The 68,306-nt window shown below is 43.3% G+C and overlaps 2 protein-coding genes across 6 annotated transcripts in view; both read left to right on the forward strand.

Moving 5' to 3' along the window:
• LOC111867321 (vitellogenin) overlaps positions 1 to 4,847 on the forward strand; it is a 40,252-nt gene extending 35,405 nt beyond the window's left edge. Inside the window, exons 20-22 of the mRNA XM_023857065.1 lie at positions 1 to 56; positions 2,741 to 2,977; positions 4,544 to 4,847. The exon at positions 1 to 56 is cut by the window's left edge and continues 96 nt beyond it. Of these exons, the coding sequence (XP_023712833.1) occupies positions 1 to 56; positions 2,741 to 2,977; positions 4,544 to 4,714 (464 nt within the window). The 3' untranslated portion in view covers positions 4,715 to 4,847. The remainder of the gene's footprint in view (positions 57 to 2,740; positions 2,978 to 4,543) is intronic.
• Positions 4,848 to 29,285: 24,438 nt separating this feature from the next.
• LOC111867323 lies at positions 29,286 to 60,686 on the forward strand. 5 transcript variants are annotated; one of them, XR_002843329.2, is made up of 4 exons: positions 29,286 to 29,426; positions 46,620 to 47,847; positions 54,212 to 55,038; positions 55,317 to 60,686. XR_002843329.2 is itself a non-coding variant. In XM_023857066.2 (3 exons), exons 1-3 carry the CDS (start codon positions 29,391 to 29,393, stop codon positions 54,982 to 54,984), a joined length of 2,037 nt encoding a protein of 678 aa, XP_023712834.1. In that variant the 5' UTR covers positions 29,286 to 29,390; the 3' UTR covers positions 54,985 to 60,686. The 5 variants fall into 5 exon arrangements, 3 of the variants coding, with proteins under 3 accessions (XP_023712834.1, XP_023712835.1, XP_023712836.1); XR_002843328.2 differs by having other exon boundaries at positions 58,426 to 60,686; XM_023857066.2 differs by having other exon boundaries at positions 54,212 to 60,686.
• The last annotated feature ends 7,620 nt before the right edge of the window (positions 60,687 to 68,306 follow it).

The raw sequence follows: 68,306 nt of genomic DNA on the forward strand, positions 1-68,306 counted from the left end.
GTTCGGGCCACAGCCGATTCGCCGTTCTCATGAGGTCCCTCAATAACCAGGAAACGGTAAACAGATACATCATTCTCGGGGGGGGGGATTTGAACCCAGAATCCCAGGTTCGTTGTGTTTGTGAGCAGTAACTTTACTCAGCATTGGTTTGCCAGGTTACCGGACTTGAACAATGTACAAAATTTGCCTTGGCGTAATTAAAGGAGTGTGCAATTTCTTTATTAAAACCGTCACAACACAACAATATTAAGGTCAGTGCCTAGTTTGGCACTGCTACATGTTTCGGCTATTAAAAACCATCATCATGCAAAATACATGGCTAACATACATACACCACTGAACTGCAGTACTAATAAAACAGAGTCGTTGTTTACATTCCCTACAGAACGGGCAATACTTTGTAAGATGAGACACCGACTAAACAATTAACATTAATATTACTACATCTACATCACGAGCCTCCAAAACAATTTATTATATGTATGCAAAATATAGAATATTCCAATTTGTCCGTAGGAACACAGCAAAATCACAAAAACCAACGACTCTCTCGATGATGTAAAACATCACTCGAAGAATTTTATTCTTGTTATATATTATAACTTTTGTTTTATATAATCTAATTTATTGTATTTTTACGCCAAGTATTTTAATATAATTAATATTATTGTATCCAATTTATTAGTACTGCAGTTCAGTGGTGTATATAGTATGTTAGCCATGTATTTTGCCTGATGATGGCTTTGAATAGCCGAAACATGGAGCAGAACCAAACTTGGCACTGACCTTGATATTGTTGTGTTGCGATGGTTTTAATAAAGAAGCTGTCTATTATAACACAACAGGATGCATGAAATGAAAATGATAAAGGAGTGTGGCTTGCGGGGTCTCAGCTGTTTCCGGCCCTGGCCTAGAGAACACCACGGCAGAACGAGCACCAATCTGACACCTTTCTGCTACCACACTTTACATGCCGAGCACATGATTTATGTACATGAACATCATTTGGAATACCTGAATCAGCTGTAGTCGACAGTAGGTGACGACAGCTGGCCAAGCCCAATTGGGTGAGTGCCGGAGGTCCTTACACTTAGCAGGTACGTGGTTCAAGTCCCGGTCATGCATCTCATCATTCAGACAGGGGACTGCAATATCTTTCCGAAGTCCTGGAGACAATAGCGAGACAGCGTTTCCTTTCGAGCGCGCTATCAGAACATCCTTGCACGTCGCCTAGCCCACAGTTATGCTGATGTGCGTTTGGGACTGCAGGAATCAGAGTAACCTTTGAAGTAACAGGAAGGCCATCACCGTCTGCAGATCGGTGTTGGTGGCAGTTTTCCAATTGGTTTCACGTCTTAAACGTTATATTCAATGGCATACTTCCGTTGTTGTTAGGAACATTCCTTGTTCCACTCAGTTTCTGAAACAAACAGAGGATTTAAATTAATGCAAACATTACGTCCAGGTGGTGTGATGCTTACATAGTGCAGTGCAGTGACCCTCAGAACAGCAAAGCTGACGCGAACATTTGCGTCTTCCCACACCTATACTGTCACATTCAAAGCAAAAATCTTTTCCTAACAAATTTATACATATTATTTTGGCCTGACATTGATGGCATCGTCTACTTCTCTCTCGTGGAAGCATCTGCAATAATAAAAGGAATGTGGCTCACACTGTTGTTCACAAACACCTGAACGGCATTTTCAGGGACAAGAGCTTTCGTTCACAGCCAACTTTTTTAGCATGTATCTGTCAATCAATTACATGTCAAAGAACTTTTCTGCAAATTGGTGCTAAATATATGTGAAATTTGTATTTATACATTAAAGTAAAAAAGTAAAGCTAGCCCATCTAATAGGCCGTGGAGGCCCATAGGGCTGTGAGACGTTGGGACTCCCAGATTTTCTAGACAATCTGCTTACAGATGGCGGTGAGTTTGTCAAACTTACGCGCCGTCTGCCTTTTGCCCCCAAGAAGATTCCTGGTACTCATTTCTGTTAGGGGTTCAGTCGACCTCAGGGCAATAGCGCGGCTGGAAGGATTAGGTGAATTGAAAATGCCAATGTCCTCATCGTGAATCGAACCCGCAAGCTTTCGGCTTGTATGACAGAGCGTCCACAGACTGTGCTACCACCTTCCCCGTAGAGGAGAAGGCGCTAAGTAAAACATGGAGACCTGGCAGGAACATGGTGTAGGATGGGCTGTGCCATGTAGCAAGGAGCTTCACAATTTACATACGTAATTCACCCAGAATTATAAGAATGTTCAGTCCAGAAAACTGAAACTCGTCTGTGCATAAATCTCAAACTGGGGGAGCAATAGGCCTAAGAACGTATTGAATTCGTTTATGAAGTTTTTAGTAGTCCACCTGCAGAAGGACTTGAATGAAACAACTTTATGAGGTTTAACCTATCTTAGATAAAAAGATTTTAAGGTATGAACTGCATAGAAGTGGCTTAGGATAGCAACAAATGCCGGACATAATCAATGTTACACTTACACATGAACTTTAACTCCTCAACCACAATATGTTTGATCGTTCGGCCAAAACTGACCATAGCCAGTTAACAATTATACACAACTGCTAAATTGCAGAAACGCAACTTTGTAGGTTTTTTAGGGTTTTGATTTTCAAGTCGGAACTAAGCGCAAGCTTTGCATATTGCCTGCCAGTCGACAGATTGCAAGAATCTGGCTATCGAATTTCCTCAAGTAACGCTAGCCGATTACATTACAGGAACTGGAAGTGAATATGGACAACTACCTGATACTGCGCCTGCGCCCCGGACTGAACGTGTCAGCAAACGAGAAGCCCGTGGAACTCGCAGGACATGCGGTAGTGCAGATCGCAGACCAAGCGGGAGCGATCCTTGCGCATCTGCAGGCCCGGGATACACCTGAACATGTCATCAGCGTGGCCCTGCCTGCCCACGGCTTCCACATTGTATACACTGGCTCGTCTACACTCGTCATGGTTAGTTACCTTCGGTCACACTGGCCCTAATCAGGACACGGTTTTTCTTACACTGCCTCGGCTTTTATGAATTGTTTTTATTGTTGTCTCTTGATGACCTCCCTTATACACGCCTGTTCATTTCTTAGGTTTTGTGATTGTCAGGTATGTTAAGCAGTAACACATAGGCCTCCTGCTGTGCAGACCTGGGCTCTAAATCTATTACTACCCAAACATGGCCTCATTCCAAGCCTATTCAATCCACCTCACACCCTGAGAATGCAGACTTCCACAAAATATTTTAATATTATCCTACAATCCATGTGTCATTTTCCCTAGGCCAAGCAAGAAGTCTACGCTTTTCTTATCATGGTTATGACACCGTGCAGTCTTGTAGCTTGGGATCAAAGTTTCGGAGCAAAATAGTCATTCCTTCTTCAGGATATGTCCAAGTTTTACCCAGGAAAATAACGACAGCGTGTTCCAAGAGAGCAATGGTACCCAGCTACCAGATTACACGGTATCTTAATCCAGAAGACCGGAATATGGATATTTACTGTCATGAGAACTGCAAGATCCTTATAAATACTTGTTTCTCGTGTGAGATATATGCTCCAGCCAGCTCGAATGTCTCTCAGACCGTGAAAGTGAGAGGGCTCTGATATCGTGACGGCTCTTCCTGCTCAGAATGTAGCACGGGTTTCCTCACTCCGTCCAAGCAAATTTCATAACAATCCTACCCCATGTCAGCGATCTCTGATGCCAGTGCCTGATACGTGTACACAGTTTGTAAGAAACGAGGAACCGCCTTGCACACCCTTAAGTTATGTGTGTGTGCTGTCTCCTTCCTGTGCCAACCGATGCAAACTGCGCTTCGTGACGTCGGTTCTGGTTTCACGTGTACAAATCTGCAGCATTTCTTTATGAGTAAGAGATGTGTTGTTCTGCACTGAACAACAGCTTATTTTTCGTGATAACACTGAAATGTCGGATTATTCTGTTTCCAAATATATTTATGCGCCCAGTTCTAAATTCTACAACTCGGAGAGCTGTATTGCTTTTCCGCCGTGCGTGTGGAAGCAGAGCTATAGATAAATACAGCAGGATGTCTGCTGAAAGCCAGAAATGTGACCCCAGCAGAGACAGCCGTTGCTAGGGAATGACACTGCAAACATTCCCGTTGCTAGGCAATGGCTCAGTAGTCGTCACGTGACCGCCGAAATATACAAACACTAAAAACTGAAGAGACGTTTTCTGTGCGGTCCATGTCCAGGCGAGGAAGTGAGCCCGGGAGCACAGAATCATCCACTGTTGGAAGCCGTTACCAAGCAACGCAGTGTAGACCGTGACTGAGAACACTAGTCTGTGTGTAATAGTGATTTGCAAAGTGCAGTCACGGGTTTTGTGTTAAAGTGTTCAATAAATCCAGTTAGGAATCCAAAACCCGTCTATAGCCACTCTATCACGTGACAATATATAACAGTCTTTTGTCATGTTCTATCTAGACCGATGGAAAGAGCTGCAAAGTAAGCAAAGAACACAAAAGCAAGTGAGCTAGACGTCATGAACTGTTGTCCAATGTTTCAGGCCGACAGAAGCATGAGGGGGCGTCTGTGTGGGATCTGCGGTGACTTCGACGGTCACGCCGTGAAGGAGTTCAGGAAGCCACAAGACACGCAGGCGCACAACGGCCAGGAATACGCTTCTTCATACGCCATCACGGATCAGGCAGAATGTGCGAGTGAGCAAATGAAATAGGAAAGAAATTATTAGTGCAACATGTTGCGCGACTCTGACGCGTCACATTAACATTCACAGGAATCTCTCAGCTGTAGCTGTGTTTCATAAATCCAGACAATAAATTGTTGCTGTCCGCAGATGGCGTGTTTGAGAGTTTCGTTTGACTGAACAGCTGTACAGGTTATTTAGAATCGAAATGGGAAGTGGTGGCCGATTTCAGTTGGCAAAATGAAATGTGTCACTAGATCCGGGTGGGGGGGGCGGGGGGCGGCTCAGTCAAATTGTGGAGCCCCCATCGGTAACCACAAGTCATGTTGACATACTGCGAACTTTCTCCTTCTTATTCCTTAAAATAAATGAAAATACAAAGTCATTTTTTTACCTTTAAAGTAGCAATTCTCCCGGTATAGTCTGTGGATACTACTTCCGTTTTGTGGAGGCCCCCGGGGGACCGACTGCAGAACGTGAAGCGGTAGGAATGGAGTACATGAACAGATGGCTAGGTGATGGTTTGGAAGACGGTCTCTGCCTGCTTGGAAGCATAGTGACCGAATTCTTCTGAAGTGACTAAGGCAAAGCATGTCTATCACCATTACCATCACCACTGGCAAAACAGCCCTTTTCCAGCTATAATCTTCGTTAGAAAAATCTGCCAGATTTTATCAGGTGTTCAGTTTTTGGATTTTTCAACATTTATTTTTAACAGAGCAAGGTCGTCAGCTTTGCATCCAACCCCCAGCCTGGAGGACCAGGTCCCTGTATTTATGCCCCCCCCCTCGTGACAATGTGGCCCAGCTATTCCTGTTCCGTCGCCTTCTATGACTTGCAGGGCTGCGGCGGGGGCGTTCTAACCCACCACAACGAAACGTCACTGGAACTGCCAATTTTTATGGAGAACCGGGTCGTATTTCGCTGGTCGTCTGCTCATGTCTGGAAAACACATTCGGCTTGGACACACAAACCTCTGACGAGACAACCTCTTAGAAAACAGCCACTCCGAAAGTCTGAGAACGCAGTAAAATAACCTACGAGTATTACAGTGTAGATAATAGGCCCACAGATGACGATGAGATTATCAGCCTTACGCGCCGGCCGTCCTTTACCCCCAGGAAGGTTCCTGATCTAGAGGCTGAGTCGACCCCAGGACCATGGTGCGGCTGGAAGGATTAGGACAATTGAAAAATCCAGTGACCCCATCGAGAATCGAACCCGCGACCATCCGGCTTGTAACATAGCGCCTAAAACAAGCGCGATACCGCATGACCCAATTAAAGTGCACCTTAGGCAAGTAGAAGCCAGGATAGAGCAGTCGATGTAGCGATTGCCTAAGGGCTGGAGGACCAAGAGTTCGGAGTTCGAGTCCCGGAAGGGTCAAGAATTTTCTCTTCTCCACAGCGTCCAGACCGTCTCGGGGGTTCACCCAGTTTCCTATCCAATGGGTTCCGGGGGCTCTTTTCCCAGGGATAAAGCGTCAGGGGCGTGAAGCTGACCGCTCACCACCAACTGATGCCGAGGTCAAGGAAACGTGGATCTATACATCCATTATCCAACCGTCTTCATGGCGTAGTGCATAATTAGTTAAGCACAGGTGCAACTTTACAGGTTATGGAAGTCAGTTGTGAGCTCCTGTGAACATGACAATTTCTTGACCAGCTAAGAGACTACTGGCATCTCTACAAGGATTCCGTTCGACGAAGTTAGCCAATTGAATTGACTTCTTTCATAACGTCATAACTACGTAGTATAAGCGTAAAGTGCAGTGTCAAGTCCTGCATCGCTGCAGATCTTCTGGCATGGGAACTGCATTTAACTTGTCTCGGATCCCCAGGTGCGTCGTCCAGATGTTCTCCCATAAAAGAGGCCGGAGGACGGACAGCCCACAAATTCTACCTTCTGCAATTTTAATTTCGCAGCGAGACAAGTAATTACTTGGCAGTTTCTCGTCAGACGAGCTCTGGGCAGGAGGGAGTGGGGGATGGGTTGGAGAGCACTAGTTACGGTAGCTACCATGAAGCTGCGCATGTCCAGTGAACCTCTGCGGAAAGCTCGGACGAGGAAGATCCTGGTAACTGGCTGTCTGCATGTTTTCTAAGCAGAAGGCGGTGCAGTGTTACTGAAGCACACTTTCATTCGGGGTGTACCCAGTTCGACTCTTATTCCGGTCGGTCTCCCAAGGCGATTGCGGCTAGAGAAGCACGACCTATTTCAAAATACTCTCCTTCACTCCCATGTCAATGTGGTCTGCTCTGGTAACCCGCGCATGGAACCAACAACTTCCTTATATGACCTAACAAGCAATCAAACACCGTCAGCCCTTACCAACAGTTTCAGGAAAGTACACTAAATGAGTAGGCACGCGGTAGCGTAGTTGGTCGAGGCACTATGCTACAAGCTGGAAGATCGCGGTTCAATACCCGATGGGATCACTGCATTTTTCAATTGAACTAATCCTTCCAGCCGCACTATGGCCTTGGGGTCGACTCAGCCTCTAACAGAAATGAGTACCAGGAATATTCCTGGGAGTAGACGGCGGCCGGCGCGTAAGGCTGACAACCTCACCGCCATCTGTGAGCCGATTATCTAGAAAATGTGGGAGCCTCGACGTCTCGCAACCCTATTGGCCTCCACGGCCTGTTACGGGAAAGCTTTACCCTTTGCTCTAAAGGACTCGAACTGCGTTCCATAATTTTACTATTCAAATTTACCTTTCTGCTTCATTAATTATTCACTGCTAGATGAAGACGTATGGGGGAGCGGAGATAAGATCCACGCAATACTAACCTCAGCGCTACTTCGAGGTGAGCTATCTGTTTCTAAGCAGAGGAAGCAGCCCCCAGTATCCATGGCCCAGGAGAGCACGTGCTATGCAGATTTGTGGGTGTTGTAACAGTCCTCCAGGCTGTGGCCTAGTTACCATATCACTTAGCTTGGAATGGCGACGCTCCAGTGGGTTTACCTGACGGGGGTGGGCGCAGAGGTCTGCCATTGCGTCCTCCGGGTTGAGACGGGGCATATTCGCAGTGTTGCTACGGTTTCAGTGCTTTCCGTAGAACATGTTCAGCAGCCGGGCAGTCTCTTCTAGTTCAAATTCTATTTTGTCCTCTCACGTCCGTTCCTATTTTTAGAATATATTTTCTTATTTCCTGAGTCACTCCTTTTGGGGGCGAAATTTGAAAAGGTGCAAATGACTATGTGCTGATCGCATTCCTGCAGAGCTAATCCACGAGGATGTGAAACATTAAATTGTCAGGTTCATGAAGCAAGACTTGCCTCAGGGACGGAAGAATTCCATTGCTGTGTCTGTCTGCAAGGACGACAACACCGACAGTAGTAATCAGCAAGAGGAATCAGAGGAATCAGCTTCGTGCAAAAGTGTATCTAACATTATTCTCGATAGCTCAACACACTGTGTAGAAGTTTTTGTATTGCTAGTTGGGTGGGACTAAGTCCCTTGTACTGCGGCCACTTCTGGCCTATTGTACCAGCCCCAGATGATAGGTGAGGGTGATTGTTGAGCAATTGGTAGAATGAAGATTGGCAGGGGAAACCGAAGTACTCGGAGAAAACCTGCCCCAGCGCCACTTTGTCCACCACAAATCCCAATTGACCAGACCCGGGATCGAACCAGGGATCAAACCAGGGATCGAACGCGGGCCGCAGCGGTGGGACGCCAGCGACTAACCGCTTGAGCTATGGCGCGGCCTTTGTGTAGAAGTTACTCTGCATCGTCTCTGCAGGTTTAGATGTATGTTATTTTCTCTTTTCGTCCGATACTGAGAAAACACGTGAGAACAGGGGCGCACAGATTACAAGAATGAAAGTATCATTAATTTAGGAACGAATTATTGTACAATCATCTCGTTGACATAGGAATGAACTAGCTACGTAAAGCTATCACTGTAACAGGCCGTGGAGGCCAATAGGCTTGTGAGATGTCGAGGCTCCCACCTTGTCTAGACAGTCAGCTCACAGATGGTGGTGCGGTTGTCAGCCTTACGCGCCGGCCGTCCGCCCTTTACCCCCAGAAAGATTTCTGGTACTCATTTCTGTTAGAGGCTGAGTCAACCCCAGGGCCAAAGTGCGGCTGGAAGATTAGGTCACTTGAAAATAAACTAGTTACGCTGATCAAAATATGTTTAAATAAAGCCTGCAAAGCCCGTATAGATAAACATTTGTCTGTTATTCAAAATGTTCTCAGACAAGGAGACGCTTATCGCCATTTTCTTTCAACTTTGCTTTGGAATGCGCCATTAGGAGAGTTCACATGTACATTAGCTTCTGGTCTACTCTGATGATGTCAGTTCACTGGATAAAGACGTGTATGGAAGAAAAACACAGAAGACCCATTAGGCGCTACTAACAGAGACAACGCTATGTATATGCTGATGTCTCTTCAGCGGAATAGAGACCGGAATCATAGCTTGAAGACATGTGCTAGATCTTTCGAAAATGTGATAATCGTGAATTTGGGTACAAGGCTAACAAAGAGAAGCGGTACTCACAATGAAATTAGCAGCAGAAATGAATCTGGGAACAAGGCTAACAAAGAGAAGCGGTACTCATAAAGAAATTAACAGCAGAAATGAAACTGGGAATGTCAGAGTCTTTAGTCTTCTCTCCTGCTTCTATAAGCAATGTAAGAGTGAAATAGACGAAATTGTAATTTTGCCTGTGGTTTGGTATGGGTGTGAAGGCAATTCTCCTACAAACAGAGGAAGACTGGCAGTGTTTGACAAGAGCAGTTGTAGAGGAAGTGATGGTAGGCTGGAGAAAGAGGCGCGAAACATGGAAGAAGAGAAATAAATACATGGTATTAAAAGTTTTTGCTGGACAAGTCTGAAGGAAAGTAGCCACTTGGAATAGCTGTATCGCCAAATTCCCTGCTTGTTGGCCGACATCACCACTACAGCCCTCATAGTGACAGCCCAATGGAGTTTTCTCAGTGAACTGTACATTGCATCTAATCAGCGGCAACGGGAGATAGCAGGCAGAGAGTGCGCCAAAACGTCTGCCTCCAGGACATGCGCATCATGTCCTTCACTGAAGGTTGGCTGAAAGGTTCTTATGAACTGTGTTGACGCGTCCTGCGAGTCTCGTTGTGCTGTGTCCTGACCGTCCTGACCACACTGAACCAGAGGCATGTAGCGACATACAACTGCAGGTCAGTGAACGCTTTTAACCTTTTAAAGATTGAATTTCTTCTAAATAATACCAGAATATAAGAATTCAGCTCGTACCTCACAGGAAACTCATTACGTCCCCCCTGTAAAGCCCAACTATTTAACGATGTTTAGGGAAAGAGTTCCTGGTTATTGTGACAACCAGACGAACATAAAAATATACTCAGTGGGCGTAACGTAGAAGTTCAGTGTGTTAAAGCAGGTGGTATGTATAGTAACCACTGGACTTTAATGGGTTAAGGTTTTTATTCTGTCACGGATGTACGTCTACAGAAATAACTCCACGGTTAAATGACGACTTCTTTTCTTGTGGTTTAGTTCTTGGAAGGAGTGGCCATTATGTTTATGAGACGTACCATTAGAAGCGATTAAAACAATTTGGAGAGGAGAAGGCTTGTAGCGTGTGACGTTTATGCCTGCATGAAACATGCACATCGCCTGTGTAAATACAAACAGAAGCAATTAGAGAGCCTTGGACCTACATAAATTGTAACTGAAATATTTGTAAGTAATTATTTTTAGGAAAAACTTGTTGTTACATACAAGCTTGCTTGTAAATGTAGGAACGTCGGGAGTTTTCGAACACGCCAAGTTCCATGTTGCAGTTTACCACAGAACGGACAAACTGCCCCTCAGGTACGCCCTGTACTTACCACGTACATTAACGGGCCACAGGCTCCATTTCTTCCGTTAGCACCGACTGCTTTTTCCTTCTCACCAATGAACGCCTGAAATCTGGATCCATACTGTAGCATGTAGATCCATTGCTTGGCAACAGCGGCAAGATAAGCAAATATAGTAGAGCCGTTACTGAGTAACAAACTTGTTCCCACGACAACAATTGAAGTACAACAATGAGGAAAGGTGTTTTCTATGTTGTCTGTGCCGAGATACTATAACCAGGACAGTTAGTGAGAGGGTACAATGCAGTGTAGGGAAGTGAAGAGTTGGTTGGTGAATTAGTGAGCCAGTTAGAGAGCTGCAGTTCAATCGTTGTGAGCTGTTGCTGTTAGGAGCTGGTAGCTGAGGTACGGGGATAGTTCGGGAACCCTGAGTAAGGGAACGTCATCTGCTGGAAGCCGTTAATAGGCAACGATTAGTGGAAACTAACAAACTGAGAACACTACTGTGTATAACAGCGAATTGCAAAATGTAGTTGCGAATCGAGTGTTGAGGTGTGCAATAAATAGTCACCAATCCAAACCCCTTCTATAGCCTCTTAATCACGTAAAAATATATCTTCCACATTTCTGAATACTTGGTCCATTTGCTTCCGTAATTACAAACCTTTACGCTCTCAGCTGTACACAGAGTGTCACAGGAGGAATGTGCCAGACTTCGGGAGGGTGTTCCTTATGTTAAAGTATGCCGATATAACCCAAAACACCTATGTCCAAAGTTGAACGGTTACGGAGATAATGGCCCGAAAAAAAGTGTGCTCTTCTGGCAGGTCCACGCACGGCACCTGTCAGCTGCCAAGTCTTGTCGGTGTTTGTCCTTGAGTGTGGTGATAACGGCTCACACTAGCCGCATACACTCGCATACCATAATGCGCAGTCAGCCATGTTACGTCAGTGCTTGCCATTCATGTGTCATGTATAGTGCTTGGAGCCCTAATGACAACTATGACATGGGGTGCAAGTTTTTTGTAGCTCAATTTAATTGCTTCATGTCACTCACAAGTTAGTTTGATGTTACGTACATTATTAACATTACAGAAACCACATATTCCTGCCAGTTTTAATATGTATTTGGTAATCAACAAGTGTGTAACACCTGTCAAAGTTTCACACTTCTCTGGCCATTATCTCCGTAACCGTTCATCTTTGGACATAGGTGTTTTGGGTTATATCGGCATACTTTAACATAAGGAACCCCCTCCCGAAGTCTGGCACATTCCTCCTGGGACACTCAGTATAATAAAAATCGTTCGCTGGAGACTACTCACTGATACATTAAATAATTCATGCAGTTTGTTGCACTTAACAAAGATATTTATAGAAGGGACTGCATGTTTGCCAAAATGGGTACCATTTTTCTTCTAACAGCTTAATATTCTCTTCCACATAATCGTGAAATTAACTCCAGCTTCTGGTGCTCGAAATTTAATGAAAATCTAAGAGAAATAATGTCTGAATTGTGCTTTATGTAACTGCAAAGCATTAAACGAAGCTTACCCGTCTGCCACTTCTGAACAACGCGGCATAACTCCGTCAGTAACATTACTGGCTTCTGGAAAGGCGGCCGAAAATGGGGGTTTCCTCGGATCGGCTTCTCACGCTCCCACGCAGAACTGTTCCGGGGCTTAACCACTTGGCTCTGTAAGGAAGCGGATATTACGTAACGGTTGACAAAGCTATCCCTGTAACAGGCCGTGGAGGCCCATTGGGTTCTGAGACGTTGAGGCTCCCACGTTTTCTAGACAATTGACTACAGATGGCGGTGATGTCGTCAGCCTTACGCTTCAGCAGGTCGCCCTTTACCCCTATGAAGATTCCTGGTAATCATTTCTTTTTGAGGCTGAGTCGAGCCGAGGGCCATAGTGACGGTTGGAAGGATTAGGCCAATTGAAAACTCCAGCGACTTCACTGGAAATGGAAACCGCGACCTTCCGACCTGTAGCATAGTGCCTCAACCAATTACGCTACAGCGTGCCCCTCGGATCATAGGCCTAGGTCTCAACTAATTTAGGATTTTGGGAAGTGGTGGAGGTCTGCTGCCATAGCCTCTGTATGGCTCCTTGTGTCAGTGATTAACTGCGCAGGGACAAGTTTCCCGTTATAGCGACACTGTCAGCAGGCCGAGGCGGGCCGGCAGCTCCGAACCCAACGGAGCGTGAACTTGAGAGGCCCTCCTCGGCCCTCCGTAAAGCGAATTCCGGGCGCCTCCTTCCTTATCCCTCCAAAATGGTCACGGACCTGAAACAGCGTCGTTAAATGAACAAGGGAGCAAGCTTTATAGGACAAATGGAATGTGTAACAAGTAGCCAAGCCGGGTGGAACAGCCGTGGACGGTTCATTTCTCGCAGTAGACGCCGGCCACCTCGGCTGAACCGTTCCATGATTTTTCCTCACGCACTCCAAGAGGAAGCTTTAACAGCTGACGTCTGGTTCCGAGACCGAGTAAGCTCGACATGCGGTCAAGTGGCAATTTCTGCAGCTCCTGACCACTATGCCTAGCAGATTTCTAGTAAACATGAGCGAACTGACAGTATTAGTAGAGGAATCGCGTTTGTTTGGGGCCATCTGTACCAGAGAAATCCGACAAAATGCAGTTGCTTAGGAAAGATAGCAAGCATTGGATTGTTTGCTGCGATAAGGAGCCATTGCCCTACACAGTCTAAGGCTTTCACTGTCTTCGCTTGCTCGGAAACCGGGATCGTGGGTTCGAATCCCAATAATGGCATGGTTGTTTAGTGTTCGTGTGTGTGCGCTATTCTGTGATTGTGTACAGGTAGACGCCTTGCGACGAGCTGATCACACGCCCAAGGAGCCCTACCGAGTGTCTAAGATCTAGTAAACCGAAGCGAAACGGAGAGTCTCATGGAGGCAAGTCAAGGCCCAAATTTGGGGCTGTAGCGCCACAGGAAAAAAAAAAGAGCAATTTGATTCATGTACAATTAGGCTGCAGTATCACCGCAATTCACCAGTAACTCATGGACTGAAAGAGTGCATCTGTAATTCATTGTACACCTTGCATTAATAACGCAATTTTGTGCTCAGGAACGAATAATGTCCGTACAAATCAAGAAGTTCTCAACGCTCTTGTCGGAGAAACAAATGAACCCCATACTGACACGTTTCCCACTTAATTTTCAAGTCATATCTCATATGTCGTCACGATTTCAGAGTGACTGTGGGTGGGGTTTAGATGGATGGTCGGATTTATTGGACACTTTGACACAGCGTGTGGCTACACTTCACAATTCACTATTACGCGCGCGCACACACATACAAGCACGCACACACTAGTGTCCACAGTCATCATGTCTTCACTAACCGTTGCTTGGTAACGGCTTCCAACGGAAGACTTTTTCCTTCCTCTGACTTCCCGAATTATTCCCCTGCCTCTGCTACCAACTTATAACAGCTAGAGCTCACAACGATTGAACCCCAGTGGTTATCTAACTAACTCACCAACCGATTCACTCCACTCCACTGACTGACTAACTACAGCTCCGAACTTGTCCCGCTCATAACATCTCGGCACGGATCGCACAGAAAACACCTTTCCTTGTTGTTGTAGTTCAATTCTAGCCATGGGAACATTTGTTTTCGAGCCGTTACTCAGTAAAGGCTGTTGTATATTTGCTTATCTCGCTGTAGTTGTCCGGCAAGGAGCCCCATGCCACAATATTCTTATTTATGTTCCAGTAAGCTCTACTATTAAGGTGAATAATGACGTCAGGCATACATACACATCACAAATGATTGCATTATCTTATCTCTGAATATATTTGCAAGTAAGTGGAGGCTTCGCTCAACTTCTGTCCGTTGGAATCCCGAAAATATGAATACAGGACTCCTGTTTCATGGAAAATTCGTTGCTATGGAAGCCCGAAATTGCGTGATTCAACGTTAAACACGTTTCTATGTAAACAGACAGAACATGTGCTACTGCTTTGTTATTGCATGTTCCTTTCGGTATATAAAGTTTATTTTCTTAACTGAGTGCTTTGATGCATAATGATACTGGGTTATTTATCTTGTAACTTTCACATAAGCAGTGTTCATTCATTTAATGAAACTGATGATACTGGATTAGTTTTGAAGAGAGAAATAATTTGTTGGAGAGTAACTTTGTCAGATCAAATTTCTCTAAGAAGTACACACAGTGGGAGGGGAAACTGGTAGTTCCTCAGTAAGTAAATCTGCAACTGAAGGAAGTGTCGGCGCATTTTCCCCCGTGAAGTTCCCTCTTTACTGTCTGTACCATGTTGAAACGAATGATTCGATTGGCTGAACTCTCAGAGACTGCAGTTAACACTTCTCACTTGTACAGGGAACAATTCAGGCCGCGTGTCCGTTACTTCAGCTGAGGTTTCCTGCGACGTTTCTTCACTTGAGGCAAAAACCGAGAGTTGCACTTATAAAATGATCATATGTGTACTTTATCTACCCCAACGTCTCCAGTTCAGAACCGATGACTCATCTGCGAAGGAACGTCATACCCTTACGGAACAAAAGTGCTAAGTCGGGTTTAGTTCCCATCACATATTTATAACTGAGCCTAGTATTTTGCTAATGTGGCATGACCATATAAGTCAATATCTGGTGACGCGCATCCTCAAACCTATTTCAGGCACATAATAATCTGTATATAAGAGCACGAAGCAAATAATTGTCCGCCCTTTATGGAAATGGAAGTTTGATTTACGTGTTCACAAAATCCCGCGCTCGTAACATCCAACTTAATATTTTTATGATCTAGTTTCATACTTCCCCCCCCCCCATCATTTATGACTAGGAAGTTCAGGTAGCCTCTTCGCTGGAGATTTTCAGACCAGTACTGAGCGCAAATTTGTCTGTAGCATGCGTGCTAAATACGCAGCCTATCTCATACTTTTTGCTTTGATTATCCACATAATGTTAGGTGAACACCCCATCTGTATAATTTTCCTTAGCCTCCTTTCCAATATACTTCTCAGTTCTCAAGCACCTCGCTCTGCGTACCTCCATTTACGCCTACATTTTTTTTTACTTCGCTTAGTGGTTGGGGGAGGGAGTCTAATTGGGTCCCCTTGGCACGGCGGCAACTTATTGCCCCGGGTGATTATGATGATGGAGAATTTGGTGGAATGAAGATTGGCAGGGGAAACCGAAGTACTCGGAGAAAACCCGCCCAGCGCCACTCCATTTACGCCTATGTGACAGACATAGTTCTTACTGCCTCTGCTGGAACTTGCAATTTATTCATTTCCCCCAGTGAACCGACACCGTGCTAGGGAACTGCAGTTGTATACAACATGTACGACCGGTCTGAGTCTCTGGGTTTGATAACGTTCTGGGAGAAGGACAGGACGTTTTCTGGTTTGCAGATTCAAGCGTTTGTTTGTGGGACAAGTCGGTCCACATTCCTGACGACAACGTAATTGGGGCAGCCGTATTGGACGTCTGTTTTCGCGCGACAGCCATCTTTCGTAGAGGTCAGCGTTCTGTGCAAGCGTAGCATGGCTTGCATACTAAAACGGAAGTCGGCTTGTCACCGAGCTCTCGCTCGCCAGCGCCCTAAACGCGTTGTCAACTGCAAGTTTACATGGCGTTGAATGGGATGAGTTGCTGATTAATCGTGACCCATTTCTTTCTTTTGCAAACGCGCGAAAGCAGCTTAGCAGAGCGGTAAAATGTGCGACTTTGCCCTGTCAGAATGTCGGTCGGTTTACAGAGTATTCTAAATTTGTTGAGATTTTCTTCAACCTGTAAAACCCAAAGCTGGGATAATACATTGAAAGAGGAAGGACCAACTGCTTCCAGCTTTTTGAAAATGAACCTAATTAATATATCTGCATCTTATTCGCCATCCCCTGCCCAGTCTGCGGACAAATGCCAGCCAATATCGCCTCCTTCCGAACCCTTCCCCCGCGACTGTAATTCACATATCCTCGTCTCGCCTGACGAGATATCAACTTCTCTACTGCGACGAGTAATTTTTAATAACCTAAGATTCTTAAGCCATCTGAAACTTATCAAAAGCATGGCGCAGAAATGCCTGAACGAAATAATAAAGTAGCAAACTTAGCGAATGGTACATTAAATAATATATTTATTTCTAAAAACTGAAAACAAATGTCAGTCCTTGTAGTCTGCTCATATAATCCACGCAATTCGACTTCACCCTGAGATCGCTGACTAGTGTCACACGCAATGTCCTCATTTTCAAGGTCCGTTTTAAAACTTTCCTCCAACCAAGTTCTTTCGATATTCGTTTCTTGTGGTTTACTATTCAATCAATGCCTGGACTACACAGGCAGGTGGTAGGACTAGTAACAAATAATGAATTGCAAAGAATTTGGAATGGAGCGGTCGTGTTCTGATTCAATCCATTGGAATTTGTCTGTAGGAGCTGAAGGTATCCCCGGAGGATAACCGGCCTTCCGGCTGAAACTAGAAGTGAGCACTTTCCGAATAAGAGTCTAAACTGTTTTGGTTACTTTAGCTCGGTCGGTAACCGTCAAGTTTTACGCCCCTGTCCCATATACCTTCTTGGCGTGAGGAGTTTTACCATTGAACCTTTAAAGACTGAATTACTTCTACGTGATATATAAGAACTCAGTCCGTACCTCACAGGAAACATTACGTCTCCGCTACAGAGACCAACCGGTTACTGCTGTTTGCTGTGAGAACCGTACGGAACACGTAGATACAGTGTGTGGGCCGCATGCGGAGTCTTAGTATGTTAAAGCGGGTGGTACGTATAACGACCACTGTGTTTTAGAGGGTTAATCTCATTTCATTCTTGGCCCCGCATGTGCAAGTGAGATGAAGAGCTCACGGAACTCCCGTATTTAGTTTGTGCTGCTCGGTTGCAGTACATCAGGGGCATCCCGTGCCTGCCGCCTGTCCACTCAGTGTACTGCGACTTCCAGCAAGTAGGCGCAGTTGTTCAGCAAATAGCTGTGTAATTACATGAAGACGACCGACCACTCAGGTAACTGTTTAGAACGCAAGTAGATCGATATCACAGACGCCTGATCTCGATGTTCTTATTGAGTTCTTGAAGAAGACGCCTGATGGACAGACGCGACTCATCCTTCGCCCATCAAGACTCGTCCTTCAGACCTCGGAAGTGAACCCTGCGTCGGCTCCAGTTCGATGTTCATGCTATTCATGTCTCCCTACTACCGTTGCTTTCTAACGGCTTCCGAGCCAACATATACATACTCGTCGTTTCTATGCAGTCCGTGTCACTTGAAGGGAAAATAGCCGATTAGGTGTGAAATTCCCTTTATACACACACAAACACGCATGCTCCTTGAATTTAATGCTGTATGTTGACGTATGGATGTGCATGAACTGTACTAACGGCTCTGAGTGAGTTAGCAGAACGTAACATTTCTGGCCTGTATTCCGGAGCTATCCTGTTCGAACACCGCCCAGATCACCGCTTACTCTAGGCATTTTCTTGTTCTCCTCGGATGGCACAGCTAGTCCAGTTAGTTGAATAAACTGACGGGTAAAATGATGACGGCCGTGATGATGATGATGATATAGCAATAACAAAATAAAAAATAAAGTAAATGCGCCGGAAGTTATGTAACGACAAAGAATGAATAACCTTCAGGACTCCTATTGCACCAAAAAGCAAAATTATCATTGGACGATATGTAATACAAACTGCAGGCGAACCAGACATAAGCAGATCTGGCGAGAAGAGGGATTGCTGGACGTGAAGATAAGGGGTTCTCACGGCGCTGCCTCTGAAGAGGATGCGACGTAACTCTCTCACTCTGAAGGAGGAGACAGTATAGACCTCCCGCAACACTCAGCACACAGCATCGTCTGAACTGCAATGACTTCCACACTAAACAACAGGAACGTCAGTTGTCACTCAAATTCTCCCCAGCGTGTTCCAGAACTCTCTCACCGTCCTCGAATGGGGGCTTAGCGCGAGGCACTAACCTCCACAATTAGGGCCCGTGCCATGGCTCAGGCGGTTAGTCGCCGGCTTCCCACCATGGCGACCCGGTTTCGAACCCCGGTCAGGTCGTATGGGATTTGTGCGGTGGTTTCCCCTGCCAATTCTCATGCCACCAGACGCTACATACTCATCCTCGAACCCAGGTCAGGTCATATAGGATTTGTACAGCGGTTTACCCTCCCAATTCTCATGCAAGCAAACGCTACATGCTCATCCATCATCCAGATCTTGTACAACAGGCCAACAGTGGCCGACTTAACAAACAGACTTCTCTCACCGCGCCCCAACAAACTAAAGAAAATCTACAATACTAAGAGAGGCGCCCTATGACAGTCTTGAAACGGAACTATAAGAGCGATGCGCATGTCTCACAACATAGTAGCATCTGAGTAATTGGTGTTCGATTCCTGGCACCGACTCTGGGCTCACCAGGCCTCCTCTTCACTTAACGTCGGGAGCCCTTCGTCGGGGCAAAGTAGGGGGGGGGGGCTCTAGGTCCGGGTGATGTTGATCACTCCCATCTAAAATTGAAGTTAATGAATGGATCTGTACCTCCACACCCTCATACGCCTCCATGGCGTGGTGCTTGATTAATTACGGACAGTGAAACCCTAACTTTTACAAGCGTCTGAACGGGAGTTGTGCGTCAGAGTGGCCTTCACAGTCTACACTAAGCGTATAGGGCGTGACATTTAGCAAAACACAGAGAAGCAAGACGCCATACTTATTCCGCAAAACATATTGGCCTAATGGAGGCTAGATAATGGACCCCCTTAAAGTGTTCTGAAAATAGCACAAACCCAGGTCACTAACAACTAAATAAAAGCATACAGGTACGGTGCACGGCGATACGCAGTAGCGTAGTTGGCTGAGGCACTATGCTATGTCGCGGGTCTAATTCCCGATGAGGTCATTGCGTTTTTCAACTGACCCAATCCTTCCAGCCGCACTGTGGCCCTGGTGTCGACTCAGCCTCTAACAGAAATGAGTACCACGAATCTTCGTGGAGGGTAAAGGACGGCCGGCGCATAAGGCTGACAACTTCTCCGCAATCTGTGAGCCGACTATCTAGAAAATGTGGGAGCCTCGACGTCTCACAACCCTATGGGCCTCCACGTACTGTTACAGGGATAGCTTTACCTTTTACATTCTTAATTCAATGTTTTTTTCATGTAATGCAACCTTTATGCACTTAATGAACTTAATCCCACATACCACTTACAGGGGTAATATTCATGTTACTGTAACATCGCCCTTGTGTTGACCTAGGGCAGTGATACGTTGAAACCGCGCCCATCTCGTCCCCCCCCCCTCTGCCACAAGTCAGGTCAGTGCTAACATTCCAGCCACTCTGTAAATCATTCGCCCAAGCGTTTCAAACAAACTAACCGGTTATTACGGTAACACTTTGGGTCAGAAGCAGCGGAAAAATCAGTTAGTTACTCTGATAAAGCAGCTAGGGTCCAGACGGTTCGTATGCTGACGTCACTACCGGCTGCTACCTGGTCGTTCCTATGTACCGGCAATACGCCGACGAATTTGTTCTCGGAATCAGCGAGCGAGGCATGAACTTTCTGTCGCCCACAAAGCGCATGCGTGAGCCTCTGTTGCGTCAGCACCCCGGCAGGGCCATGTTCAGTGAGATCTGCAGCGATAAATACATTTTCAATCCGTGTTCTTCGATTTGGCAGTTTTAATTTAGTACATATATATATCGAGGTGAGTACAGTTTGGTATTTTCTTATTGAAGACAAACAATGAAATGTTTAATTGCCCCCCCCCGAAAAGAAATGAAACCCTAGATAAAAACTCCGCCCTAAACAGCTCGATGGATTTTATTGAAATTCTGTGCTCAAGCTAAGTCCATGCAGGACGGTCCTCACTGAATGCTAACAACCGGTCATCTGTTCAAACGATTCGTTACATTTGAAAATTACAATACTTGAAGATTCATTGCCGTGTTCAAAAAACCTCTAAACTGGTCTCTATCCTCAGACATGGAGCCAGTCACCCACCCTACGCTTTATATTCTCATACACGCAAAGATTTGCAAAGTGATGCCATTCCTTCAGGCTCCGAACATGCATGCTATATGCCCCGTCCTACACATCTTCCTTGATCTAATTATATTATTAATATGTGGTGCCGAGTGTCAAGCACGAAATTCCTCATTAAACATTGTCACGTGTATGACTATAGACGGGGTTTGGGTTAGTAACTGGATTTGTTGACCACGTGCAGATCGTAACTGCAAGTAACTATAACAGCCTCACTGGTTTACACACTCTCAAGATCGCTGTTACTGCAGCACACATAAAGTCTTCTGTTTTCATTTGGCGTTTTCTGGTAATGGATCCTAACAATGTCTTCTGCTAATGTCCTTATCGGCCGGCGAATATCACACAACTGACTTACTCCCAGGCTGGCGGCCACCTAACACCAACCTTCTACTCTTCTCTTCACTGATTGACTCAATGCAGCCCTCACCTTCTCCCGCTTATAACATTTTGGTGCGGACCGAGTAGAAAACACCGCTCCTCATTTTTGTAGTTCAATCGTTTCCGTCAGAACATGTTTACTTCAGAAACCGGTACCCAGCAATGGCTCTTGTATATTTGCCTATCTCGCGGCCGTTGTCCAGCAACGGCTCCACAGACTGCAGTATTTTTCTTCAGCGTCCTCTAAGTTCCTCCTTATTGAGTCCAAACATTCTCTTCAGATGCCGTCAATGTGTGCACTCTCCTCCATGCGAGAGACTGACGTGTCGGCCCCACAGAAAACGTCACGTGAACGGAAACTTCTGACATCCATTTCTTGCAGTAAATTTGGTGACGAAATGAAAGCAATTCTTTCTCAGGTACTGCAAGCTAATGTGGATACCAGTGCCCTTATACAACGTAACCATACCAAACGTCCACAGTTCTATGAATTCTGATGCTATAACAATGATCTCTTTATCCGTGCGGTAAAACTGAAAAGCTAAAGAATACTGTCGTCTGGGATATAACGCCGTGTAGTCTGAGGAATGTCAACCGACGTTTCGGAAGTAAATATTGCCCCAATTTTCAGGGTCGAGAAATATGTCAAGCAAATTCATTCCTGCTACATTCTGGCTCATTCTTCTGCTCACTCTAAAATCTTGAAGATGGAAGTGATATGTTGCGTCGAAATATGTGTTGACTTTCACTGGACTGCATACAGTGATATACCGGAACGCTTTATAGCCACCACTGTGAAAGCCTTAATCCCAACAGAGACAAGCATGAAATCCGAAACGTCTGTCACAGTTGAAACGTGCTCTCCTTGGTTCTCTTCCCTCCACGCCCTTCCCACGTCTCCCCTGTATTTTCCTAGACACAGCACAAACGGCCCTTTTCAGGGCCATCCTTGTCATCCTGTTTTTGCCTCCTATTGGTTCGCTCAGTTGTGTGTGAGAGCCAATGAGAACTGGCGGTTCATGCTGTCGTACGGACGAACCAGCGGGAACTGACTTGCTGCCTTCCGTTTCCTATATAATCCAACGTTTCTGGAAAAGTGCAACATCGCCTCTGAGAAGCCAAGGTCCCCCGAGTGACGGATGCTCTGTTTGTCACTGCTTTCATGCTGGTTTCTTGCTTGGCTTGTTCTTCAACATTGAAGATGAAGTCGACATTTTCCTCCGAAACGTCCGTTGACTTTCAACGAACTACAAGGAGTTATATCCCAGGAGAGGATAAAGAGCTCTTCGTAGCCAGGGGTGTGAGGAGCTCCAATCCTGCAGTTGAAGCAGTAACTGCATGTATCTTGTTCCGGACCGGTCATGTGATGCTTTGCTACGGAAGCCCCCCGGGTTTCCTTACCATCACCACAGCGCTCACCAGTCAGCCTCACAGCTAACCTCGCTGTGCATTATTCCAGCCGAGGCGTTGTTTCCATGCCTTTCATAACGTCCTGTAATGAAATGTGTATTGCACAGCCAAATGTAAACCCTCCGTGTGGAAGTTCAAACAATCCCATGTCACGCAGGGGATCCACGCTATTGCAACCTATTAATACAGCAAACCCTCGCTAATCCAATTACAGTTAATTCTGATCGAAATGTGAAAAACGGAAGAAAAAAAAACTGTTCACAGTTGGGTACATGATTTAAAAGACATGATATTCAGGAAGGCAGGTGAGTCACTTGTCTGTTCAGAAAAAGAAACTTCACAGTTTTTTCACACCTGCATTATCACGTTCAAGAAGAATTTAGCCTTTAGTTCCCTGGGGTGGGGTGAGACTGAGTCCCACTGGGTACGCCGGCCACTCCTACTGTACCAGCCCCGGGTGATAGATGATGATGAATGTGGAGCAGTCGGTGGAATAAGAATTGGCAGGGGAAACCGAAGTACTTGGAGAAAACCTGCACCAGTTCCACTTTATCCACCACAAATCCCACAAGACATGAGTTGGGCTTGAAAGCGGGCGGCGCCTGAGCTATGGCACTGCTGCATATTAGAAAACAAGTACGACTTCTGAGCCTTCTTATAGTTTTTAAATAAAAGTTCTAGAGCGCAATTTTTATTTTTATCAGCAGTACTCATATCATTTGTGTTGCAAGTTTTTGTGTGTGTTCTAGAGCCACATTTTGCTTCCGGACGACCTCTGCCCCCCGTTAACCAAGATTAGCGAGGGTTTACTGTATACACATTGAATTATGTTTGTAGTGTTCATCTCTCAGCTTTGTTGTGACGCATGGGAAGGCTGCTTCGCCCGGACTGTGTGAAGTTATAAAGAAAACCTAAGGAGAGATACGTGCTCTTCGAGCACGACTTTGGCTCTTAAGAGCGATAGCTCCAAGATGACATCATAGTTTTAAAGGGAGAAACCCGTACATTTGTAGATAAATGTTTTAAGTGGCATCAGAAAGCATTTCCAGTTAATGGGGCTAGCAATAATGCATCTTTGAAATAAGTTAGCTTCGGCATAAACCATGGATAAGTTAGCTTCTGTGACACGCAAGCTCACATCCGCACCCCTAACGAGCAGTTTAGGAACTTGCTTTCCTCTCATCTGTATTTGCTTTACCGTAGCGCCGAGCAGTAAGCAACTGGCGCGAAGTGGCAGGAGGTAATTTGGATGCTCAAAAGCAGTCAGTCCTGGGATTGTCCTGTGGGGGCTCAGGAACGGGGATGTACAAATGCAATATAACAGATCTCGAGGCTCATATTCAAAGCGGAAACTTCCGGTTCCTGTGGGATCTGCTTTTGTCTGTAGGGAAACAAACACCTCGCCTCGCAAAGTCTCCGGCTGTTCAGCGATACAGTGGTTACTGTTATTGTCAGGTAGCATAGGATGTTTCGTGGTGGCAATGGCAAATGAAACAGTCTCGCGTTACGTTCTTCAGCAGCCCTTTGGATCGTCCGTTTCAAAATAATTATGAATTCTGGTTATAATCTGATTGAGGGGAACGACCAAACGAGTAGCCTCTACGTTTGCAGAAAAATTATAGAAAGATATGAAATTCAGACATGGTTCAGGTTGAAACGGGATTCGAACCCGTAGTCCATTGTCTGGGAGGTCGAAGACGGTAAACGCACCTTATGCGTGTTGTTACAAAAGTCTTGAATTCATTCTCGGTGTTAAGTTTCAACATCTCTCGAGGGGCCTGGTGCAGACAGGGACCTTCTGTGTTAGAAATAATAAGAAAAACATTCGAATTTCGAGAAGAATAAATAGGAAAATCACGGCTGGGTAACGTCTTTATTTTTACTATGGAGCCCCAGTCTCTTACATAAAAAAGCACATCAAATAAATTATAGTACCATTAGCATTGTGTCATTAACTCCAGTAGAATCTAGAGTATTGGGACAGCAGAGATAGGCCACGACCACTTCGTCCAACATGTCTCCCAGCTAGCATTTATACCATCGGCTTGTAGCTGATAAATGAGCTATATAGAGATGTGCCCCACTTGACTCTTCCTGTCCGACGCTCAACTCAGTCTGTGCTGCGTAAATACCGTGTCTGCTACTGAGTTCACGAACCAGAGCCCTTCATTCAAATCTAACAGTCGTTCAACTCGTCAAAACTTTGTCATTTTTTTCAGCTCGAAAATTTATCGCCTTCTTCAAAAGACCAGTCACTGGCTATATTATAAGCCAGATTAATCCACTCAACATTCTCCAAATTAGTCTTTCAGATTCATTTTATTATTATCCTCGCTATGCCTCTTTGTTTTCCGACTGGTTTCGTCCCGTCAGGCTGTGCGACCAAAACTGTACACAGATTTAGGCACTGTCTTCAATGGCCCAAACACGATTTCACAGGACAATAATTGCTCTCACTGAGATAAGCGCGGCTGTCAGAACTTTTAACCCACAATTCAATCGGCATTGCATTCTCGTGGTTTTGTGGAATTTGCATAGCCTCATCTGTATCCTACCAGAGATAACATTAATCCAACTGAATTTAAGTAAGGCTATCTGACTGTTACTGTGTCAACTAAACGCCCTGCTTCTCAGCCCGCAACGCACTTGCGCAGTTCAACAACACAGGCACGCGAGCCCTTCGTCATGACAGCACAGTACCTCTTCAGAGGCGGGGCACCAGCTGCCAGCTTAATGCCATACACACATATGCAAACGAAGAAATTGCAACATTGCAAAATAAATTAAGTACAGTGAACCCTCGCTAATACAGTTAAACTTAATCCGGATCGAAACGTGAAAAATGATAAATGCTGTTCACAGTTGAGTACATACTGTCGCGTGTATCCTAAGCAACGCGGCACGAAATTGTGTGCGTCTCGGGTTTTCGTACTCTGTCCTTCGTCGAATGTTCTAGAAACTAGAAAACATAATGTTTCGGAAACTGGATCTGTTTCTGTCCTCAGGTGAGAGGGGGGGATAATCCTACTCTTTTGGGTCCCTTAGGAAGAGCTAACCTCAATCACTGGATCCGACTTTTTTGTACTTGAATTCAACGACGCTATATTAACTTTAATCACTGTTTAGCACTGAATGATTATGTACGGTGAGCTACAAATATTGGGGACGAACTTACCTTGACGTATTTCGATGCACTGCTCAGCACCCTGTCCAGAAAAGCCGCGAAGAAGCGCCAACCAAATGAACTTTGTCTTCACTGATCCTCGGACGAGATATCGCTTGATTGCAGACATTCTGAAGTGCACAATTCACGTGTCTCGTTTAGGTGTCAGTGTGACTTCCGTACGATTCGCTTAGTAGTGTGTGCGGTGGCCGGCAGAGTGCAGAAGCAGGGACTGTCGCATGGTTCAGTGGTCTCTGAGACTGGCGTTAAGTTTGATTAAAATGTAGAATGTTGGAAAAGGTGAACGACGGGGAAAAAATTTAATTAACTTACAGTAGAAGCACTTCCATCTAAATCTTAAAATACGAAAATCACAAAGCAAATCTGGCGTTAAACATGAATATTTGGAAATCCCCATGTTTATGTTTTCTGGAGGTGAACTAATTATGATCAAAATGTAATCATATTTTATCCCAGACCACGTGTATTTGAAGAGTTCTGAACTAGGAGGTCTCCAAATGTTTGCATTTCCCATTCAGATGAATTTGCTATGTGATATGAGCCCTTAAAACACCAGCAGCGCTTCTGACAGTTCTTTGATGTAATAAGTTTAGGTTGGTTACCGGGCCTACCTACATTTGGTTCAGAGCTTGCCTTAGCTGCCATTGTCTCTGCAGCCACATTCTAGGAAAGTTGCAGGTGGCCGCATCCTGTTCGCTCAGCAAGAGTGAGCCTACGTCCCGTTCTCAGTGTAAGAATTCGAACTCATGACACATAGCTTGCAATTTAGTAGTCTTAAAATATTCATTATAATGTGACTAATTATAAGGAACCCTTACAAAAGGAAGGGGAGCCAGGATAGCTCAGTCGGTATAGCGACTGCCTACGGGCTGGACGACCGAGGGGTCGGAGTTCGAGTCCCGGTATAATCAATAATATTCTCTTCTCCACGTCGTTCAGACCGGCTCTGGGGCCCACCCAGCCTCCTATCGAATGGATACCGGGAGCTCCTTCCCGGGGGTAAAGCGGCCGGGGAGTGAAACTGACTAGTCACCTGCAAATAATGCCGAGATCAAGAAGTAGTGTATCAATCATCCACTCCCCCACTACGTTTTCATAGCGTAGTTCTTAATTACTTACGCACAGGGACAACTTTATGTTACTAAAGGAAAGACAGGAAATGTAATTCATTTTCACGAATTTTCAAGGAACTCTTTGGGGTGCCAAAGATACTACTAGGACTTAATTCAGGATCCGGTAGGGACTCGAATGGTAAAGCTGCCAAAATATAGACGATCTAGAAACCAACATAACAAAATTTTCGCCACACATACTTCGGTGTCTGGTGTCTGTTTCAGAAACAGAATTCAAAATCGTTACAGGCCTGTGGAGGCGTAGAGTAGGCAACCGTAACTGCACACAGTCACCCTCGCTCTGATGGTAGCAAGTTGCCTGTCAGCTGACACTGGAAAACAGAATGAAGCGTCCTATGTACACGACTGGTCCCTTCCTGCATTACTCTGTGCCTCTCACGGGTGTCTGCTTGGCCAGCCATCTTCATAGTCACCTACTTCTTTGTTGGCAGATCGCTGCTATTTACATGTTGCCTTTCTTCTTGTCTCCGTGCTTAACTAATTAAGCTCTACTCCATGAAGGCGTATGGGGGAGTGAGTGTATAGATCCACACTTTCTTGGCCTCGACACTAGTTGGATGTGAGTGGTCAGCTTCAAGTCCCGTTCGCTTTATCCTCAGGGAAAGAGCCCCCAGTACCCATTGGGTAGGATGTTGGTTGGATCCAAGAGCCTGTCTGTACGACGTGGAGGTGAGAGAATCCTTGACTCTACCGGGATTCGAACTCCGAACCCTCGATCGTCCAGCCCGTAGCCAGTCGCAGGAAGCAAGCAGGGCATATTCTTCAACTCTGAAAATGGGGGCGGCTCATTACCTCGAAACATCATTTACTTTCAACGGACTACATGCCTTTGTGTCCCAGGAGACAGAGATCTTCATAACCTTGCTGTGAGAATCTTAGATTCGCAAGAAGCATTTCTGGTATTTGGTCCGTAAGGTAACTCGTCCCATGCTGACTGTCTCCATGTAACGGCTGTCTCTCATTTGCCGCCGGTGGAAACATGACTCTTAATAATAACTTGAAGATGTGAGAGAAGGTAGCCGTGACCTATTTTATGGAAAATTTAGAGCAATTTCTGAAGAAACTGATAACCCAAAGTAGTTTCAGGACATGCCGAACACGAAGCACGGGCAACCAATCAGCACACGGCATTATTCGACCCTGACTGACAAGCTGGTCTGGACCTTCTGTCATCGAGATGGTCCTAGAGCCTGCACAGCTGTGTATGCAGTAGGGCACTTTGCTCCCATTTCCCGGGTTTGCGTGGATCCTTATATTCGTGACGCCCTTGTGTCTTCAATACTGGCTGCTTGTTAGGTCTGCCAGGAGGTTTCGTTAACACAAAGCCTCCTTCAGTTCAGATCACTAAAATTTAGATTTTCAGGATATTTCGTACTCTTTAAAAGTAACAAATCGAAATTTGATTCAGGAGGAAATTAAGAGGAAACTTAATTCGGGTAATGCTTGCTACCATTCAGTCCAGAGCCTTTTGTCTTCTCGTCTGCTGTCCAAAAACATAAAAATTAGAATGTACAAAACCATAATTTTGCCTGTGGTTCTGTATGGATATGAAACTTGGTCTCTGACATTAAGGGAGGAACATAGACTGAGGGTGTTTGGGAACAGGGTGTTGGGGAGAATATTTGGACCGGAGAGAGATGAAGTGACGGGAGGTTGCAGAAAACTGCACAATGGGGAGCTTCATAACTTGTACTCTTCTCCAAGTATAATTAGAATGATCAAGTCAAAGTGTATGGGGTGGATATGACATGTAGCATGAATGGGGAGAAGATGAATGCATATAGGAGACTGGTAGGAAAGATACCACTAGGAAGACAAAGACGTACATGGTTGGATAATATTAAAATGGATCTTAGAGGGATAGGCTGGGGTTGTATGGACTGGGGTTTTACGGCTCAGGATAGGGACTAGTGGATGGATTTTATGAACAAGGCAATGGACCTTCAGGTTCAATCAAATTTTGGGAAGTTCTTGAGTAGCTGCGTGTTTGGCGGCTTCTCAAGAAGGGCTCAGCTCCATGAAGTTAGGTTAGGTTATTAAACAGTAGGACTTGTCTGTTTCTCACATATACGCACTTGGCTGGGCCACACGAAGCCAGACAGTGCTGTTGGAGAGCGTCCGTGAAGATAAAGTTGCACGAAGAACTCTGTTGGTCTGAACGGAGGCCAGAATGAGTTCGTCTAAAGGGGCCCATACACGTACGAGTCCGGCTCGGCAAGCTTGACTCGGGAGCCGGGCTCGGATTAATTTCACCACAAACGCATGAGCTGACTCCCAACTTTGCGACCCAAACACGGACGAGTTTGGCTCATTGGAACCCGAGTCGGACTCACGAGCCAGACTCGTACGTGTATGGGCTCCTTTATTGCAGGAGGGGAGTCGCTTGCCATACAGAATGTGCATGATTGCTCAAGGAAATTAGAACATTTGTTAGCGATATCAGCGTTCTGCCCCGCTAACTTTCATGATTGCGTTTGTTTGCCTCAGTCGAAAAGGCAACACATTCTGTTGCCTTATCGACAGAGCCTAGGAGGCTCAGGTGATTGCAAGTTCGGCGTCTCATCACAGGGTGCCTCTACTGTTCCGTCGCGAGTGGGAGTGGTCCGTGAAGATGGCGGCAGACTTGGGATCGATATGCCAGTTTCGCGGTGGTGTGACACGTTCAGAATGGACGCCTGGTCCCGCAGCACAAGTTAATCGAGTCTTCTAGACATGGACCGGCTCTTGCAGAAACTTCGCCAGAATATGGTAAGAAGAAATGTTTATCGGATAAAATAAACTTTTCTTGTCTCCTTTAAGACATAAATTTCCAGAATCTTTATATTTTGTTGTTGACGTTTCCTGTGTTAGTAAAGCATTGAAACCCAACTCTCAGTGCTGCATAGTTATTCTATGAAATGGAAAAGTTGCAACTTCATTCATAAAAATTTCGTCCGAATTGTAATTTGTGCTCGATGTACGCGTCCTTACCTCAGCACAGCGTGGATACAGTACAGTTCTCACGAGCATACAAGATATTTATTTCATGCTGAGGATTATTACGTGATGTAAGCTTGTCGAAGCCTGTATTCATTACGTGTGAAAACTAACGCAGGACCTGTCAGACGGAACACTCTTTTGTTCTGGACTGTCTACTTCCTTCAGTACGTCTGACTAGAATCCCTATTGGCAGCGTCTGGCTGAGGGAGCCGGACATTGCCGCTAGATACTGTTTCTCCTGGTTCATGACTGGTAGCCTCTGTACGAAGGACTATCACATGTATTTGAATATCGAATCTTCTAGCAGGACATGGATCATTTAAGAGATCCTTCGGGAACAAGCACGGGAAATTCTGTAACCATTTCACTGAGGGGAAACAACAGTTGTGCCGCCTGCGAACAGGCAGCAAGGAGCACTGTTAATATTGATCTCGCCAGCTTGGAAAAGAGGTTAGGTATGTCCACATCTATTGATGTGGGCCGCTATGTTACACTTCATTAAACTTCAAAGAATGCCTTCTTCTAGGATGTGGCGCCGTGTAGATATTGTACAAACCGACGTTTCGGAGGAACGTATCGCCTCAATCTTCAGGGTAGAGAGAAAATATCCGAGAGCGAGGAACCAGGGGGAGCAGGTGGCTACAGACGGCTGAAGACGACATTCTTCTTAGTCACCGCTATGAAAACCTCTAATCTTCATTAAACTTCCATGAAGATAACTCAACATTTGTACCCAAGTACGCAGGTCACTGAGAGTAATGAAATGGATTTTGGTGCAAAGTGTGTGTGGCCTTTACCACCTTCCGTGAAGAAAGAGTAGTGCTTCTCTATGAGCTCGTTGAATGTCCTTGATATTTTTTTATTAAAAATCTTCAATATATATATATATGTAAGATTTGAGGCTTTCACGGCGGTGACTATGAAGAAAGCAGTCTTCTGGGATTTGGCACCGTGTATATGTGGTGTTAACCGACGTTTCGGAGGAACGTATCGCCNAGGTGTGTGAATCTGAACTTTTCAGTTTATGTTTGTACACATATTGAGGAAATGCAGGACATTTTTATCTTCGAATATCGTATGAAAGTACTGATATTCATATTGTTAGATCTGAGCCATGTACATTATATCCCTAAACGTCGAATTTTCAGAAGAATTTTTGTGAACATAATGAGTGGCCAACAACATGGAAGATGCTCTTCTTTCAAGAGTTGGTAATCATTCGGCTGATCATACAATAATTGGCTTCTTCCGTTTCGTACAACTCGAAAATTCGCCCCCCCCCAATCCCCTATTTGACTCTATCAAGAATCAATTGAATTCGGTCTGCGCTTTCTCACGTCTCATCGCCAAACTCTGTCATGCCTTCTATGCCTCTTAAGAGTCTTTTCCGGCCTCCTCCCTTGAAGTTTCGCAGCCAAAATCCTGTAAGAATCTCTTTCCTGCTTGATCTGAACACCCTGATGATGTTAAGGAAGTGTACAAATTATGAAGCCCTTCATCATATGATTATTTCAAGTTACTGTTTGCTGCATCGTTTTGGATCCAAAACATTCCTCTTTTCATTTGTTTTCGAAAAATTTCAATCCGCATAGTAGCCTCGATTGAGGGACCGAGTTTCACACCCGTACGCCAGCACAACTAATTACGTTAGATACAGCAGCAATATCAGGCCACAAGGAATCTGGTCCCAGAAGGCAAGATTTGTCATAGTCACAGCAGTGAACATGAGAACAAACGTTTCCCAAATTGAATACTTGTCACCTCTTTATGGAGTGTGGCTGTAGACAGATTTTGGATCGATGATTCGATTTATTGTAAACTTTAATACAGGGCGCGATTACACTGTTACGCACGCACACACACACACTAGTGTCCACAGTCACGTACTCACTGCCGTTGCCTGACACCGGCTTCCAACGGCGGACGCTCCCCTTCCCTGGGTTCCCTAAACGTCTCCGGCCTCAGCTGCCAGCTTCTCATAGCAACAGCTTACAACGAATGAACTGCAGCAGTTCAAAATCCTCCCCCTGACTTACTAACTGCGACAGAGTCAATTACTTAGCAACGGCTGTTGCATAGTTTCTCATTTCGTGGTTGTTACCTTGAAATGGGTGGCTATCCCTGTAACAGGCTATCAAGGCCCATAGGGCTGTGAGACGTTGAGGGTCCCACATTATCTAGACAATCGGCTCAAAGATGGCGGTAAGGTTGTCAGCCTTACGCGCCGGCCGCGCTTTACTCCGCAGGAAAAGTGTTTAATTAATTCCTGGTACTCATTCCTGTTAGAGGCTGAGTCAACCCCAGTGCCATAGTGCGGCCGGAAGGATTAGGTCAATTGAAAGAATCCAATGACCTCATCGGGACTCGAACCCACGACCTTCCGGCTTGTAGCGTGCTACAATCTTTTAATTTAACCGTGAACGTAATTTCGTTTGCCATTTTTTTCCCTTGGCACTACAGCCCCAGTGGGCCTAGGCCTACCTCCATGAACTTCACTGTTCACTACTGTTTTTCTAGATCTTACACATTTCGTAGGACTCCTTGGGCGGGTGATCAGCTCATCGCAAGGCCTCTACCTGTACACAAAAACACAGAAAAACGCACACACACAAACTAAACATCCATACCCTGAGTGGGATTCGAACCCACGATCCCGGCTTCCAAGCGAGCGAAGACAGTACATGCCTTAGATCGCTCGGCTACCGTGACCGGCTTCGTTTGCCATTACCGTTCCCAAATAGGCCTACTTGGATTTCGAAAATACAGTATATTAAATTACTAGTCACCACTTTCTGTATTAATATTCCACCGTACATTCTGTTAATATTACATGAACATATAATCGGGTCTTTCCTGTGTTTGTTTCTGTTTCGTGTATATTTTGGCCCATGTATGAGCATTGTTAAGACACCGTCTTGTCGGTGGTTCCATGTTCTGAAGCAGAAAGGAAAAGCCGTGACCTTAAAGCACCCCTTCTGTATGGACCATTCTTAACAAGAAATTAATTAGACAGATATGCGACCTAAGGTTTCTAAGTGGAGTGAAGAGTTCGAGTGTGGTGTGCTGCATTAGGAAACCGTGTAGTCTGGTATGTGGTACCCACTCCGGACACCGCAATACCTGCTCGATAGTTGAATTTCTACATGGAAGTCCAGGCTGATGAACCGAGTTCAATGTTCCCTTTCACCTACGGAGTTAAACCCTCCGAGAAGCAGGTTCGATAATGGTACGTGTATTTTGCGTGTGGCTAGTAGCTCCGCCTGTCTTGACACTTGCTGCAGCTGAGGGTACGCCTGTCACGCCCCGTAAACAGGCAGAGTGATGTGGGCATTCCTCTGCCTTGGAAACTCCTCGCTACGACTTGGACTCAGGATTTTGTGGATCTCAGAACATCATTTTCTGTTCTAGTGCTGGGGATTTACACAGCTCCAAACTTCCCGTTAGGGTGCCAGTCTGTACTTTGCCAAAAACACAATCAAGTATCAATGTCTGAGCAGGTTTACCTTCACACTCCATAATGGTTATATAATCCACCAGCTAATAATAATATCTTCACGTGATTGAGTGACTACAGACGCTGTTTGGATTGGTAATCGGATTTGTTGGACACTTACAGAACGTAACTACAAATAACTACGACAGCCTCACTCAGTTACACACTTGAAAAATCAGTGTAAGTACAGCACACATAAAGTCTTCTCAGTCTTCACTAGCCGTTACTTGGTAGCTGCTTCTAACGGCTGATGTTCCACTTCCTCTGGGTTCTCGAACTCTCTCCGGCCTCAGCTACTAGCTGCTCACTTCTCACAATTGTAACCTCAACTGACTTAACCAGAGTCAGAGTCAGAGTCACTTTAGGACTGACGGTTTGCCGCCAATCAGTTCGTCTTGGCGCCAAGCCCCTTGAGACTCATGACCGGCATTTTTTTTCAACTGAACGCTTGCGGTCATAGTTCTTATGTAATATCCTATCCCGCGAGAGGATAGGTCTGTCATTTACAATTGCTGCTGGTCCTCGCCAGCTACGGTGGAGATGCTTGACCCCGCCTCCACACGGGAACTTAACTGATCCAAACAACCAGTACTCGTTCATAGCTCCGGTATGGAAGGCACATAAAAATATCTCTTCCATCATTACGTGCTCTTTCTTTGCCGGGGAAGCAACGTGTCCTCAGAGCTGTTCCCTAGCAACGACTGTCGTACAGTCTGTTTACAGTGGGTCTACATGTCACAGTATTCTAGAATGCTGGACGTAGGTTAACGTTTTCAGAGTCATTTTCTCACACTCCTTTTAAGTTGGTAGCCCTTTTAATTAAATTATATCTGTGCTTTCGTTGCTTCCTTAAGCATCATTAATTTTATCCTCTCTTTGTTCATAAAGTTCTGCAGAGTTCTCTCCATTAGCCCGCCCCAGTCACACTCCAAGGCACTGCATGTCAGCTGCTTCCTTTGATCTGCAAACTTAGAGCAGGGCTTGCTCTTCCTTAAGCCGTGCTTTGTTTTCTTTTGGCTCTTCGGCTGACACTTTGATATCCTCACTTGCGCCTCTGCTTCTCAACGTGACAGTTCTTCAACTTTAAATACGATTATCTTCTCGATATTAAATTAAATTTCGGTTTGCTCGTTATGTAACTAGAAATTTCGTCTTACTTCTGCAGCAACTGGAGACAATTCCGCTTGGGGTGTAAGCTACAGGACGTCATCTGGTTGTCAGCGACACACTACCAGGCGTAATAAAAGGTAAAGCTATCCCTGTAACAGGCCGCGGAGGCCTATAGGCTTGTGAGACCTCGAGGCTCCCACATTTTCTAGACAATCGGTTCACAGATGGCGGTAAGGTTGTCAGCCTTTCGCACCGGCCGCCCATTATCGGCAGGAAAATTCCTGGTACTCATTTCTGTCAGAGACTGAGTCGAACTCAGGACAATAGTGTGGCTGGAAATTTGTTACTCTCATAGAGCGCGTTTAATATAACTTAGTGTATTCTATTCTGTGACATTAAGTCCACTTCCAACTTTCTAACTGCAAGACAACCCCTTGTCTGTTGTTCTAGAATTCTTATTTAGCATATTCGAAGCCTTGTGACTCTGTAACGAGTTCAGGTATCTGAAAAGAATTCTGTGAGAAAATTATGACGTTGTCTACAATAATATGTTGTAACATGTAGAGAGACGCGTTGCTAGGTAGCGACCGCAAAACAGACAGCGAAACAACGTCCGCTGCTAGGCAACAGATTCTTAATAAGCAAGTACCAACAGTAAAGGGATTTTTGGAAACGGTGTTTTCTACACCGTCCATACCGAGTTGGTATAAGCAGGACAATTGGAGCTATATCCTTTACATTATGACAAACGACATTTACTGCAGAAAATGACTCTGACAAAAGACAGACCCGTCCTCTCGTCTGAGAGGGCGCCCCACAGTAACAAAACTGTAACTGTCAAATAGTAATAAATATCTGGTCATGAGCCCCATCAAGACTGACTGACTGACTGCCCGACTGTTAATGTGACTTTGACTTTGACTTTGACAATGAGTGTGCTGTGTGTTATGTGCTGTGGAGTATTAATCATCGGGCAACGACGTTGATCACAGAAGCTGAAGAGTCTCCAGTGTTTAGATCCGTTACCAGGAAACAGCTAGTAAAAGCAGACTGAGAAGGCTTAACTTGTGCTGTAGTGATTTGTAGAGTGTGGAGATCAGTAACAGTGCTGTAATTGCTTGTAGTCACGAGTCGTGTGAATAAGAGGTCAATAAATGCAGTAACCAATTCAAACCCCGTCTACAGTCACTCATACACTTGGCAATATATTTCCTTCTTAACTGAAACATGTAAAACTGTTTTTTGGGCCGAGAATTGTTTATCTCACGCATGCGCGTAGGCGTGGGCACAAGGAAGTGCGCGAAAACAGGGTTTGGGGGGGGGAATGTTCAGAGTAGGACGAATGAAAGAGATATGAGGCAAATGAGACTGAGGCACGTAACATATACACGTATTTCTTACGTTCTCACTTTCCCCAGTGCCGCAAGAACGTCAGTATGCTAGGCACGTAGAAGAAGAAATGCATTGGACGTGCTGATAACGTCCGAGGGCGCATGACGCGATCGGTAGCCCACAGCAATCACGAACAGCTGCGCGGCAGTGGGCGCCCTGGAGGTTACTGAAGGTCACACCCTGTCCTGTTCATATCGCTGGTGCGCATATTGGCGTCCTTCCCTGAAGTGGACCATGTAGCTACCTGCGAAAGCAAGATCAGGCTTGTTCCGGACCTAGAACAACTGTTTCAGCGACTGTGGCAGTCTGAGAGACCAACTCTGCGTGTCTGTTAGCTGGTTGCGGCACTATGCTACAAACCAGAAAGTCGCGGGTTCAATTCCTGGTGAGGTTATCATATTTTTCAATTGACCTAATCCTTCCAGCAGCGCTATGGCCTTAGGGTCGACTCAGCCTCTAACAGGAATGAGTACCAGGAATATTCATGGGGGTAAAGGGTGGACTGACAACCTCGTCTTCATCTATGAGCTGATTGTCTAGAAAATGTGGGATCCTCGACGGCTCACAACCTTATGGGCCTCCACGGCCCAGGGATAGCTTTACACAGCCGACACACCACCTTTGCTTCCTTCTCATTGGTTCATTACGCATCTCGCATTGAACTTACCCATAAAGCAAACTGATATACCTACGTACTGGAAAGCGAGACAAATTAAAATCACAAACATTACGACCAGGGCTCTTCACAGCCCAGTCTGGTAAGGGACACAGCTGTTACAAAACAGCAGAATTGTATAGTAACAAGTGTTGCCCGAAAGAATTTGTTATGGTCATGACCGGCTTCAGCAATACTTCAGAAACATGGATTCGCTACTCAGCCAGCTTAAGAATTGCTTCTATAGTAGTAGGGATGTTTACAAGGCTATAGGTGTAATAAAGGTAAGGTGCTATAAGCAGTTTGTTAGGGAGACATTATGCCACCCTTCAAGTTATGTGCAACAGTAAACTAGCGTTACATGTCTGCAGGACGTTTCGTCGAATAGAATGTAAGGCAGTATTTTTCTTTGCAANCAGGGATGTTTACAAGGCTATAGGTGTAATAAACGTAAGGTGCTATAAAGCAGTTTATTAGGGAGACATTATGCCACCCTTCAAGTTATGTCCAACAGTAAACTAGCGTTACATGTCTGTAGGACGTTTCGTCGAATAGAATGTAAGGCAGTATTTTTCTTTGCAAAGAAACGTATATCCTTCCGAGAAACGTGCGAGGTGGCTTGCCACGGGAGGTCCTTACGAGAGAAGAGATTCTGGGACATATGTAGGTAAGGTAAGGATAAACTTGTCCCAGTGCTTAACTAATTAAGGACTACGCAATGAAGACGCATGGGGGAGTGGATATATAGGTCCGTATTTTCTTGACCTCGGCACTAGTTGGAGGTGAGTGGTTAGCTTCACTCCCCATCCGCTTTACCCCCGGGAAGGAGCTCCCGGTACCCATTGAAGAGGAAGGCTGGGTGGCTCCTAGAGCCGGTCTGAAAGACGTGGAGAAGAGAAAATTCTTGATCTTACCGAGACTCGAACTCCGACTCATCAGTTGTCCATCCCGCAGCCAGTCGCTTTACCGACTGTGCTAGCCCGGCTCCCGCGACACAATATAGTCCGTTGACAGTCAATCTACGTTTCGGAGGAATATGTCGCCTCCATTTTTAGGGTTCCAGAGAAAGGGAAGCAAGAAACCGCCGCTGCCTTGCTTCCCCCCTGAAGGCGGAGGCGACTGTTGACTTGCAACGGACCACAAGGTGTCATGACAGCAGTCTTCACAATGTTGTCCCTGTGCTTAAGTAATTACGTGGCAAGCACTACGCCATGAAGGTGTACTGGGGAGTGGACATATAGATCCACATTTTCTTGACCTCGACACTAGCTGGAGGTAAGCGGTCAGCTTCAAGCTCTGGCCGCTTTACCCTTGGTACCCATTGAATAGGGGGGTGCGCAGTAACAGGTAGATGTAAAGAAGTTCCGTGGTGTAGAGGTCGCTGACAGCTGCTCTAAAGGGGAGCTCTCCTGCCACCTGGAGCAGAATCCTTCTTGAGAAGCTGATGCTTGCTAACCTCGTGTATGATTTTCTTGACCTCCATTGCCTGGTTCACGAGAGCCACATGAATCCGGCGCAGGCGTGTCCGTGTGTCCCCTGTAAGTCCTGAAGGGCGGAACAGTCCGGCTGTTACAGTACCATATGAAGACAATATGAGGCGTGTGACATGACGACCGAAGGCCTCAAGTGTTCCGCCAGAGAGTGTCGCGAAGACTGTCATTATTAGTGTCAGGTCTATTTAATATTATACTTGCATCTACGTCAGCGTCTGCCAAGTTGCTTATTTCTTTCACATTTCCCGACTACATTGTCGTATGTAATTTTCACGTCATCCATGAGTTCTTCATGTCCCGCCCAACTTACTTTCCTCGGTTCGATAGCGCTAATATAGTATTTGGCGACTATTGTAGATACCGGAAGTCATAAGTTATTATGTGATTCCTTCCAGGCTCGTGTTGCGTCACCTCCGGCGTTTACATCTGCAGAAGGAGGAATTTAGTTGCATAGGTTCGTCTGTTTCTCTTTGTATCACGCTTCGCTCTGTAGCGTACGTAACAGTTCATTATGCAAAGTGGGGATAGAAAACTAAATTGTCATATGAGAGCCGGGATAGCTCAGTCGGTACAGCGACTGGATACGAGCTGGACGACCGAGGGGTCGGAGTTCGAATCCCGGTACAGTCAAGAATTATCTCATCTCCTAATCATCCAGACAGGCTCTGGAATCCACCCAACCTCCGACCCAATGGACAAGGGGCCTTTGTTCCAGGGGGTAAAGCGACCAGGGCCCGAAACTGACCACTTAACTCCAGCTAGTGCCCAGGCAAAATGTGTATGTAACTATACATCCACTCCCCCATACGCCTTCATGGCATAGGGCTTAATTTGTTAAGCACAGGGACAACTTTACCTTACCATATATCCCATTTTAGGGGCACGTGGTAGCGTATTTGGTTGAGGTACTACAAGCTGGAAAGTCGTGGTTTCGATTTCCAATGAAGTTATTGGATTCTTCAATCGACCTAATCCTCCCAGCCGCACTATGGCCCTGGGGTCGACTCAGCCTCTAACAGAAATGAGTACCAGGAATCTTCCTGGGGGTAGAGGACGGTAAGGCTGAAAACCTCACCGCCATCCGCGAGCCGAGTGTCTAGAAAATGTGGGGGCCTCGACGTCTCACAACCGTATGGGCCTCCACGGCCTGTCACAGGGACAGCTTTACCTTTCTTTTTATATATTATCTTTTCCTCCGTAGATAACAAATAAATTAACCTGATGACATAAATATGTGTGCTTTCTCAAAGGTTTTCATAATTAACTAAACTATGCTGAGAAAAATACAAACTTATGTAATCTGACACATTTCAGTAGCAGGGGCTCTGTTTTGAACAAGCCTTTGACAGTTCACATGTTGGTGTGGGCATGACTAGCACCGGGCACATGTGCCCGGGGCGACAGTTAATACCTCTCGACAATAGCCTGGGTAACTGTACAAGACCCACTTTAGTCCCACTGAAGAGAGACAGAGTGGGACGGAGTGGGCTGCCCTGGGAGGCGCGCAGCTCAGTTGCTCTGCAGCTGCGGGCCGCGAAAGTTGGAGCCGTTGCGTAGTCTCGCGATAGATATCCACACGCCTGCAGTGACTTGACACGTCGTGTGATGCAGTTTATTTAATGTGTCACATTGTTGTCAGTATTGTTCTGTTGACTGAGACAAACATTGTTGTCTTTGTTGCGAGTGTATATTTGTATGTGCTTTATTTTTGCCACGGGATGAAAAGCAATTGTAATTACAGTAACTGAACAACGTGTGTCAAGAACATGCAAACTTGAAGCAGAAGTGAATGTTGTTTTTACAAATTCAGAAAGCAATAAATAAATAAAAACGTATTTGTCTTCCGACGTGGATTGTCGAAGAGTTCTATGGAGGTGTTGTGTGGTGTGGTGTGGTGTTGTGTGATGTTTTCATGACGGGAACAGAAACTTGTGTTTGTAGCTGGGCTACTGATTAGGTAAGAGAACACAGACTAGTTAATTTGCCAGTAGACCGATCGGTGTAGTATAATTATTTGATCTTTGTCTGCCAATCCGCCCTTCAGAATGCAGGAAAGTTTGCGGAGACACAAGGAGAATGAGGTTCCCATCTCCTCTCTGAAAATTTAGAAGTTCGTGTTTTTAAAACATAACTCAAAATTGAAGCCCAGGTTTATCTACGTAAAAGGAGACGAAAGAGAAATGGAAGCGTAACATTATGACGGAGGGGGGACACTGGTCAGTTCCCCAGAGGGCCCCACTGTGATCGAATTTGACTGGAAAGATTTTATATTGAACAAACTCAAGATGTAGAGAATTCATTATCTTATCCAATCTGAAAATCATATGTGATGCAAATTAATTTAATGTTTATATGTTATGCGGGTTTGGAGGCCCTTGTGAGGGAGGCTGGGAATCATGCGTCTCTTAGCGTCCCAAGGTGAAGTTTGCTCAATCCAATTAGTTTCCAGTGCATTGTTAGGCAGTCGCGTGAGTTATGCCTCGGTTACCAGGCATATTTTTCTTCTGAAATACGAATAAGTAGTTTTGCAGACAAGAGAGAACAGAAGCATTTCTGTGTTAACTTTACTGAGCCCGAAATACAGCCTTGACCTGCGACCGTACTGTTTGTTCCGCCTACCTCATTAAAACACAGCGTAAATTATGAAGCACGTATGTAAACATATTTAAATACAATTATTAAAGGAATCTTGTTCATATCGAAAGCGCAAGCTCTGCTCTTTCCCATATTAATTGACTTCCCTTACCGAGAGCGCAGAGAGTTTTCAGGTTTAGAAGAAAGGCGACTGTGTCCAGGTATGGAGGGAGGGTAGTTGCAGAAAAGTCAAAACGGGCGGTCCTCCAGCGTGGTGTCGCTCAACCTGTCGTCATGTTCCAAACTGCCTGCTGGGACATAGGAGAAATGTCCTTATGGCAAATTCGTGTTCAGCTGGCAGCGAGAGAACTGGCACTGCGGGCGCAGTGAAAGTGGAAGGAGCAGATGCACCGATGATGCATCTGCAGCGGGCAGTGCCTAAGAGGAAGTCGGTGGCAAGTGGGACAAGCCCCCACCCCACATTTGGACACACCGTCTTTATACAGTTTACGAAAATATGCTCTAAAATGAAATGATCGCATGAGAGAACACAAGAACGAAACGTCCCTTTCTACCGCCGGGCTTCCCTTGCGCACCTGAATCCTTTGGCAGTGATGCCTTGCAGAGTGCAGATACGGACAGAGATATAGCGATATTTTTGGAATTCTTAAAGGGCAGCGTAATATTTCCTACGTAGTGTGCAGTTAGTGAAATGAACTTTGCAGCTCAACACAATCCCTTTCCTGCAAAATTAGTCTTGGGGGAGGGGGGGGGTCCTTCACACGCCACAAGACGACTGAACTGTGTGTTCAAGTGGTGATAAGTACAAACAACGTTTTTGCCAGGATCAAGTGAAACAAATAGCAGGGTTATTTTCTTCTGGAAGAAATTTTGGGGGCCCTTCTGTGATTCAGATCACAATTGTATTTTGTAATATATTGTGACATGTCAACGCATTGCCAGGCAACGGGTTGTTAAAGAACTTTCCGCCAAGACATTCTTGGTAAAGAGTCCGTTGCTACGTTACGCAACAACAGAGGAATGTCCGTAAAGATTCTCACGGAAACGATTACAGGCAAGGACAGAACTGCTGTTTCTATGTGACGGCCAGTAAACACTTCCAAATATGCAGCAGTATAAGGGAAACTGTTTTCTATGCGGTTTCCGTCAAGCAACAGCAGAACAACGGGGTTATGCAGTCAATAATAGAACTGTGTTTACTATGCGGTCCGTGCCGCGGCTATATAACGAGAGCTGTAAGCTGCAACTTCGGAACAGGCCTTGGGCACACACTCTATATTCAAAAGCAAGCACTTGAGCACACACATTAAATTAATCGTGTACAGAGCACTAATTAGATCAATACTGACTTATGCCTGTCCCACCTGGGAGTTTACGGCGGAAACTGCAGCGCCTGCAGAACAGAGTTCTCCGCGCTATTGGCAATCCTGACAGGCGCACGCCGGTCCGCGATTTGCACTCGACGTTCAAAATTCCGTACGTGTATGATTACGTAACTAAATTATGCAGGAGGCAGGCAGATGTCATCCTAAATCACGAAAATCCAAAAGTACATGCAATTGGACAAGGAGGAGCCAGGCAACGGAAATATAAGAGCCTTAAACTTAGCGGCGGTCAGGCCTACGGCCGTTTCGGAGCGTTAAATAAATTGAAGCATAGGCTGCTTCACATTCCTGCACTGGCAGATGTCCCTCTACATATTAGAATTGAATTTCAGATTATACTTGTGAACAGTGCAGAAAGTGAACACCAATTCAAAAACAAAAGACCAACCCCTCCTTTTTATCATTAAGGAGAACCAACGAAGAGGAAAAAATAAAGGTCTAGGCACTAAACCAAAATATGGCCATGGGTCCCAGCGGGGCCCGATGCCAGGAGTGACTGTGCCGGCTGAGTGGCGACAGTAAGCTTCTGTTCTGCTCTGCTAACTTCGGAACGAACTGGAACTGGGAGTACAAAGTGACTGAAAACAAGAAGATTTCATAGTGACTTGAAGTGATAGGTTCTGTGTGGAGATCCGTTGCCAGGAGACGGCTACTGAAGTCGGAGAATCCCAGTGCGGTCGCAACAGTGAACTCTAAACTGTGTAGCGATACCTCGATAGCGCTGTGTTTACGCGTGATTAGAGAACTTTTAACCAAGGCACTAATAAATCCAATCATCCGAACTAGATCCCCCTTTTTTTGTCATCTACATAATTTCCACAGTTTTGGGGTGGGTTTGGGGTTCTACATATTCTGGTTTTAAGTTTCCTGTTGTGGATGGCGGGGGAACTTGTTCTGAAAGCTTCGACGCACATTTCTGGCCGCTGTTCGTGCGGTCTGGACAGAAGACAGTGAGAAGCAGCGAGTAAGTCTGAGCTCTGTGGTCAATGGATGGAACAGGTTTCCTCACTGCATTCCTCTCTTCCCCTCGCTAAATACTATCATTATGTGCCCCTACGTCCTGACCTGAGTACTGATCTATTCCGAGACAAACAACCTGCGACTTCCTCTAAGACAGACCCCATTGTTCAGTGCATGCGAGAAGGAGACATATAATTTGTCTGCACAGCCAGCCATGCAGCTTCGCAGCCACTTTGCATACTGATGCAAATAACTCACGAATGAAAACCAAGGCAAACGGTTTCGACTCTGGCGATTATACCTTGCATATTGCATAAAAGGGTTTGGGCTGGTGAATGGATATATTGACCACTTAAACAGACGTCGTCTTACTTCTTCAAGAAAATGTCCCAGAATATTTACAATGCTGATAGTACTGTCGTGGCGCAACCCTTTTCACCTGTTTATTATTGTATAAGCGGTGGTGAGGTACTCCAATATTTTAATACTAATCCCAACGCGATCACAAATTTCGTTGCGTCACAAGTGCCGAAAGCGTCATGCACCACGGGTACCCCCAAAATCCTTATTCTGTCCCACGCGGCCAGAAGTTTGTTGTGCAGCACAAAAATTCTTATTATAGCTCCAATGCTGCAAGCCGTTTTACTGTGGCACCTGACGGCCACCATGAAAATGTAGGATATTCCACGTAATTGCCACCAGTTAGACATCTGTGGATAGCTCCTACTCCCCCCAGTGATATAACTATTACGAATACCCCAATAAGCACTCAACAGGTGACAACAAGAATAAATATAATGAAATCAACAAGTGCATATATACACCCATAAAATGTACACAACACTGTATCGCACTCCCTGCAATTAGCTCTTAAAATCCGTTTGTCAAATTGTTTTAAAAGGACACAGCACAAACCAAATTCCCTATCCAAACAATCAAATAGTAAATCAAGTTATGTCTCCTAACGATCACATGTAAATAAAATTCTATATCCTAACGATCTATTTAAAATTAAATCCTTATATATTCTATTAAAGATTTAGTGAACCGAATATTATATCCTAACACGTAATTACTAAACCAAATGCTTATATCTTAACCATCAGTCCATAAACGAAAATCTATATATTCTAATAATTGGTCAGAATTTCCACTTCAGAAATCTAACACCCAAAGTTTATACGCTAAAAGCATTGTCCAAATTTTATTCTAACAATCTGTTAACAAACCAAAATTCATATCCTAATGAGTCAATGAGAAATTACATATTAACAAATACAGGACCGAACACAGGCAAGTCCTCGAGCTTACAAAAGAGGGTGAAAATGAAGACATCTCACTCCATCGCGTCTCCTTCCTACCTCACGATTTCTAGAGTCGACTGCTCCTAGCGACTCCTGAAGTCAGAGTACCAGCGGTTTCTCTCGTCCGAACCCCCCAAAATTCACCATCATGGAAATTCTGCTCACGCAGAATCCTGTCATACTGGACGATAACCTGCACTGCGAAAGCGGAACTTGCCTCTGTGCCGTTCACCCAGTTTGTCAGCATTTCCTATAAACTCTCCAACTGAAGCCGCATGCCTGAGGAATGTGCTACGCCTAAAGGGGAACCCAACTCTGGTTTCCGGCTCACCAACCCCTGGTTCACCGACCGTATTTCAATTTACAAGACTTATAATACATTTCTAATAAATGAAACATGAGATCGCCCTTCGTTAAATAAAATGATACCCATTAATAACCTGGGGTACAACAGTACAGTTTTCCTAATTACCGCTTTTTGCGCTCTCCACTCGTCTTCAGTGCCCTCTGTCATCATCAGAGTTCCGTTCAGTCGTCCAGGCCTTGACCTAGTCAAGTGTACACCCAAACAGATAAGCTGCGTTCCATAAACCACCTTTTCGTGACCGGGAGAGCTGAGAACATGCACATCCGTCATACACCAGCTCGTTTTTCTGGATCGCAATTACTTCGTATAGAGGCCTGCTCTACCCTCGAAGCAAAAGTACCAGGCTGGGCAGCTGTGCTGCATGCTTCGTCTGCCTTGCCCTTCTTAATAACATTTGGCTACAAAACCATCAATATACATGTACAGCATTAGTCATGTAGTGTTTGTAAACCGGACTTCTGTCCAAGCAGGTATCGGGGAGCTTCCACAAGAAGCAGAGACGCCTGAAACATGAGTCTGCTGCCAGTAACTTTTGGGATGAGTGGGGCCCAGCACGTTTCCGTAGCGGTAGCAGTCTACATTTATGTTGTGGATGTGTTCGGTTCGACTCTTGGCCAGGACAACGGCTATCCTCACATATGTTTATTCGTTGTTTTACTCGATTACCCCAGTCAAATCCTGGGTTAGTAATTTGATTAGGTGACAACTGTTTCAATTCGTGTAACAATTCGAAACACTGGTTTCAATTGCAGGAACGTTGCTTAACACAACTTTAACCTGTGTCTGTTTGTGTGTTTCGTGCAATACAGCGAATTCATTTTGTGCCCATGAAAACTACTTGTAGCAGGTAGCTCAGGAACTTCCCTAGGCTGCCGGAACAGACTGTAATTGCGGTTTGTGATCTGCCCTGGAGCGCATTCCCACGCGGGACAGCAGCTGTTCCTTCCTTCACTCGACCTGCCACATAAATTCGGGTTGTCTCTCCTGTGCAGTTCGTAGGGCGCAACACATCTGGAATGTCTTTCCGTAATAAACGATTTTAGTGTTTATTAACAATGGAGTTTGGTAAATTGCCATCTCCTGTCGTGAGGAAGAACCCTGCCAATTACGCACTACATTTATCGCAGTGTTCAAAGCAATAGACGCCGAACATGTACCCCACGACCCGAAAAAGAAATTTGTGTCCTAGGATAATTTTTACAGAGAACTTGTTATTACCAGTTTGCTGAGATGTTTACAGCGCATAATGACGTGCAAGAGCGCAGGCGCCTGTATAATGTGCAAGGCTAAGCGATACGAGTTCCAGTATCAGAGAAAACAGTCATAGCCTGCTCTAAAGGAGATCCTGTTGCTATTATAGCTGATAGAATGTAAACCACAAAGTTATTCAGTAGTAAGTCGGTTAATTTTTATCTTTAAATATTATATTTTAGCATCCTGTTGGAGGCACGCGGAAGCGTAGTTGGTCGAGACACTATCCTACAAGCCGGAAGGTCACGGGTTCGATTCCCGCTGAGGTCAATAGATTTTTCAGTTGACCTAATTCTTCCAGCCGCACTGTGGCCCTGAGTTAACCCAGTCTCTAACAGATATGGTACCAGGAATCTTCCTTGGAGGTAAAGGAGACCGGAGCGTAAGGCTGACAAACTCACTGTCATCTGTGAGCCGATCGTCTAGGAAACATGGGAGCCTCGACGTCTCACAGCTCTATGGACCTCCACGGCCTGTAATAGGGATAACTTCACTTTTTACCGAAGGCTGTTTCCATGGGGGTAAAGTAGCCGGAGTGTGAAGCTGTTCACTCACCTCCATCTAATGTAAAGTTTAAGAATGTTGGATATGTACCTTCACTCCTCCATACGTCTTCATGTCGTGATGCTTAAGTTTAACGTATCGAGTAAGAAAGGAATGGGCTTGCACGGAAGACAATGCCGCACTGGTTTCGAAGCCGTGCTGCTGTGCGGCAAACTCAAGCATAATGGGAGTATTGCAAGTCCAAGTCTTGTTTAATTTTCTCCGTTTTAACTGTACACCATCATGGACTGCTGTTCGTCATGCCTTGGTATGCAGAAAACATGTTGCTGTCTCAGACGTGCTTCTGCATGGTACATATGCGTGCCTCGCCAGAAGTGTGACTGAAAGTAATTCTGTAAATGTTTTGAGCGTTTCGACCTGTGACCCTCAGTGCACGTTTGTTTGTGTGTACAGGCGGAGCTGTCTGTCCAGGGAGACGACTTCACACGGCAGATATGGCACATGTACGCTACATTTGAAGAATTCATCGACACGCACACTAGTTTCGGAAAGTTGGCAGAATCTGAGGAGAAGCCTAAGCCCGCTGGGAGCATCAGAGCAAAGAAGGATGATGTGGTTGGAGCGGCGCCTCGCCCTCGACCACGCACTAGCAGCAGCAGACACCGGAGCAAACCTGGTGCACGACAGGTAATTGGGGGCAGCGCGCTGGAACTGGCGGTGCCGAACCGAGAACTGGTGGCCCCCGCACCGGCAGCTGCCGCCACCGAATTCAACTTTGAAACTACCTCTAAACTGGGCAATTCGAAAGACGATATGAGTCTCGTGTATCGCCGTCCTCAGCATCATCGGTGTCGCTACCGGCGCAGTCGCAAACGGATGGAGACTGCGAACCCGCTCCTTGAAACAATAAGCGCCATCCAGGATCCATGCGAATCTGACGATCATGATTTCGGAGGTGCAGGTCCACAGTACTACGGAATAAGAGACCATCGTCTTCCCGGTTCCCGATTTTGTTCGGATGTCGATAAAGATTCAATTGGATATGCAGGCTCCAATTCGATCGACTCTGGTTACAAAAGCTCGTGCCCCACACCCGAACCAACAGATGCTATGCTCTACGGGAACGAGCCCGGAAGCAAACGCAATTCCGTCGCTAGTCAAGGCAGTCAACAAAGCCAGAAACCTCGGATCGCAATGGGAACCAAAGTCATGAACAGCTTGAACAGGCACTCCCACCCTCAGTACGCTGGAAGGGACTTAGACCACCTCATGTACCTGCGTCAGTCGATCCTCAGCGCTATGCAGCGCTACGAGCAGCAGGCAGCGAACTCTTCCCCGAGCCCGGGGTTCAGACCCCGCAGTTCCAGCGCTAGCAGTCCCGGCTACCGTTCTGCCAGCCCCGGCCCTAGTTCGGGAGGTCCTGGCTCCAGCCCACTGCCACAACGACGACCCCATATGGCAAGCTATCCCAGCTCAAGGACGCACAGCCCGTCCTACAGCAGCGCGAGTAACGGCAGCGGAAAGAGTTCCCCGGGCTTCCACCGCTCCCGGTTCGTCACTGCCGAGGAGGACATAGATGCGCTGCTCTACGGCAGGATGGAGGACATCCCTTGCAGCTACGTCGCCATGATCGAGGACAAGTACAGACGGAGCAGCGTGGCTCGCGTTAAGAAGCTCAGAGGTAATATGTGTGTGTGTGACGTGTAATAGCATGGCAGGGGGCAAGTAATTGGTGGAGGTTCCTGAGAACAAGAGTACCCGTTGTGCCCGCTGAAGTGGGCGGAGGAAAGAGTAGGGCCGTTGCGCAAATAATTGCATTTGCCATGCTATTTCATGTCAGTCATGCCCGGAACATTTTAATCTTTAAACACACTTTGCTCGAAGCAGTATGGTGATTTCTACGGAAATTAATGCTGAAGAGTGTCTTTCATGTAAAAGATAAAAGGTAAAGTTGTCCGTGTGCTTAACTAATTAAACACTACGCCATGGAGGCGCATGGGGAAGTGGATGTGTAGGTCCACATTTTCTTGACCTCGGAGGCGAGTGGACAGCTTCACGCTCCGGCCGCTTTACCCCCGGTAACCATTAAATAGGAGGCTGGGTGAGTCCCAGAACCGGTCTGGACGACGGGGAGAAGAGAAACTTCTTGACCCTACCCGGACTCGAACTCCAACCCCTCGGTTGTCCAACCAGTAGCCAGTCGCTATACCGACCGCGCTATCCCGGCTCAATTTTTCATGCAACTTATGCATTTTTAATATGTCCACTAAGAAAAGACAAGGGCCGCGCCATAGCTCAAGCGGTTATCACTGGCTTCCCACCGCGGCGGCCCGGGTTCGATCCCGGGTCTGGTCAAGTGGGATTTGTGGTGGACAAAGTGGGGCTGGGGCAGGTTTTCTCCGAGTACTTCGGTTTTCCCTGCCAACCTTCATTCCACCAATTGCTCCACAATCACCCTCACCTGTCATCTGGGGTTGGTACAATAGGCCAGAAGTGGCCGCAGTACAAGGGACTTAGTCCCACCCCACTAGCAATGTATATTTACTGGTGAATATACCCGAGCGTCTCGTTTAACTCGCTCGAAACTGTCACGGACACATTCACCAGTTGCTTTATTTTAGCCCTTTCTATATGAACAGACTGAAAACGCCTGAGTTATATTAAAAAGCTGCTCATTTGAGCATGAATTTACTGAGAACGCCTCCATATACAGCACACATCTACACGTTGAAAATGTGTTTCTAATGTACATGATATTATCGCTGAAATGTTATCGAGACAGTGGCTTTGTGCCGTGAACTGTATGTAGATCTGATACTGCTCTCATTCGCCAACTCAGCACGGACAGAGCTCAGTGGTTAGTTTCACCCTCCTGCAATTTGAACACGTGAAACGATTTCGGACAACTTCTGGACGAGATGCTCGTAGGTTTATGATCTCGCTTTTAACTGACGGAGATTAGGTGAGGTCCCTACCTTGCTGCTCAGAGAACTCAGCCTCTGCTGCCCATAACAGCTCCGTTGCTCTCCTTCTTCGAGTTTCTAATCGAAATTACGCGCTGATGTACCAAATAAAGTCTGAATCTGTGTTCAATCCCCCTCCCCCCCAATAAAGAACAAACAGCAGATAATGAGAACTTTCTGTATGCTGTTTAGATGCCTGTTTTAGTGCATGAAACAATTATTTTAAATCGCCGAAATTATCAGGTAGAGAATTAATTGAAGTTTCGTTGGGAAGTGCATTTACTGTCACAAAAATCAGATCCATGCAGGCAACAGCGCCAACTTGTGCCCGAAATAATAACTTCGGGGCATGAGAAGAATCATCAGGGAAAATAATACGCTCCAGTTTACGACACGGCAGTAATGCTTGAAAACTGCTTAAGGAACATAAAATGTATAGCTTATAACGGGAAGTTATGAGAAGAGTCTCCATCTCTTTGATACAACACGGACCGCATAGAAAAAGAAAAAATTCAGGTGGAACATGTAGGCAACAAGGTAATCGCATAAGATTAGGGGAAATACACAGACACAAACAGAAGGACAGATATAAACAGGCAGCTTAAGCTGCGCGCGCTCCATAGCGCGGACCACAGAAAACACTGCTCCTGTATTGTTGGCCGCTTGTGTGTTGTGAGCGTTGCCTAGCAACAGATCTGCATGTCACAACATTGAATAAGAATTCGCAGACAGCCAAGAAATGGTGGTCCTACGTCTTGTGGATTTTGACTTCGATGAATGCCATAGAATTCCTGATCATGCAGCGACTGTCAGATTGTAAAGAAGGGACCGAGTGAGAGCCACCAACCGCTCTGCGCAGATGCTGCGGAATTGCAATTTGTCGGCTTGTCAGAAGATGCCCTCGGAGGCGGTCAGACACATAGCACTGATGTGTAATTAATTATACTGATTTATGGATATTTTGTAGTAACGGGTAACTGAACAGGAAAGCCTTGCGATTGTTCCAAGAAGTAGGAACCGTTCGCAATTCTTCGCTTGATGAAGTATCATGCATCGGCGATTCCCAGAAGAGATGGGAACTTTTCTTTTTTCAGAACCCAGCACTGCATTTCACCGTTATACAAAGTGTTCAGGTACGCTAACGAGAGAACTGATTGGATAAAGCTCTCTTTTCTGTTCAAATTAAAGTATTATTTGCCACGGATTTGGATGGGCCCCTGGTCTATTTCCAGGGTCCTCTTGAAGCATTTCATACATTTGTAAAAGGAGGTCTTGCCCGTTTCTTTCAGACCACTGTAGTGAACAGGTCACTGTTGAGGTGGCGCTCTTAGAAGCTCATCTGTCGTGCCGGAATTATTTGGTGATATTTCTGATTTTATCGACGTGAACTTTTGGATTGTGTCTGGAACTAGGCCTAGTCAAATTTCCAAACCCTTCCTTCATCAAGATTCATGATTCACACTTTATTCTAAGCCACATTTAGTTGCAGCCGAAAGAGTAACTGATTTAATTGTAAACTGATAAATTTAATTCTTAGTTCTTAATCACCCTCGGAGAGCGCAAACCCCCCCACTCCACCCCCAATTTTGACAGAATACGTATATACGAGAAGAGCAGATTAGTAATGCACACTGAAAACAAACAGTACCTTGGCTGAATCACGGCAAAAGCATCGACTCAGACTGGATGATTCATCAGTTTTTGCAGTCGAATTCAGGCATCGCTTTTCACTGTAAGTAAAAATGTATGATCTTCAATGATTTGTAGGCGCAAAGTATCGTGAAGTTCATGTAAGGTGAAGACATGTTTGTTTCGGGTTTCTTGATGGTGAACATTGCAGTCTCATTTAGAACAAATCAATCGGGCCAGCCCTGTCCTCGGAATCATAAGCAAAGAAAGTGACAGTGGACTGATCCTCCACGCCCTCCTATCCCGCATCAAGTAGTGTGCCAATACATTTTGCAGTACAGTAAACCCTCACTAATCTGCTTGTACCGGTTCTCAGGGTCTCTTCGCCTGCGGATTTCTTATATTTTTCCTTCTACCATGAAGATGGAGGCGATACGTTCCTCCGAAACGTCGGTTAACACCACATATACACGGTGCCAAATCCCAGAAGACTACTTTCTTCATAGTCACCACCGTGAAAACCTCAAATCTTACCTCACTACCCTGGCTGCAGTTATTCTGAATGTCGGATAATCCGGACCAGAACATGAGAACGTATTGCTTACTTCATCATAAAGAGCCCTCTTGTTTTTGCAGGCTATTTTAATGCTAGTAGATATCCATGATTTCTGTTTATACTTTTGTCTTGTAGTTTTTGGAAATGACTCGTAAAAGTGTCTCAAAATTTTTTTTAAAAATTGATTAAAACTGGTATTGATGTCACTATTGTTAAAAATTGATTCCCAATTTTTGTAACTTAATTTCATATTGAATTGTGCAATATTATAATCATATATATATTTCTTTTAGCTAGTTATTCATTTTTTATGGTGCAAAACACTAGAAGATGTGAGATAAATAATTGAGCTTCATGATCAGATAACCCATTTGATATGCATATAACCTCATAGCTTGTAAACTGTCGTTCATCAATAAATATATTATCAATAATTGAAACTGAATTAGGTCCAATTCTACTAGGAAAATTTATAATGGTTCTTAGGTTGAAAGAGCTAAGAATATCATCCAATTTATCTTTTTTTATGGCAATTGTCCATGTAGTTGACATTAAAATCCCCACAAACAAAAACTTTAGCCTTGGTTTTACACAATTCTTGTAGAATCAACTCTAATTTACCCAAAAATATATCATTATTGCTGGAGGGTGATCTATAAATAGTTAAAATATGTATTTTGTGACTAGCAATAGTAACAGAGACAGCACAGGCTTCAATATCCTTGTCATAACAGAAATTGTTGATTTATATTGATGATATATAAGTTATTTTGTACATATATACAAGTTCCACCCATTTTAAAATATCTTCTGCAGTAAAAAGCACCTAAAGCTATTTGCCCAAATTAAGATAAGGCATTTCATCACTGTCCAGATGATGTTCAGTAAAACAGAGTACATGAGGTATATGGTCTTCAAGATGACATAGTAATTCATTATACTCATTATTCAAACCTCTTATATTTTGGTGAAAAATTTTAAAAACATTCTTAATAATGGTTTTTGGTTTACAGCTACTGAGATGTTTTACCATAAAAAATCATTTGACATTGTTAAAGGTGCCTTTCTAATTCTCAAAGATGTTTATACTTTCCTGTTTTTTCACCTTGACTCTTATTTGATTTCACAGACATTATATGATGATTTGCCAGTATCATTTCTCCGATTCCATTTTGCGCTGACGAGTATTCATAATGCTGGTTGTCCTCTGTCCATTGAATTGGGATTGGATTATTTTGCACCTTTGTTAATAGCTGTTTAATTTTCTTGGCCAGCTCAGAGGCAACTAACTCTTTGCCCAGTAGATTCATGTGCTGTCCGTGCCTAGTAAAGTGTTGTCTTTTTAACTCGACTTCCGTTAATTTTACATTAGAATATAGTTTTATTACTTTCTCTACTTGCCTATTAAATGTAACAACTTCTTTATTTACACAGGAAGTATTTATAAGATCGTGTCTATGTTGTGCTTGTATTAAGATGATGTTAACCACTTGTGCCTTTCCAAAAATTTCATTAAGCTCTTTAATGCTTCATCTGTGTTGTTTTTACTTATATCATTTGCTCCAGCCAACAAAACCAGGATATCCTTTTTACTTAATAGTGCAACTTCTTCTACTGCCGTTCCCAGAATTTCGCCCATTTGGGCACCAGGTTTGGTAAATCCCGTAATCTCATAACACTGATCCAAATTTATGCGAAGCTCAGCTGCACTTTTCTTCACATGACTATCTCCAATTATTAATACATTGTTTGTATATTTCCTCTGACTATCTGCACATTTAGTCCTATCTTTTTTCAAAGTATGTTTCATTGCATTTCTTACTCCTATTTCTCTCTTTTCCAAGTACGTCAGTTTATCATCTTCTCTGAGGTTATGTAGTAATTCATATTTATTTAAATTCATGGGTATTATTTGTATTAAATTTCTGTTCATGGCATTAAAATTCCTTTTACCTTTTGCTGTTCCTAATATCCAGTCTTCTTCCACGAGTGTAGTTTTTGACTGATTACGCAGGTCATTACTTTGCTCGGGCTTCACATTCACACTTAGTTCCTCTTGAAGTACTTTAATTATTTCTTTGTAAGATAATATTTCATCTTTTGCTTTTTGGAGTTCGCTGTTTAATTTAGAACAATATTGGCAATTTGTTTCAAAATTATCACTTTTAGTATCAACTTGTAACTTGGAACACTTTCAACTATGCATCTCAGCAGCCGCCATCTTACATCTTCAAATTGTAGCTTTAATGCAATAATCCATAATCCCATATTCTCAAAATATAACCAAAAGGATTCTTAATTCTACATGATCGTGTGCAACAATGGATCAGGTTGTTAAGTAGCACGGATACATTGCTTCTCTGCTGGTGCACAAATGACAGTCAGCCGAGGTAAGGCATCTGCATGCTCTCTGTCTCCAGATGTGATGTCGTGCCTCTGTCCCAGTTTGTTTCGGATACCCTCCAATGAACCTACTCGATCGGTCCCCAGGGGCACAGGAAAGAGAATCAACACCCCGGCTGCTTTTCCACCCATCTGCAGTTTTCTACCTTGCTGGCATGGTCCACACAACCTAAGCAGTGCATTCTCTGGTCTTATCAAATTCACCTCATTTAAACTGACTCTACTGTCATCGCTCAATGGGATGAACAGTATTCCAGGTACTGGGGTTCATTTCCTACCCACGTTCAGGACCTCCTGTTCCTCACATAATAGTATTAGTACCTCATGCACTTGAAAATTTATCATACATGATCTTCCATCACATTGACTGACTAATCTGATAATACTGAATGCACCTAATTCTATTACATTATATTCACACTATTTCAGAGAACTATACAGAAGATAATCACTCCAACAGTTAATACAAACTGGGTGTTTCTTCTTTTCTGTAGAGAAGAATCGAGGGGCGTTAGCAGCTCCTGAATCATCGTCGAGCAGCGAGAGCAGCTGCACCAGCCCCACAGCTTCCAACTCTCAGTCGGGTCGCTTCTCCGAAGTGGCAAAATGTATGCTGGAGATCATTGAAGACCTTCAGAATCAGACTCAACTGCCAGGTCTGGTGCAACCTAGAAGCAACCCAGTGTCACCTCCTGCACCAGCACCATCAGTTCCGGAGACTGGGCCATGTCCTACATCCCCATCATTGCCTTTTAGAGCTGTGGACGTTAATACACTTGCTACAGGACCTACACGGGCAGGCTTGTGGGGAAATGTGGGTCCAGAAGTATCTCCCAGCCTCGTGCCGAGACCAGGATCAGGGATAGTACCTGGACCAGATTACCATGTCTACGAAGAAATTATGTATGAACTGACAACAAGGCCTATATCAAATCCAGGGCCACCACCTCTTCCCGCGCGACCTGACGGCATCTTCCGTACCAGCACCACGCTGAAGAAAGTTCCAGCTTCACACCCACCACCACAATCCCACCGACCGAAGCAGCGCAGCAACCTGTATTCACTGTTTCGGGAACCCAGCACGAGACGTGACATCTCACAGTCACTTGAGCAAGAGTACCTAGGAGCTGCTTCTACTCTTGGGGGCATTGCCTCAGTCTCCCAGTTTGGGCAACCAAGGCATGTGCTGGGTGCTCGAACTCATTCTGAGCAGGATCAGGTGAAGCAGTCAGAAGAAGGGGAGTATGGCTTCCGCATCGGCACTTGAATTCACACTGACTCATTCGTCTTCAGTGTTCAAGCAACATTTACAACGACAGAGGTCTGTCATGATGGCCTCTTTATGCTATTCATACTTATGTTGTTATTTTTTAAGCACAGTCTTCTAAAATTAACTTTTTAATTTTTGGCAAAATGTGGTTGAACGATGCTTGTGTCCAGATATTTGTTTGCTCTTTTGGTTGACTTATTTATTGGAATATTAAATGGAAACATTAGCATAGAGAACGAATTGTTTCAGTTGTATGATTGGGTGTGTTCACAGTTTGAAAGTAAGGTGATCATAGCAGAAACTGCCAGTAATTGATATTGTCTTTCCAGGTTTTAGCACTGGTTGCAGTCTCTCCTTTCACATGTGTCCTGCACAATGTGGCCTATGTCAACATTGCAGATTAGTTTTCTCCTGGTTTATGAAAAGACTTTGATTGTGCATGAGCCCCTAAACCAGCCACATGATCGGACCCTGTGAACAGACAATTTACAGACACAGACCAGTCACTTAAAATAAAATCTTGGTTTGTTTGTTATTTTGTGACCCATAATTTCTGTTTTAGTAACATTATGTTTTTTTACACACTGTTTTTAATAACAGCAGTGATTTATTTGTAATTTAATTCACACTCATAGAGTTGGAAACAATGTGTCCCTAACACAAAGAATGTTAAGTAACACTCTTGTAACAGTACTAATACCAATTTCTACCACAGAATGTTAACATGTGCAAAAGCCATTCTCCTCCCAAATTCACCACTTACTTCCCCTAGTTCCATCATAGCCTTTGAAGCTGTCTGATTGAATTAAGCCTTAAAATTTTTCAGTTCTATTGTATAACAAGACATTTGATTTCTGAATAATTAATACATTACATGTTTAATTTTCATCAGTAATTTCCTCACACCACTATTTCAATGCAGTTCACACTGAATCATTTGGTATATGACAGCATGTTTCCTTGTGCTTACTACCAACAGTGAGTAGCAGGAAGATCTAGAAGATTAAAATTAACAGTAAAACATGTGCAGAAATGTAGCACACAGAATGGCTGCATGGATAACAAAGTGTCCTGGGGTGATGGATGCAGTTGCAAGCGACATGAGAGCTCTTGTAACTTGAGTCTCAGATCTGAAATGCATGAATAAAAACGAGACTAATGAAATTCCCCTTTTCCATTTCATCAGATATGTTCATACTCTCAGCACATTCTGAATATACATTATGCTCCTCTTAAAGATATGCTGTCTAAATGTTCTGGAAAGAGCTGTCAAGGTATTCATTCATAGTAGGCTTTCTAACATCATTATAGACCTCATCAATATAATCACTGCTGGTCCAGGAGCTAGCATTTGTAGTGCTTTGTTATGGGAAAGAAAATGCAAATCAATTTTTTCATAACATCTCTTAGAGTGATCTGTTCCCACTAATTCTACAGCAAACTTTATTGTTTATGTCACTTCAAGAGTTCCGACTCGCAGTGTAATATGAAATGTGTATAAATGAACAAGCCTTATGCAACACATCTTCTATAGCAAACAATTCTTGCTACTAGAACAGACTGTGTATGGGTCTTGAAATTTTGGTTATTATCTCAGGCTATGAGAGAAAGTAACAATTGCATTCACTTCTTACAGTTAGCAAAACCTTCCATTGTGTTATGTGTATAATTTTATTGCTGCCAGCTGGTGTACTGCGATTCATGAAAAAATAAAACATGATATCTCAAAACACCATGGTACCATCACCCTTCCTTGTTAACACACAGTAACTCTGGTCAGAAAATTAAATTGCCTAATATTGCTTTCTGTCTTGGTTGCAATTCAAACAAAGTGAGTGAAAGGAAATGTTTATGCATATGAAAATGATTGCCACTAGGGAACTCCTTTTGGTCTGTATAATAGAATTTATCGAGCTATTCAGAAATTAAAATAACGGAGGTCCAGTTAATTTCCATAGCATGAGCATGTAGGTCCATAGTAACAAGACTCCAACCATGCAAATCATGAGGTTCTCACAGCCATGACTATGAAGTACACACTCTTCTGGGAGATTATGCTATGTAGATACTTACCCACATTTTGGAGAAATATACCACCCTCATCTTTGGAGTCAAAGGGTAAGTACCATGCTTACGTTTTGACACCTAGATGGATATGGTGTACTCCTCTATACTCCTCTAACACATGAGTGAACACATTACATGGTACAACCTCTCAGAAGATAGGACTCTTCTTCAAGTATATAAACCTTTGGACCACTCAGCTTACAGTGTAAGATCAACGACAATTTAATATGAGAGTTTATTCACATTTTTAGCTAATTTATGGAGTACAGTAAACCCTCACTAATCTAGTTACTAATCTGGATCAAAACATGAAAAATAAAAAATTCTGTTCATGGTTGAGTACATACTTTAAAAGACACATGACATTTAGGAAGGCAGATGAGTCACTTATCAATTCAGACAAAACTCGACAGTTTCTTCAAACCTGCATCATCACGTTCAAAAACAAGCACAACTTCTGAGTCTTCCATCAATGAATAAATGTATTGTCTTTTTGTAGTTTTGAAATAAAGTCTTTACGGTTATATTTTGTTAATTCATTTTCATCAGCACTGCGTATATCATTAAAGTTCTAATTTTTCTGTCGGGAAGGGGGGCTACTTTTGCTTCACTAATCCGTATTATTATTTAATCCAGATGACTTGCTCACCCACTAATAATTCAGGTTGAGCGACGTTCTACTGTAACAGTGTATGTAAAGTTCTGAAGAAATGGCATAGAGCATAGTAAAATGGTATTATAGAATTATTACAGTGTTGTAGAATATGTTGAAGAAGGTGCATTAGATCTTACAAGATGACTGATCACCTTCTTCTTCTAGGAAATTATCAGCCATTGTTTCTTCATTTTATAATCCTACAGGCCAAGATTATATTTGCTACAAATGAGCTATTGGTAAGCTCTTCCTGAAATTATGTAAGTCACTGGATGTAGATTTACACTCAAGTTTTTGGTACAGTGATATATTTACTGAAGAGAATTAAACGTGTTTTTCATTGCAGGGTAAAGAAAAGAGCCACTGATGAAAAATGTTAAATAATATTTAAGCTTGGCTATAAAAATCTTTTTGAAATTGCTTGGTATGTCTTCTTGAACGTTTCATGTTACTATAAACTTTTGCAACAAGAAACCTAAAAGGAATGCAGTAGTTAATTAAGGGCCATTTAAAGATACTATACACAGAATTATACAGTCTGTAACCTTCGGTAATAAAATACAGGAGAGTTCTTGCTTGTACTTAGCAGTTTTACAGTTCTGCAGCTGTTGCATATATTCATTGGGAGTATAAAATAAATATGCTTATTTATAAATTGTTTTCTTTTACAGAAAATACTATTTTTTAATGCCATTTTAATCCACATATGTCTGCAGGTGCGAAACCAGTACATAATCAGTGTTTGGGAATAGGCCAAGTGAGGATCCACTTGCTGAAGAATCTGGTTATTTCTGAACACAATGTCCAGTTCTCCATCTGAAATTTCAAGGCCAATTGAAGACATGGAGGAAGAATGGACAGAAACTACACTGAGAAGCATACTGAAGTGTATGGGATATGTCATTCTCAATATTGACACATTCTGGTGTGACTGTAGGCATGTTATAGATTGGATATTGACACAACACAGAACTACAAGTAATCACAACACCATCATCAGTCTTCCCACTTCACAAATCACCAGCATATGCTAATTTTTCTTAGTCTTCATTAATTATATCCTGGCAAAAATTTTAACACTAACAGTCTCACTGTACTTGCAACACATATAAATTACATCTTCTTTTCACAGCCTCACTCCTGTGACTAACTCTTTTCTTCACAGCTGGACTTTCAACTCTCAACTAACTGGATCACCCCCCAGCTGTCTTCCTTATACCTACTTTGCACAGAACAAACAGAAAAGACCGCTAACAGTAATTGTATTGTTGTAGGCATGCTTACCAATCCATTGCCTAGAAACAGGTTGCATCACACCATCGTTTTATTGCTGCATGCATGTATGTTGCAGGCCTTACCTAGCAACAGCTGCTGTTTACAGGGTCACTGTTTAGCAACGGGCCTATATATATATTACTACATTAATTCATTTTAGCACTGCATATATAGTCAACAGAATATCAGACTCAGCAACATACAAACAAACTGATGCTCCAAACATCATATGCTTATAAGATCAAGAATACATTTACCCTCCACACCAAAATGAGCAAGCAGAAGAAGCATTACCAACAGTGGCACAGTGTTTTATGTCACTAAACACCCACAACCACATAGCAATCATTCTCAATATTATTACATTTCATTTTTCAGAATTAATTTTATGGAAGGCAAAGATGCATTGAGACATAGGGAACAAGCAAGAAAAGAGGAAGAAAACTGAATAAACAATTTCAACATCCGAATAAAATTCTCTGTGTGGTCCATGTTACCCATTGCACCAAAAACACATGGTGATTTACAGATAACATGTTTGTAATTTTTAACAAAGAAATTCAACCAAAAATTATGAACTTGTGACAGGTAATAACAGTGAACTATGAAATACAGCAATGACAGCTTCACAGCACGTAAATCTGATGGCAGTCTTACCAACAGTTCAGTATAACAAGTTTAGAATATAACTGTAAACACTGGCCAATATAGAGCAGCAGTGCAATTATATTTAAAATAATGTAAAAGTAGCATGATGACGACATAATATTAAAACATGTCTGTCATTACAGTAAAGTAATATGTAATTAATTGATTTATATACACAGTTCTGTAGAAGGCGTATCCTGTATACTACAAATATTTAACACAAAGTGAATGGCCAGATACAGTACTTTGTGTATATTGAAGTTCATCCAATGCATCATCAAAATGCGATGACTTACAAAACACAGATAATGGCAGTAAAATAAAGAAATTTTACAATAAAGGTAACTGAGTAGGCGCCCCAGAATACAACCAAGTATTATTATTGTGGAAATGAAATGAAACTCTTCAAAACAGTTTGATATTTCTCTTTCAAGTGAAAATTATTCCACTCACATTGCTTCAGAGTGACTGCATAAAAACTATAGTTTGATTTATGCTATTGCAAAAGTATTAAATGGGAATTAGTTTCATAATTATAAAGGACAACATTTACAGACTTAACTGTAAACACTGTATCATTCCAAATCAAATGAAATATCAAGAATTCACTTGAAACATTTTATATTTGGATTAATGTTATTGTCAGTGTTTAGTGAAATTAAAATAGATAACTGGCTTTTTATTGACTTTGTATTTCAAGAACAGATGTTAAAACTAACACTGGAGTTTTCAATTTGATATTAGATTGAGGTACAAATGTAACCAGGATGTATGAGTACCACACCAGGTTTTTATAACAGTTTTACAGGATTAATGTTTCTCAGGTCAAATTTGTTTCTCATTTGCCAAAAAATGAAAATCTGTAATTTTTGTAATGGGTATATGAAGTTAGGAAATAACGTTTTCGCTGTTCAACAGGTTTCTTCTCTCATGAGTTTTTATTTCCAGCATATTGTCATTGATTAAAATTGACACTGAAATCAGCTGAGTTGAAGAATTTATTAAATGATTGTAAATTGTCTGATGATATATAAAATATATGATAAAAGATAAATGTGTATCACATTTCTTCTTAAGTTAACAATACTTTGAATTCACATGGTCGTCATGATATATATATTAATTGTAAAAGTGATCACCAAAATAAAATTGTTTTGCACACTTATACACACAACTCATAACTAAAACTAACTATAGCGTTATTGCTAAGTCACATTCTGCAATTCATTACCGCACGCACTAAAATCTTCTCAATCTGCCCTGCCTTCATCAGTTTTCTGGTAAGGACTTCCAATGGCAGATGTTCCCCTTCCTCTGGGTTCGTGAATTGTCGTCATGCTTCAGCTATCAGCTTCTAACAGCACATAAGGACTGGACCTCAGCAGGTCTCTTACTAATTCATAGGGCAACCAACTCACTGCACCTCACTAACTGAACACAAAGCCAAAGTCAAAAAGCCCGTATGTATGAGTAACATACAACCACAATGCTAACAGACCAAAACCTAAACACGTCTTTCTTCTACCCTGCCAGACGGGGTGACCCAATCCTATTACATTCCCTGTTCTGATTCTTTGCAAACCCAGAAGTATATTCTAATCCTACCTGGATTCAGGATAGTCTCACACATCATCTGCCATGAAACATGTAAGAAGGAAACATTCCGACACCTAGGAATAATCTTTGCCATAATAGCAATCGGCCTACAGGGATTTGTAGTGTGGATAGCATACTTTACATCAGCAACAATAGTCATCGCATCTCTGATAGGGATCAAAATCCTCAGGTGACTAGCAACAGTGTATGGGTCACAGTTAACATGCTTATGGCCACTAGGATTTATATTCCTATTCACAAGAGGGGTGCTGACAGGGGTGCTTCTAGTGAACTCATCAATCAACATCATCCTACACAATATATACTACATCTGGTAGCCCACTTCCACTACATGCTGTCCATAGGCGTCATCTTCACAATCATAGCTGGATTCATCTAGTGATACCCGCTATTCACCAGACTAACCTTAAACCATAAATGACTAGAGGCACAGTTCACAGTAATATTTGTAAGGGTAAACATGACATTTTTCCCACATAACTTCCTAGGCCTGGCCTGCTGTGGTCTTGTAGGTGGACACCAACATTTCAGAGGAACTTGCTGACTCCATGTTACTGAAGACAGGGACAGCACCTTTGAAAAATTTTTATCCACCCACAAAACTGCATGATATCATAACCTAAAAGACCACAATGTGAATCTTCATTGTTGTGATAACCTCAAATCTTGCACAATGTGATTTGCTTTATGAAGTTGACTGGTTAAAATTCTGCCTGTCTACTGAGTGGCCTGTGGCATTTTGTTATTCTTTTCAGTGCCTCCTTGTTACCACTAAGACACTCCACTAACCCAGTGTTTAATAATGAGCACAGTGAAAGGACAAAGAGCTACCCCACTAATATGTCTTGAAATTTTCCACATAGTTTTACTCTCATGGCCCTTCAAATATTATTCAAACACCAGGAAATGTATCACTAAAAGAAGGTCCCAAAGAATTAACATAAGCCACAAATATTTCATCTTACAGCTATCTCCCAAAATATTGTTCATAGTGAGTTGTTCAGTGTTACATCATCATCAGAGCTTGGTATTGTGTAATGACTGGAGGATCCAGATGTCTAACATATACATAAATGTAACTTTCCTGTCCATCTCCTGTTTCCTACTGTGAACCTAACAGAGCACACCCAAAGACATTATGAGATTTACTCCATACACTTGCCAGTATGTACAGTAACCATGGCTGTTAAAAGTGACATTGCAGTAGAGTTTTCATATATCATTTGAATCCCAATTTCCTTATCTTTTCTTCTAATTCCATGAGTAAATTTTAATTTATTAATTTGAGTGTTATTCCTTCATTAACGTTTTAGCTACTAAATACAGCGAAATTGACAGCAATTGCAATTATATCCTGGGCAAAGAATGGATACTTCTGTTTAAAATACTATAATGACCAAACAAACAATGTTAGATTCTGTATTCATATATTTTTAGATTAACTACTTTACAGTTTGTATATTAAATGTTTGTTCGTGTTGTGGGGTTTTGTCGTTATTCCTATGACAACCCACTTCTTCAGAAAAGTTTGTAGGTCCTGAAAAGGACAGTTGGCTGCTGGGATGTTTGCCCGGTGAAGTAGCGTGGCACTCACCGGTAGAAAGGGGATGTTGGATGCGGTGTGTTGAGGTGGCTGAGTCAGTTGACTGGCCGCAGTGCAGCCGTTGCTGGAGGTTGCTTGGTTGCTGGAAAAGGTTTGCTTGCCGAGCGTGGTTGCAGGAGTGGAGAAGCGGTAGCTACGCCAGTTATTTTATTGCATTATCTTTTTTAGGCAAAAAGAAATTTATAACATGACAGCCTCACAAAATATTTTTGTTTGGTGGTAATAACTCCTCTACAGCAGTGCTTCTCAACCTTTATGAGACCGCAGCCCAGTAAGTACTTTTTTTTATAAGATGAGGGCCCAGTCCCAACAAATTTACTCGTAAATACCTTTCCAGTTTTTTTAAAGTTCATGCTTTAAGCTAACGTAATATTAGTAATTAATTATAGCATAATCATAAAGAGTATTAGTACACTTATGTATACGGTGTGGCATGTTGACAAACAAAAATTACATTTAAATTAGTTATCAATCACTGGACTGAAATCTTGTAGCATTTTGTAGTTTCCTCAGACCAACATCATTAAATTAATTTGTGCTAATTTTCATTGATATATCCCATGCTGATCACCAAAAACTTATGTTATTCAGCGTAAAATTGATTATTGGATTATTAAATTGATTTTAATGATGTTGTTTTGAAAAAAGGGCAGTGAGAAAAATATTTATGCATTGTAACTCACCATAGAAGTCAGCTGAGTAGGGGAAGAAGCAGAAGGATGTCAACTTGCCGGCGAAACACTTATTATCACATACACTCACCAAATAATTATATATGTAAAGTATGTAATTTCATAAATAAAAATGTATGAATCTCTCAATTCTAAACACTACTTCCAACACTAATTAATATTTTTATTTTAAAGACGCAGCACTTTAACACAGCAATTATAAGTTATTGGAAAGGTAAACTTAGTTTCTTTTATCACAACTGAGTTTGGAAGGTTTCAGTTAGGCTAGTGAGACTTCTGTTTCTGTTTTTGGTCCGTTAGCTTATTAATTCTGGGATGAATTGGAGAGCCAAACAGAGACAGTCAGAAAGTTGCAGGCAGTTCCTTTGTTTCGTTTTAAGCACAGTCATGGCAGAAAATTCAGTTTCACAAAGATATGTTGTAGAAAAACAAAGAAGAAACCTCAGTACTATTTCATGTAAATTTGGATATTCATTTTTCATTCTTATCCAGAATTTCAAATTACTCGTAGTATTAAAAGTACTTTCAAGTCCTTTGTGAGATGATAATTCAATAAGTTGAAGGGTTTCTTCATTGGAAAGGGCTGTCTCTTTGTGTTCAACAAAAGGTTCACAATCCACATATTTTTCCTCCGGGGATCCTCATGTTTGGGATAATATTTTTCAAATGACATCTTCACTCAAGTTTCAAAACAAGCACTTACACACTGAAATATGAACTTGCGAAGAAACAGTATTCAGTATTACTATATCTGAGAACTGGATACAGACTGCCTTGATCTTCAATTTCAGTCGAAACAGTTTCTTTATACTCCCTTGCTGATTGGTCACTGACATTTGCAACACAGTTGTTATTTTGCTCAGTTCTGAGAACAGAGGATATGCTGCCCATTGTTGTGATTGGCTTGCAGGCAATTTTTATGACTGGTCATAAACATCGGTATTGCCTTTCCCAAATGTTGAAAGATTTGGATGTCTGGAAATTCCAGATCATTCACGAATACTTCCATGTTTTAAAATGTGCGGCTTGGTCACTGACATTTGCTACACAGATTTAGGTGTTCTGTGTCTGAGCTTCTTGACACAAATATTGTTCTCCTAAGAATATTTCCACTATAATATATTTATTCATGAAAAATGCTTAGAAAATTAAAATGACAAATTCCAGAAGAGCGTCCCGCGGCCCAGTATAATTGATGCCAGGGCCCACTAGTGGGCCGCGGCCCGGCGGTTGAAAAGCACTGCTCTACAGTGCAGTGGCAACTGTATGTACCATATGCTTCAGCATTGAAAGAACTGCATTTTGCCCACAGAGTATTTATATGGGTTCTGTGTTTCATGAAGAACAGTGATTCACTGCCTACAATACCCAGGGTCTCTTCACTGTGTGGAGCTGAGGTTCCGACAGAAATAAAGCATTCTAGTATGTCGAGGCTTAAGGGCCCTCTAGAATGGACACCAACAGTGCCTTGCTCTAACTAAAGCACTTAAATTTACACTGGAAAGTCACTTATTTTATTTATGTGTGAATTATGATGATGATGATGAAAAGATGTTTGAAAATAGTGGATTTTGGCATATCCATGTGTGCATCTTTCTATGCAGGTAGCCCATGCTTTCTGTCAGTAATGAAAAACAAATTTAAAAAATGTCTCACTTTCTAACACAGTAAAATTACCAATTCAGTTTGTGTAAGATGAAAACACATTATGATGGGCTGAAAAAGGTTCCATTTGCCACAGGAGGCAACCTATTGTGTGTGAACTTCATGATGAACCTTCATTTCTTTTTGTGAAAGTTTTGACTGACGGAATATGTATCAACAGCACTACATGATCCTGTTCATTGCAGTTCATTAGAATACTCCATTAAAGACACTGGTACTCACCTGACATGAGCTCTATATCAACCTCTATGCCTACCGAGACCTGATTCTGAAGTTCCACCCCTCTCGGACAGTTCTAACCTCATTACATAACCTCTATGCATGTTCTTAGCATCATAGTGTACGTGATTAATGTTATTAGAAAGTATAGTCGCTGAATTCTGAGCAGAAATGCCCTTAAATTAAATACTAGAGTTATTGCTGCTTGATAAAGATTCTTCTTTTACTTTTAAGTCCAGCTTTCTGCAGTTCAGAATTTTTCACACACATCAAAGGTTTCTAAAAAAACTACTGAATGTAAAGCAATGAAACTATGTTAATTTATTTTACAGCATTTAATAATACATATAATTAACAAATATTTTGCTGGAACAGGAATTTGGCGTGTATAGGCCTAATATTAAATCATGTGTACAATGATATATTTATTTTTAAATATACGATTTCTGTAGAGGAAAGCAAAAATTTGGTAAACAATTATTCAGGATAAATAAATGAAATCCTGCTCTGTTAAAATTCGGATATATGTGTCATACATATGTATAAAAGGTTTCAAAGAGATCTCCCTGGTACATCTTGAAAAAAGTACATAAGTGTACCAGTTGATATTTTATTAATTTGTTCTTTCTGGAAAGAATTTTCTCTATTAAATTCGTATAAAATAATCACAGAACACAATAATGCACGCAAAATGAACCTGCAAAATTTTAAAACTGTTGCACAAACACTGAAGAAGTTATAAGCAAATATGCATATGCTTTCTGACTTACTTCCCAACTTCGAGAAAATTATTCAGTGAGCATTCACATTCAGAACGCCCTGGAGTTGAACCAAGGACCATAATGTAAAGCATGAAGGCGTTTATGTAAAGTTTAATGCAATTGGAAGGAAAATATTGTTTTATTGAAGTGAGAAAATTGTAACACCTGGAAAACTTCAGATTCGAAAGCAGGCTATTTGGATGGTTTTCAGTGCTTCTACAGTTTTTTACAAGTGACATTATGCAACTTATGAATATTTATGGTCTAGAACTTAAAAATATGCATACATTCATATAAATTTCGTTTTAGGTTATGATTTCTGCCATTAATTTTTTAAGGTTAAGATTGCGACATATTGGATATTTACGACCTTTACGACCTTATAGTAACCTTGAAGTATAAGCGAGGGATGAGGGGTGGTCGCGTACACGTGTCTGCATCGTCGTTCGTTTGTCTTGCATCTTTCGATCTGTGACGTCACCTGTTACGTTGGCGGGCATTTCTAGCCCCACCCTCGACAGCTTCCCTCCAAAAAATACCGTATTTACGCATGTATAGGCCGCGCATTTTTTGCCAAAAATTCAAGAGGAAAACTGGGGTGCGGCTTATATTCGAAATATTCGAAATCACACTTCATTTAAAAAAAAATTATATTCATAATTAGTAATACAGGGTGTAATACTCCTGAAATAATATTCCAAGAAAATTATTTTTTTTATAATTTCTGTCTGAAAATTGTGCTGCGGCCTATACACGCACGCGGCCTATACATGCGTAAATACGGTATACGGTTAATAAAAAAAAAGACTCACCTGTTATAAAGCTATAAAACCACAAAATGATTTATTGTCAGTGTATCCTTACGCGTTGCTGTGCTTAAGCATCAGATCACGACGGCGTATAGGGGGCGCGTAGGCAGAATACCCAATCTAGATCGGGACACAGTCGTTAATGTGAGGTCGTTAGCTTCAGGCTCCGGTAGCTTTACTTGGAGTGAAATATGTTTGTGTATTTCATTATTTTATAACGCCCTGTCTTTCTGGTTTGTTATTTTTCAGGTTCTCGTGCTATTCGTATTATCGAATGGACATATGATTCACTGTGAATGGCACATTCGCGAGAATAGGTTTCCCAACAAGCCACTTTCCGTGAAATTTTCTTGTTTCTTCCATCTTGGCTACATACCCACCCCATCGTAACTTCTAGTTGAATACTCTTAACAGTGCTTGGCGACACCCAGTATCCTTTACTTTAATATTTTACTGAACATTTAATTTTCACTCATTTGAAGATTAATTTTCCTCCCTGAGAGTAGAAGTCACGTTCCGAAGCTGTACGAAATAATTACGTTGTGCATATATGCCCCTCTCTAGAATAATATTTTAGCTACCCCTTTGTGATTTATTAAGTATTCACAAAACCAATGAAATTTCAATTATCAATTTTAATATTATCCTCTGAGTCGCCTATTGCTATTTTTCGATAAGATTTTTCAACCACAACTTCCTACGTATCGTATCCTTTCTCATGCACATTGAATAATCTGTCCATCCCTCAGTTTACATGAAGTCTAATAAGCCAGGCGCCTGTGTCAGCTGTGGCGATGGCTGGTTTTAATGAAGGGCGACCGCGTAGGAGGCATTTCCTGTTCCATCCACGTCAGTATGGGATCTTGGGAGACCAAGTACGTACCGTGGGGTTCGTACCCTCTTCCAGGTACTCTCGATGTCTAAGAAGGTGTGGATGTTTAGCTCCACGCCTTCGTACACATCCAAAGCGTAATACCCAGCTACACGAGCCAGCTTATCGTCATATTTATTTTAACGATTTTGGCACGTGATTATAAACCAAGAATCTCCATATCTTGTAATTATCTCTATTATCCTGTTTATTTATTTTCAATTGTTTCTTTGATGTGAGGTTCTCACGGCGGTGAATATGAAGAGTTACATCTTCTGGGTTATAACGCCATGTAGTGCGATAAAAATCAATGGACGTTTCGGAGTAACAGGTCTCCATCTAAATGGTAGAAGAGTGAGCTAAGGATGAAACTAGCATGAACTAGTCTTACCATATGTTCCTCCGAAACGTCGGTTGACTTCATCGGACTACACGCC

This window comes from Cryptotermes secundus, unplaced genomic scaffold (assembly GCF_002891405.2).
Source record: "Cryptotermes secundus unplaced genomic scaffold, Csec_1.0 scaffold1964, whole genome shotgun sequence".
NCBI lineage: Eukaryota > Metazoa > Arthropoda > Insecta > Blattodea > Kalotermitidae > Cryptotermes > Cryptotermes secundus.

Bases quoted from the DNA above. Each gene is read 5' to 3' on its own strand.
- LOC111867323 (XM_023857066.2), top strand. From the start codon at position 29,391: ATGGACCGGCTCTTGCAGAAACTTCGCCAGAATATG. The intron at 29,427-46,619 runs GTAAGAAGAAAT...TTGTGTGTACAG, and splicing joins AGAAACTTCGCCAGAATATG to GCGGAGCTGTCTGTCCAGGG. The intron at 47,848-54,211 runs GTAATATGTGTG...TCTTTTCTGTAG, and splicing joins TCGCGTTAAGAAGCTCAGAG to AGAAGAATCGAGGGGCGTTA.